Raw genomic sequence first — 72,089 nt, 5'->3', positions numbered from 1 at the left:
CCCGGCGATGCAGTCAAGCTGTGGGTGAACTTACAGGGCTGGCACTTAGAAACCAACTCATTTCCTCCTCATTTTACTTGTAAACTGCATACATTTGCTATGAAAATCACCAAGGAAAAAAAGCACACGGCACTCCCAACAAAGCCACTTTTCAGAGCACAATGGTGTTTGAAGGCAGTTCTGTAGTTGTTATAACTGCGTCCTAGGAAAATAAAATAAGCCATTAACTAGAAATAGCTTGTGATTAAACTTCAGCATTGCCACTTCAGAAGAGAAGAGTTGATTTCACTAGGTTCAGAGGCTGGAGAGGAATAAAGGAAAAACCGAAAGATATTCTAAGAGTTAGTTGTTACTTCCTAAGATTAATATTAAGCACATGCTGTCATTTTTCACCATATGGGGGCTAAAACAATGAAGAGTGCGCTGTTATCTAACGGCATGAATAAAAGATGTCTCCAAGCACAATAGACACCTAGAAAGTTAGTTGCAGATCCATGATTTAAACATCACAACTCGGGACCCTGGTGAGAGCTCCTTTGATGAGGTCAGTATTATGGCAGTGCATCACTGTCAGGCTCACTGGAGTCCAGTTTGTATCCGTGCGTAACAATCCGTCGTCCATCTTTTTTTGTATTGTGGCCATAATCAAAATATGTAAGCAACCTAAGTCTGAGCAGTGCCATCCTCCTGCCTGTCTGCCTGGAAATGCTCTGCCGCACTGACATCGTGGTGCTTGCTTCTCTTGTTCTTCACTGCAGCAGATGTGCCAGCCATGCTACAAAGAAGAGACAGACACCCGACTGAGAAGCACTGAGGGGACAGATTAGGAAAACACTCAAAAGGTCGAAATAGTTGGGAAAAGACATGGAAAATATCCCATGGGCACAACATAGGAAGACCATCATCTTCTAGTGGCTGACCTCAACCTCTCTGAGCCTCTTTCTGTCTGTCCCCTGCTGCCTTTGCAGTCATTCACTTCTCTGGTTGTACACCTGCCACTTTTGGCAACTAAGTTATTACCTGGTGAGGGCAGTTAAATTGTCCCTAGGAGTGTGCTTAATCCAGCCCAGTTGTCCTGCAGCAGGATTAGCGGGATTGCCTGTGTGTATCCATGGTCGTGCAAATATTTTCATCTCCTTTCAGCTCCTTCTTTTTTCCTACCAGTCTGTTTGTGCTCATGAAGGGCTGGCAGTTCTTTAAGCAGCTGTACCTAACTAATTCTGCAGGACCCGAAGAGATACCTCTGACTTCCCCTCATTGCATTAATCTGCTTAGACATCCTTTCTATACGTGTGTGGGCTTAAGGGTGTTTTTTTTTAACATGGGAACTACAGATTCCTATAAGAGTGCTTTCCCCCTGATGTGAGAAGTGGTTATCTCCAATGAGATTGCCTTACAGCCCATTTTAAGCTTCCTGGAACAGAAATGTATATTCTTGGAACAGCCTGCACTCATCTCTGTTAAGACTTAAATATCGAATGCTGCTTAGCTTTCCTCATGCCACGTAACTTTTCCCTGCATTAGCACAATACCTTACGTTAGGATGCAAAGCCTCCGTAATTCATCTTGCGGTGGATAGAATATCCTCTTCAAATATGTTTGGCAACCTAATGAACCAAGAAGTACATATTGTGTTTGCTAGCACTGCTGCAGTTTTTCAAGTGTGCGCACAGTACAGTGGGTCAGGGAGATTTCTTTTTCCTTCTTCCCTAAAAGAGGTGTTTCCAAGCTGAAGCTCAGGTCTGAATCTGACCTTTTCTCCAATGTTTTCATTCTGGACTTGAATACAATTTTTCCTTTTCAGTATTAAAGTGAACCTGTTAAGTTAGGCCATGATTCAGCCCAGTAATTGATTATGTGCCGAAGTCAGCCATTGTCGAGCAATTCACTTAAGCATGTGTTTAGATTATTAACTTAACTTCAGTAGGATATAAGCCCAAATTAAAGACACTCTTAAACAATCTGTTCGATAGAGATGAATTAAGCGCCTGATTATGTGCCTTCTGGAAGCATGGTGTTAATGTTCAGCACTATTCCCCGTGCTCCATTAGGAAGAATTTGGCCCATTCATCCCTCTGTGTTTTGAATGTTCGCTCACAGGTCCTTCTTCTGTTGGAATCGGCTTGCTTTTTCTTAAGCTGCATACTGTCACTTCATCCCTCTAAATGACCTTGTTTAACAGTATAATCCTGGAGATTTACAGGACATGACACCACTTAAAGAACTAGCTTAAATATTGGATATAAAGCTGTTGTCATTTCCAAGGCTTCTTATCTACCGTCTCAGTGTTAATAAGTAAGAGCTTCATCTGGTGGGATTCTGGGCTCCTTCAGTTCCCATTACCCCCTGGCATCAAGCCCATCACCCTTCTGTATGCAAAGTCTTCTGTGATAATAAGGGCCAAAACCTTTCTTTGCCTCTGCATGGTGTTCCATTGAAGTTGACGGATTTAGGATAGTCTGAGAGTTGATTTTGGCCTCCAGCCGTTGCTTCAAGTAAAAGAAGCAAGCAAGCGAGATAGAAAGACTGTTATTATTATTATTCATTTCTGTTGCAGTAGCCTTAGGCAGTTCAGGATCCCATTGTGTCAAGTGCTGCACAAACACAGACAGTGAGGTCCCAGTCCCACATCGCTTACAGATTTAAGGCCCTGGTCAGCCAACCACTCACACAATTAAGTTTAGGGACATGATTGAACCTAAGGAAGCCAGTGAGATTACTCATGGGATAGGTAATGGTTCTGTTTACCTCCTCTTAGATCTCGGATGTAGCATTCATGTCACTGCTGGCATTATTGGGGCCCAAGGAGAACCGCAGCATATCAAACGTTCAGAGCTTGGAGAAGGGGAGACAGTTTATGTGCGTTTAGTTTTCCCTTGCAAATCTTTTAAATGGCATTTTAAGCCAGTGTTTTGCCAAGCTTAATAACATAGACAGTTTCGGGCATCCCTGTAAAATGTGGCTTAACTTTCAAATTAAGCAGGTTAAATTAAAAGAAATCAAAATGTACAAAAGCTTCCATTAGATAATGATAAATTATTCAGAAATGAGCGGGACCAGAAACCTCTCAAAGAAATTGATGTTGTGTAGCAGTGGATGGAAGTGCAGCTTTTGACTTCCATCATGTTTTATTTTAATTTTAGAGGGCTCGCTGGTGCCATTAAAAAGATTGGAAATATAACTGACTGGCGACTATCTCTGTGAAGAGATGTTACCTGTATCTCATAGGCTATTAGCATAATCAAATCAGGTGGATGTCGGTAAAAGAAACTCCGTGTGAGGTGAAATACGATACAATTAGCAAAAGGATAAAATGTTTAACAGAAGCCATGCTTATAAGAATGCCAAGCTTTTATACAGCTCTTTTCATCCATAGATCCCAAAGGGCTTCACCAAGGAGGTCAGTATCCTTATCCCCATTTTAGAGGTGGGGAAACTGAGGTGTGGGGTGATGAGATGGCTTGCTCGTGGTTACTGAGCAAACCAGTGGCAAAGCCATGAATTGAAGTGGCATCTCCTGAACTCCAAGCACCACCTCCCTTGCAGAAGGAAAGCCATTTGTGGAAATGCTTGTTTGCTTGCAGGTAGCTCAAAAAGACCATACTGAGGCTTTTTTCCCATAGGTTAGGCTCTGATTTGCAGACACAAAGTCTGTTTGTGATCTTGGTGATTCTGTGGGACAGCATCTGGGCAAAGTTGCATCCAGATTTCAATTGCCTTAGGCTGCACTGCTTTGTCCCATGCAGTATTAGCAAGCAGTCTGTCGGTAGAGATGCGGATGGGGGCCACTTGAAGATGCCATGGTACCTCACGAGCACTGGGGAGGAGGAGGGCAGAAGTGCTGCAGCTGAATTGCAGTGAAGCATCATTGTCTGGCACCTTATTGTTTGTCTCTCAGACTTGCTAGTAGAGAAGGGCACTTTTTCCTGCTCTCTGAGCTGAGTCCTGCCCTCTGTCTTGCCACCCTCCAGCTTGGAAAAATCAGCAGTGATCCTTTATAACCCTTTCCCCGTAGAGCAGGACTGGAGGGCAGGACAGAGCCCTTGGTGCTTTCCAATTAAGCTTTTGCTGCTAAGCAAAGTCATCCCCTCCCTCTCTGTCTCACATGCCAGCGCCGTTTGATTGCATCAAACCGGTGATGAGTGATCACCGTGACAGGGGGTCAGTCATTGGCTCCGGGTACAAGTCAGACGATGAAGAATTTGGTATGTCAGTCCGTATGAAGCCACGTACGTTCTGCTGACATGCCATCATATTATTTTCTCATCGGCTGTCACGCCGGCACTTTGACAGCATAGCAAAGCGTCCTCTGAGCTAATCGTGCTTTTGTAAAAGCCTTCCCTGTCTCGCTAGGCTTCTCCTGGCAGGTTTGTTCTAGAGGGGGCAGGTGAGCGCACCAGGAGGAACAGCTGTATGCAAACACTCAGTGGGCTTCACGTGTATTGTCTGCGCCTTTCCTCCTCCTTTCCAAATACCTGTTTCCAAAGCTAGTTGAAATCCATGGGAGCTTTCCCAGGCATAGGGCCTGAACCGTTTGGATTTGGCGCAGCTCTAAAGCATGATATAATATAGTACCTTTGCACTACACAGGTGAAGCAGGTTAACATCTCTCCGTCTTTCTGCCCACCTGTCTCTCCCTTCTCGGCTGCTTCTGTGCGTTTCATTTAAGGATGCTGTCATCAATTCTGCCCAAGAAAACCGCACTTCTGGCTGCTGATGCCTCCAGTGGAAATCCATTGGGTCTTGCCTGATATAGGCAGGTGAGACAGCCTTCAAAATAACACACCACATTGTGGCACCATCATTTACTGTATTTTCCCCTGGGCTACCTTTCTGCTCGGCTGCACTTGCTCATTTCCTGCTGCTTTGTGGTCTAGCTGGGGAGAATGAAATAGTGTCTAATTACCCCTTAAAAGTCTGGAGGATGCTGCTGTTGACTGACAAATAAATCCGTTCCCAAATATCAGAGCAATAGAAGTGGTTCTAGAAATCACACTGAAATTAAATTAGGGGAAGCAGACAAACAAACTTGGCATTTATCTCCCTTTTGTGTGCATGCAAGTTTGGGTAATTATATACATCTTAAAACAGATGGCAGATCCCTCATTTTGATACCTGAGACTGCTGTGCACTGTGGCTGCTGGGGGTTTATTTTTATGATAGTATCATTCTCTGAATCAGACAAGTGACAAGAAAGGAGAACAGTCATTTATTGTTGGCAGCATTGTCTGTGTGTTCTGCTGAGATAGGCTGAGATTTAATTGTTTCTAGCCAGCATACTTCTCTCTCCGAAGTGCAGGGTGCCAGCTGTTGTTGCGAAAGCGTGCTCTGAGTAAATGTGACATACAGTTTATGCCCTCTTATGAAACTCCCGTTGGGTAGCGTATCTTCTTCCAACCACATATGTTTTACCAAGGCTTAGGCTCTTGCCGCAGTTTGGGGGTGTTTTAATTTGGTAGATACTTCCTTGTTTAGGTTTTGGATCGATTGTACCGAGAGGTGCTACTCGGACCCTGTCGTATTACCCTGTCTTTGAAGTTGCTGGGATATATTCTGCCAACAAATGACTTTGGTGGACCGGTGGATGGACCACGGAGGGTTGAATATGGCCTTTGAAACCTGACGTCCACGCTTTTCTGAAGTGGTGGAAATGCATCTCATACAAGCTGAGGCAAAAGAAATGGGCATCTGATTAGGTCATTCAGCCTGTCCTGCTGTAGAGGCAGAGAAAGTTGTTTCAGACTAGATAAACTTCAGCCGGTTGAGACGTTAGACTGGGAGCCAAACCTTGCTTGCCTTCCTCATACAAAGGCTTGATATTAGTGTGACTACTTACCCAAGTAAAGCAAGCAGGATTCAGCCGGGGATCATGGACTCGGATATATTAAAAGACAATAAATACATAATGGAAATGAGGCATTAAACAAAATAAGCATTGGCCCTAGCTAGCATTAGGCAGATGCAACACCGCCCAGTAGAGTCCTTCAGAAGAAGGTGAGGTGGGGGAACCGTCATTTTCCTGTGTTGAGAAATCTCCGGCTCTTTTTAACCTAGCAGTCCCCGTTTTCTCTAAGCATGTTATGACCACTGTGTATTGCTGAACGTAAAAAGGGCTGTAATTATTAAAATTGTGTGTATAGGAGGATTTAGCCTCTCATTTGAGGTGTCCTAATGACACTTCAACAACTGGTATGGTAGATAATAGGGTTTATGGCAATTACACAGCCAGTCAAATACAGTACATGAATGATTCAAATTCATGCTTGAAGCAAGCAAGAGTGGTTCTCTGCATTTTTGTTAGCATGCAGCTGCTTCATTTAAAATATTTTGGCAGAAATTGCAAAGCCATCCGTCTAGGCTGGTGTTATTAGGGAAGTGTAACTGCTTAACGCCCAGGGCTTTTCCTTATGGCTCCTGTGCATTGCTTTAAATCAAGTGTTCAAATAGCAATTGAAATACTTGTGGAAATTACTTACATGGAGGTTCACTTTAGGTTTCCTCTTACATGGGTTGAGGGTATAATGTCTTGTGTCTTGTTCTCTATCTATCTATCTATCTATCTATGTTATAGATATCTTTTGGTGATGTCAGAGGCAGGGATTTTTGTGGGTGATATCTTTTATTGGACCAGCTGCAGAGTTCAGATAGAGATAGATGAGTTTTTGGGTAACAAATGCCCTTCTCTCGATACCACCCACAAAAATCCTTACCTCTCAGATATTTCCTGGGCCATTACAAATACAACATGAATCCACTCCTACTTTTAATAATGTTGGTATTATATTGATTGCATAGCCAGATTCATTTGTGTTAAAAAGACGTCTGTGTTCCTGTTGTGTGCCGCTGCCACTTAAATAATGGAAAGCTTATAGCCGAGTCCAGGATGATTATGGGTAGATGCAGTCTCTCTGAGAGCTCTCTGGTATTGCACTAATATTTGCCCTCCCCTTCTCCCCCCAGTCTGCTTCCCACAAAGTTCACTGTGCTCAGGAATGCTGGTAGTGTTGAGCCCCCTGGGCCGTTCGGTCTTGGTTTCTATTGTGTGCTCATATCACACTGTAATGGAGGTCTCGGGAATTCTCAGCTAGGGGCCGAGATGGGGAATTTTGCAAGGTCTGGTAAAGCAGGGTCAGGGTGTAGTGTTGTGATTTCTGCCAATTCAAGCTATAGATTTTTTTTTTTTTTAATGTTGTCCTGGTAGCTAAGAGCAAAAATCTATATAGAAATGCTGAGGAACTAAAAAGACATTTTGGCCTCTCCTATTACTTTTAAATACTCTTCCCTGCAAGATGTGCCATCGAATTGCTTCTTTCTGGACTTTGGCCTCCTTGCTTCAGCACTCTTTGCCTAGCAGGCTATTCCAACTGGTTGTTTCTGTGCAGCTGTGCAGGAAAATGCTTTTCAGGCTCCGTTTTCTGTTAGTTTATTCTGCCAGAGTTAGGTTCTCTGTTAGTTTATTCTGCCATCTTCAGCCTCCCCATCGGACTCTGTGCTGCAATGGTGACTTAAGTGAACAGCATGCTGTATAGCCTGGTAGGCCCAAAATGTGACTTTTTTTTCCTTTGTCCTACTTTTTGCAAAAAGACAGACGCTATAATCCCTGCCCTCCCTCCAATTTGGCAGTTTAAATTTTAAGCATCTAAATCCATATTCAGACATCTAAAGAAGTGCCCTGCAATTCAGCGATTTAATTTGTGCATTCAGAACCTCTGAACATTGGACTGTTCTACAGGCATGGAAAAATAAGGATTTGTATGTCTGATTTAGGCTACCAGTTTTGAAAATTTAGGTTGGCATTTTTATTTTATTTTTTTATGAAATGCTATTCTTTCCATTTTTAAAATGAAAACCAGCCCATGTTTGATGACAACTCTATACTGGATATCAGTATGCCAAAAGAAGGGTGCCACTAGGGGTGAACTGATAGAGATTTTTGAGGGTGATACCAATAGCTGATTTTTAAGGAGGTATCTCAGCTGATGCTGATCTGATTTCTGATACAACTGCATGCAGCTGGTAAGTCTGTTGTGGGGGCAAACGTGTGGGTGGCAGATCAAGCCCCCTGTGTTGAGGGAGGGAGTGGGCCTGAGGCTGTGGCTGGGTCAGGTGCTGCCCAGCTGGGACGGAGCCATGGCTTGTCAGGAGGTGGGGGTGGAACAGCTCTTGCTGCTGCGTGCACCCAGAAAGGGGTGGGGGGAGGACATGTGCCCCAGATCTGTGTGGGGCAGGCTGCAGCTGTGGACTGGGTCTGAGGCTGCAGGTGGGGCTGGGGCAGTGCCAGGCAGGCGGCAGTGCTGGGAGGGAGCTATGTAGGAGGGCTGCAGCCACCCCAAAAATTGCTGTAGCTGCCCTGTAACCCCTCTCCCAGTGCCACTGCTGCCCACCCCACACAGATCTGGGGGCACATGCCCCCCCATACTCTCCTGGACAAACAGTAGTAAGAACAGGTGGATGAGCGGACGAGCTGCCGAACGAGCAACGTGGAGTGGCGGGAGCGGCCTCCCCTCCCTTCCCGCAGCCCCCAGACGAGCCGCAGCTCTGTCCTGTGTACTCCCCACCCTGGCTTGGCAGTGCCTGCCCCAGCTCCGCTCCCTCCCCACCACAGGGAACGTGATCTGCCCCCACACCCCTACCCTTCCACCGCAACAGACTAACCAGCTGGATGCAGCTTTCCACACTGTCAGCTGTGCTCCTCACTGCCTACATGCTGCTCTGCAGCTGTACGCATGCACGGGGTATTTATCAGCCAAATTATCGTCCACATCAGGCCAAGTTCCGATACAGACAAGTTTCTTTATATCGGTGTCAATCCGATATCAGACCAATGCATCGGTGCACCTCTACCACTTGGCCTCTGTACAGGAGGTGGAGTGAAGCTGACCTCATTGATGTGTGCATCAAGCTCTTTGCCTAAGTACAGACAGTCAAAAAGCCCAAGGCTGAATTGATCCAAGTGAACAGACATTCACTCTGATTCTGGAAATTCAGCCACGCTAGAGCACACCTTGCTGCTTGGCTGGAGCAGGCAGCTTGGGCCAAAACTAACCTGCCCACCCTGTGAGCGGGGGTTTGCAGGGGAGATGCAAAGCATCCTGGGATGCTGGGGGACTGCGAGTTCATTTGAATCTGGAGGGGATCTGGGACTAACGTTCAATAAACCTATTTAACGTAAATCAGTTAAGTCTAATACTGCATCCATCCAGGTTTATCTTAAACCAGTTTCTGCCATTTTGAAAGCGGTTTATGTGCACTGAGCTTCTATCATGTTACATATTTGAACCGGTTTCCAATCACTTGTGCCCTTTTTTGTGTCATTTCTGTCCCTAGCCTTTGAGAGCCAACTATAGAGATCTCTACAAAGCATCTGATGTTACTGTGTTCAGGCTGGCAGCTCACAAAGGATGTAGCCATATTAAATCACAGCTGTTAGGAGACATTGCCCCAACTTTCTCATAATAAAATTATTATTGCAGTTACAGCAGCCGATTTAGGGGCCCAAACACAGGTGAGCACCCTGTGTCAGGGGTGCAAACATGTTAGGTGGTGTGCAAACATGCCATTTCTTAGTTGCTACCCAAGAAAGCTGCAACCTGTGTAGACAAGACAGTGTGGTAGGGGAAACGGGGGACCACAGAGGTGACGGGTACAATTGTCAAAAGCACTCATTTAGGCAGTTAGGTCTGGGTCGTGCAGAAAGTCAGCGGCACTTAAGGCTCCCTAGTGACTTTGCAAATGGGACTCTAGGCTCGAGAAGTCTTAGATGCTTTTGGAAAACGTTACCCAGAATGACTTGCCTATGGTCACATAGCAGGTCATTTAACAGAGCTAGCAATGGGAGCCAACTCTTTTACTTTCCAGCTCAAGGGCTCTGATAGGAGCCATAGAGAGGAAGATTATCCACACCCTGGGACAATCTTCACAGATCCGTATTCCTATGATTCTTCAGGCAGAGGTGGCAACAGCCTCTTGGGAGGATGTCAGTAATGAGCAACCAGTGCCCAGGCTGTCAGCAGGTTAGTTTGGACAAACAAGGTTTTTATGAGCATCGCTGCTAATCCAGTTGATAGTTTACTACTGTGGGAGCCAGAAGGGGGAGAAATATGATCCTGTTCCCAAGCATCTGCCACTTTCCCAGTATTTTTTCCCCACAAGTCAAGTCAGTCCCAAGGCCGCTGCAACCATTGGGATACCTTTGCTGTAACAACCCTCCTCTGCTCCAGTGAGGTTAGTTGGATTGGTTTGTGTCACTGGTGATTTTTTGGGCAAAGTGACCTGGTGGCGCCCATCTCCTTTCCAGGTATGGATGGCTGTTTGCTCGCAGGGAGCTCATCCACCCTTTGATAGGTCTTGTATTTAGTTCTGCTGGGTGTCCATCCACATATCTTCCTCACTCAGGCTAGCTTAGGTGGGGGCGCCAGTTTAGTCACCAACACCCCAGCCAGCATGAAACAGGCTGTAGTGGTTTACAAGGTACAAGACAGCAGACTGAGAGCGGCCTGACAATTTTTTGTCCCCTGAAGTATTTCTTAATTTTTTTGCCACCAACCAAACCATTTATTTGATCCTTCACAGCTGAGTGGGATAGGTCTGTAGGCATTGCATTTAATAGAAAGCTGCAAGCTCATGACGTGCCTAATGAGCAAATATTTTGTTTTGTTTCTACCATGGCAGGCTCCCTAATTCACTATTATGCAAGTATTGACTTCTTGCTGCATAGTTTAATATGCTGCTTGCTAAAGATCTTAATCTATCGAAGCTGCAGTTTCCTGGGTCAGTGTCCTCTCTGTTCTGAGAAGAAGAATCGGGGAGAGATCCTCAGCTTGTATACAGTGACTTCCGCAGACTGATGCCACTTTATTTAACTGGAGAATTTGATGAAAGCTTAGTATTTCCTCTGTTTATGAATTACCAACTTCTGTAGGTTTGCAGAGGCGTGGGTGGACATGTGCTGCAGAAGATAAGGATGATTGCTCACTTATATATTTATTTGCATGTCACAGTAATGAATCTACCAGTGCACAGCATCTACAAAGTGTGCATATGCGTGTATGTAAAATAGGACTTGGTGACATGGCATATTCTGAAACCAGCAGTGAAAACACAAGAGTTAAAATGGGTGTAATACTCATTGCTGTGGCTCAAGGAAAACATCATTTTGTCTCTAGACAACAGTGTAAAGAGAGAAAAGGGGCTAAGAAGACATTGCATGTTAAAAACAGGGTTAAGAACCAAAGGGTCAAAAAGAAGACCGATAGAACCCCCACCTTTTTTTTCATAAATTTTAATCTCATGATTTTTAAGTTCATTTCTTGATTTTGTGGGCCTTATCCATGGTTTTTTGAATGGTCAGGGTTGACATTGACACCAAAAAAAAATTCCAGTTAAACTTTTTTGAGGAAAAGTGGGTTTTGCTTGTCTTCATTTGTTGTTGTTTTTTTGTTACAGTGAATCAACATTTTTCGGCATTTGATTGGAAAATCCCATCACAAATATTACATTTGCTGTTTCTTTGTTGTTGTTTTTTTGCTCATGTTCAAATTTACCAGCAAGGAAAAAACATTTTTTCCAATCAGATCTCTTGTGTGCTTTTAAGTGTATTTTACTTATTATACATCTGATGTCATCTTCAATACACCGAGTTGCATTATTTTTCTGCTTTATGGATAAGGCAGACATGCTTATAAAATCTGTACTTTTATGCCCTCTCCTCAGATGCAACACAGCATATTCCTTACAGTTGCATTTAGCACAGGCTAGCGCTGGTTAATTCAGTCTGGCAACTAGGCTGCAGAATAATTTGTCAACAGTAGTGGAGCTGTGAATGTAGGAAAATAAGATGTTCATTTTTCAGATGTTCCAACCCTGTGAGAATGAAAGGAATGCTTATCGCTGCGTGAATCATATTGCATCCGTATCACCTGTTCTGATAGGATTACCCAGCTGTTGTTAGACAAACTTCCTATTGTAATAACCAAGGCACACATTTCTATAAGACTGATAATATCAGCAGGTAACAGCATTGGATTAGCATTTATTTGTCGCTAACAATAAATTAACAATAAAATACAGTGGCGATGCAAGTTGCTAAATTACTGTCCTTGGAGAGATCAGATTTGAAGTTTGAAGTGGGTCTGGAATGCAAGGCCGTCTCAAGGGCCTGGATTCGAACAGCGGGTAAGCAGGGATTCAGAGTGCATGTTGTTATGAGTTGAGGCCAAATCTGGTTCTTATATCATCCGCTCTTTCCTGAAGACTGTGCCATAAATTAATATCCTTAACATATAGCTAAGAACCTGGACCTTTCAGTTGCCGATATGCCAAAGTAGCTAAAAATAAGCAAGTTGCAGCTGTAAGAGGCAGCTTTAATATAAGTGTTGCCTACTGTTCCCATATCATCATTTACTTGTCTTGCGTATGTAGGACATGGTACAGGAGTGTTGGGTTCTCATTTCACACCCAAGCTCCACATCTTTTCAATCAGAGACTTTAAGTCCACCTTTCTAGTTTTCTTTCTCAGGCTTTTCCCCCCAAGCCTTCTCAGTTATACAGGTGCACCAGTAACATTACTGAAAACCATGGAGGTGTGAAACCAGTCTGTGCGCGAAGAGAATCTCTTGCTTCTTGGCTATTTTTATTTCTCTGCCAGAGGTGCATCTAGCCTAAAATATGGTAATACTGACACTTGGCATTCAGAATACAGATCCACTGATTCTGGAGGGTGGATAGTACCGGTGCCCCTATTTTAGACACGGGGAAGGCGCAGGCCCAGGGAGCTCATGTGAGCAGCTTCAATTCTTGACAAATTAGTGGCAGAATCCACTATGGACCCAGGCCCTTTGAATGCCATTTCCATGCGTTATGCCCATTGCTTCGCTCTAAGGATGAAGGACGTGATGAAGGGTCCTAAACTAAGACCCAGGAAATCTGCTTTACTACAGACTTCCTGTGTGACCTTCAGCAAGTCACTTAGTCACTCTGTGTTTCAGTTCCTCATCTATAAAATGGGGATAAAGGCACGGGCTTACCCCAGCGCAGCGTTGCAATGACACATACACCACTCCCATACTTATCCAAAGGTAATAATAGCATTAATGTAAAGGGGTCCCATGTAAGTACCTGAGCAAACATCCATCAGGTAATGTTTCCTTCTATATTAAATATAGATCCCTCTGCCCCTCCTTTATGTCTTGTCTCTAACTTTACCTTGCAGTAAATCTGCAGCCATTAGAACCAAAACCCATTATTTTCCCTGCGTGATATTTTGATCTGTCTCCCTCAATTCCCCTGCAGCAGTGTCTAGTAGGAAGCCAGGGGAAATTGCCTGTTGTGTGTTAGTCTAGATGCTAGTTTTCTGAACCCATTTTCAAATCCCTCCGCTCTTTATTTTTAATGACACTCGTCACCACCTAGCTGCCCAGGCTTGGCTCTTAGCCCGCACGGGACTGATCCAGTCAGTTGATAGTCTGTGTCTCACTCTTCCCCTTCCTTCACTTCTAAAGCTCCTTTCTTCAGAGCCTCCCTCATGTAAATCTGTTTAATCATGTTATTTATTGGCTGCCTAAGGCTTACAGATTCCCTTTGAGTGTTAATTGGGTCTCGAAGATCAAATACTGATGGCAAATTTCTGCCTCCAACCCTTTCTTTGCTGAGGTCAGTTGTTCCTATTATTATTATTATTATTACACCAATAGTAGGCGTGAGGATGGTTGCAAATTGCCAAACTGTGAATGAAGTTAACCACACATTAAAAAAATTACTGGAAAAATAATTTCAGCATCTCTTCTTCCCTAATTACAGTGCTGCAATCATTGTGGATGCATGTGTTGGCAAACCCTGTGCCAGTTGGTATAAAGGTGTAAGAGGTTTAACTGGCAATTTTAAACTGGTTTTAAATAGGCAGCAGCTTTCTTGATTCATGGCATGAAAGTATATGAGAAAATTATTCTTTCCAACAGTGAAATGAAGCAGTACGGGACTAGAAAAATAGAGAGGGAGAGGCATGATTTATAGAGCCTTATTGCACCAAAGGAAATCACATTCCTCACTTGATAGTTTCTTCTGATTCTCATATATTGGGAAGAAAGGCAGAGCTCTCTTCTTCTGTTTAGCCCTGTTTTAACTTTCCCAAGGTCTGGAGGCTATCACCTTTTGCCCACAACGCCATCCTTGTGTATCTTTGTACTCAGAAAAGGCCTTTGGCTCTGCCAGGCTTTGGTAGTCTCCTCCCTTTGGGAAATGCCCATTTCATGGCCATTCCCTAGAGGGAACACGTGACACGAAGGGATCAAGAGGGCGCAATCAGCTTGAAAATCGGAGCGTGAAAGGCCTCTGACCTTTGGGTATATAAACCCTTTTCACGTTCACATTATGCATGAGGGCTGTGTTACGTGCACCACTTTGGTATCCCTTTCCGCTGTGGATCCTCTGAGAAGTAGGATGAACTGGGGCAGCCTGCCTTAGCGGAGATGTTTTCACTAGTGGCTGGGCTGCCTCCTTTAACCAGACCCTCAAAGGCTGCTTTGAATTTCATCCTTGCAGTATCCCCAGCTGACACGGTCCCCAGGTGTCCCACCCACTCAGCCCTTGAGACTTCACATTGATTTTACCAAGTACCTCTGAGACTCTGCAAGCCCAGTAAGCCCAGGGGCCGTGCCCCAAGGGGCTCAGTCTCACTGAGAGGCAGACCGAACAGTCCAGACACATCTGGAGCAAGAGACTTCCCTGAAACTGTTCCTTCTGCCCCTCCCTAGCTGCCAAAGACAGGTCTGCGGTCAGCCTCCTCGCATGCACATCCTTCCCCAGGAGGGCTCTTGATCCAGCCCTGCGCCAGCTGTAGCTGTTATACCTCCGTGCCCACCCTCGCTAAGAGTCCGTCCTCCTTGCCACGAAGAGGAGATGCCGTACTTCTTGGTGGGCTGCATGGCTCTTCCCTTTCGATTTCAAAGGTCCTGAGCTATCAGACACTAATACGGCTGCATTGTTATGAATGGAGAAAGCTACCGTCAGCAGTTCACAGGGGATGTTAAGCTGTATTAGGCCAGTTAGTACATTGTGGCTTCCAAGGTCGTGTGCCTTGTTACCCACCCTGAGGAGCTGGCTTATTACATGTACTCCTCCTTACCTTGCAGAAGTGAATGCAGCGACACCTGATGCTGTTGGCACAATCTCTGTGCATGTGCATGGCATTCCCCCTTGGGCTGGCTTCAGAGACCAATTCAAGGATGTGGAAGACCTTACACTCTTTGCTTCCCTTGTCCTTTAGGAAGTCCATCACCACGGTCTGCATGAGACTCTATCAGCCTGTGTGTACTGGATTGTGCTGGGCCCTCCACATGGGCTTCATCAGAGGAAGACTCCTTATATCCCCCTGAATGCCACGCACACAGATTGTGCCAACAGCATCAGGTGTTGCTGCGTTCACTTCTGCAAGGTATCCTCCTGTTCTCCCACTTCCCTGCGGCACATCCATGCAGCTCCATGGTCCCCAGCACATAATCAGCACCGTTCTTCTGCAGAGGTGCCACGGCAAATATCTCGCTCCCCCCATCTACTCATCAGAGTAGGATCCCTCTCTGATCTGAATTTAAGTGCCTCATTGAGGGCAGTATTGATTTAGAGGTAATGCAAACCATTACTGAAGGTAGGCAGGAAGGAAACAACTCACAAATAGATGTAATTTCTGTTTAAGGAAAAAGTCTGAAGAATGCACACGCACATACACACACCCCTTCCTGAAGCACTAGCTGGGAGATAGCTACTAAAAGACCAGACCAGAGTTTAACTGTTTCTTTCTTCAAGGTTTATTGAATCCTGTCAGCTTGGAGCTCGTGTGTCAGCAGTGCTATCACAGTCTCCCAACCACCCGTTGTGAAGCTTTATGTAAAGCCTGACATGTGCAAGGTGTTTTTCAGACCCATCTGAAGCCCCAGGCTGTGCATTACAGAGCTTATGACCGAGGAGCCTAGTTTGCAAGAGCGCACTGTATTGACAGATCTCTATGAGCGCGCGGAGCCCCTTAGCTTGGTGTACAAGACAACTTTTGAAGGGGCTCAGGGAGCGGGTCTGTGCATGCTTTTGGGGGGAGTGTGTGAAGGGTATGATCTTACAAAATCAGAAGGATGGGATTTTTTAAAGTTGTTCTAAGAGATTTAGACTGCAACTTCCATTGACTTAAATTCCTTTGAAATCCCCTCTCCTAAGTAAATGAGTAGCTTTATTTACAAAGTTTCCCTGAATAAAGTTACTCATACTTGAAAATGTACAAAAATAAGATGTAAAATAAATCAAAGGACTCCAGAAAAACCAAGGAGGGAAGAGAAATCCCAGACTGGAGCTCCTAGACTTTAACTCAGTACAAATTACAATAGAGGCAAAATGAGCTAAGTAATTTTTTCCTGTGCATCTTGCTGATGATAATGTTTTTCAATTCTGTACAAGCCATCCCATCTTTATCCTCTTTCGGTTTGTCCCTAAAAGCCATGGACCATGATCTCCTGTGTAAGAGGAATAAACAAAACTGGCTAGTGGTGCTTTCCCATATGTATATGTCACAAAAAAAAATGCGAGCAATTCTGGATCCACCTGCAGCTTCTTCCTCATCAAGGGAGTGTCTTACCCCTGTGACAGATCAGTTAATCAGGGTATGGTTCACATTTGACAGAGAGGGGAGTTAGCGTCAATAAGTTTCTCCTAACATCTGCCATGAAGTTTTGAGAAGAAGAAACCGTAACGAAAAAATAACAACTGCAGCCTTAAACTACAGAAAATTGGCAAAGAGCCTGCCTCATGTACAGCAAGTGGACGCTGAAAGTAAAACAGGAGGGGAACTGGCCTGGACCCGAGACTTTGTAAAGAGCAGTGATGGCTGAGGAATGTGTGTGTTGGAGGGAATTGCCAAAAGTTTTGCTGAAAACTTTTTTTCCCCTCCATTTAGTATTCTCCCCCATCCAAAGTATTTTTTTGAGTTCAATTTGTCCAGCCTGCATGAGTGAGGAAAGATGATTGGCCAAATTCTTAGTTCATGTTCAAGTGGCTTGAACACAGTTGCATCCGTCTACATAAACCGAGCACCTAGCCTGGAGTCTCTTAACCACAGGGTTGTTCGCTCAAGCATAGACCGAACAGGAAGCGACTGAAAAATTGTCATCCTCCAAGTGATGTTTGGTGGAACCACAAGCAGGAGTTTGAAGTGATCTGGGGCACAAGACTCCTCTGACCCCATTTTCAGGATTTAGTATTTCTGACATTAGGTGGGTCTCCCCCCCGTTATTTCCCCCTCCCCAACTATTTACACAGTCTGGTGTTAATGGGATGTACAATTGAAGGGCTGCCGTCTTCCTACCAGGGTTATGTTGAAATGAGTACGCCACTGCTTTTTGCTAAATATCAGTTCTTTGACCTGAAATTGCTGGCACCAAAGTCCGGAGGAACTGCTTTGCAGCCAGTGGAGATGTTGCAAGAAAGATAACTAGAGCTGCATGTGAATCAGAGCTCTGGGCCCAGATGCAACCAAATGTTAGGGCTGATCAGATCTGAATTTGAATTTGAACTCTGTGACTTGACCTTCACTGTTGGGCAAGCTGCCTTGGTTACATTGGCCTTGCGATCTTTGACAGGGAGGCACGGGGATGAAGACGGTTTTGTTGTTTCATTATACAAGTGCTTCTGCTTTCTCATAAGGAAAGTCTCCCAAATCTTTTGCTGCTTGATTGGTATCTTGTGAAAGCAAAATGAAAGCCCCATGTAACAAATAGTATAAAGCCGACCTTATTACCAAATGTTTTCTGAAATTAAGGGCTGAAGACCCGGCCCTTTCATAAGCAGACTAAGGAAATGAATTGTTTCCAGTTGGCTTTTTATCTTGAACCAAGATAAAAACGCATCTTGTACAAATGGTAAATGATTTTCCAGAAGCAAGACTGGATGCCTTTACAATTCCTGAAGGAAATTCAGTCTTAAATATCTATATTAAGCACTGCAGATAACATCCAGTCTCGCTCTATTTATAACTGAAGGGGGGGGGGGAAAGAGTCTCATTTTGACTTATTATCTCTGACTTGTTTGTGTGTGTGATGTCATAAGAGCTGAACTTTCTTTGCAATAGTTTTTTCCCCAGAGTACAGCATCCATCTCTAGTTCCAACTTAGCCAACCAGGGTATAGCTAAAATAAGTAGAGCTAGAATTGTCCCTTTGCTCTTTGCAGGTTAACTGTTAGCAGGTAGTGGGTATTCTCAGTACAGTATTACCAATATTTGGAATAAGGAAGGGAACTTTTTAAAATTGTACTCTATGGTTGAACTGACTTTGATGTAGGCTTCCAGTTCAGGGAAGTAGTAAAGTACATGGGTGATTTTGAGTAATGCTGCATACAGTGATGCATGACTTCACCAGTACTTGGGTACCTGTTTAAATGCATTCCTGAATTTTAGTCCAAAAATGCCCATTATTCAGACATTAGGCCCACAGAAAATGTGGGTGCGTCTTATTGCAGAAGCCCTGCATACATGGCTGCAAAGGGGCATTTATGCAAGCCAACTGGGAACCTGAGAATGCAGTTGCTCTTGCACCTAGCTCCCTTTTAGCACATGTGGAATCTGTTAAATGCCACTGGCATATATAGATCTTTTTATTTATTTTTTTACAAGGAGTGGTTTGGCCACTAATGCCTAAACATTTTGCCTTCACTCAATCTCTATGCAGCCCTTTCTTTCTCAGGCAGAGTTATCTTTTCCCTGCTCTTTTAAGATAAGGCAAGCCAGCCGCTATCTCTGTTTTAATTTTTATTTGCAAATATCATAGAGCCATTGCTCCTCTGTTAGGATCAGATCCTCTTATCAGAAGGATTATAACTGGCTCACTAAACAATATAATCCCTGTATAACCCCAGGCAATCTTTCAGAAGGATTTTCCAAGTAGTTGAAGAACATCGTTGAATCTCCAGATATAGGATTAATTGGAATAAATCAAGCTTATATCCAACCACAGGTGTAAAAAGAAATGTTATGTTTATGGGTATACGTGCTAGCATGTGTGTGTCTGTCTACCTCTTAAGCGATCCCTGGGTAGCTTTCCTGACTCGGACCATAATCCTGGATACACATATTCGCACACCAGACTCCATGCGCGTGAACGGTTCCGCTGAAGTCAGTGGGAGGATTTGTGTGTATGCATACAATTGACAGAATCAAGGCCTAAAGTGATACCTTCTGTTGAGTGGGAACCCTTATATAATTGCAATATTTGTGGACCCAGTTTTGCTACCTTGATTCATGTTAGCCGTTCTTACCTTTAAATGCAGGCCTCTTCCATTTAAGAGAACTGCTTCTGTGGGTGCGGATCGGTCACATGAATAACCAACGCCTGTTTTGTCCCACTAATTGGACCAGTGGTTATCTGCAGCAGTGGTTTCTGTTCCTCCTGAGGTGTCTGTGTTTCTCACCCTTGGGTTAAGAAGTTAGGAGTTGTTTGAGCAGATGGTATTCTCGGCCTCCCTGGTCCTGGCTAAGCCAGGAACAGCCTCCCTTAAGGTATTTCCAAGTACTGCTTCTTTCCTGTATCAGTTTCAGCTCAAACCAGACTCTATCATTTATTGGCTCTCTGTAATCTGATCTAGATTAATCTGTCACATTTACTTCCTTTCAACTCTTCAGTTGTGATCCAAATGGATGACTTTAGGTGAGCGCTGAGAATAAGCTTGAACTCATACAATTAGAAGAAGCAGACAGGTGCGGACAGCGCACAGGAAGTCCTACGGGGAAACGGTACAAACAAGAAGCAACAGAGGATTCACAAGAGACTGTTGTTAAGATTGTACTAGAAAGCCAGTGTGTTTGGAGCAATAAAACAGTTTTTAAATAAGCAGAAAGCATTCATAACCAAGAGCTAGTTTTTACAAGGAACTTGGGCAGATGACATAAATGAGTCAGGTAATGAAGATGTTTCATATCATTTTGTCATATTCCAGGAGGGCCAGACTTTTTGTGTGCATGTTGCTACATTCATATTTTAGGGTTGCAGAAGTTTTCAGTTTTACATCCAGGTAGCTAACTCAGTTTGGACGGTGTGAATAACCCTCTCATCCATGACTGATCTTGAAAATCAGAATCAGATTTTGTTTCAGGTTGACCCAAAAACCGTATTAAAAAAAAAATCTTGGAATTAGTATTTTTTTTCATTGTTGATGATTTTTTAAAAATTAAATTGACTTTTCAGTTTTCTTTTTAATCAAACTTTACATGTTATGTAGGTACGAACAGAAACTTTGGAGCAAGGAGTAATGTTAGAAAATATAGGTGTGTTAGCTGACCGCTGTGCCCTCAGCACCTCTAGTTGAGATTGGGGCATACGTTTTCATATGGTGAATGGCAGTCAGGGTACATGAGAAATGAGGTTGCTATCTGGTGGATGATGCAGAGTGGTGATGCACTCAGAGGAAGTGTTTTAGGCACTTTGCAATTCTCATTTCTATTCTTCCTTATTACTCAGTGACCTTGGGGCTTTATGAAAGGGCCTTTTAGTTCCGCTGCAGGATTTGGCTGATTGCATCCCATTTTTGAGCCCTGGCTTCCTGGAAAGGCAGAAGTAAAGTAGATGTGCACCTTATGGACTAAATCAGAGATGCATAAACTTTTGGAAGCAATTGCTTGCTTCATCAGGGCAGGAGCTATGAAGGGGTTGCAAGCAGCAGAGCTTCTAAGCAGAATGCGATGGCCAGAATACAAGGGGTAGGAAAAAGGAGGAGGCACTGCTGAAAGAGGAGGAAAAAAACGCAGTTAACCCACTGAGGGACTATAAAAGCTTACCCTGGGCCAGATTCCCACCTCTGCTTTTTCCAAAAGTCCCCACCATGGAGAATTTGGGGACCCCAAAGGTAGCAGGCACTGAGAGGATTGAGTATTAACTGCTGTATCATGCTACATGATTAACCAGCTGATGCAAGCATTTATTCATCGCTTATCCTTGTTATATCAGAGCATCAAACCCCAGTGAATTCTCTTTCTGTGCGCCTTCCCTTTCCAGCAAAATTAGGTCCCATGCTCACTGTCCCCCAAGCTGAGGAAAGGCTCTGTTGCCTTGCGCTGCCTTGATGCCTTTGCACTGCCAGATTTCTTCCATCAGGCTTTTTTTACCAAGAGAACCGTATGACTGCTGAGTGTTTTTTATTTAAAATCTGCTAAATTGCATTCACTGAACATAGCCCAGCAAACTGGATTAATAAATAGCATATTTGTTTACCTGTTGTGGGTTTTTTAATAAAGGGAAATAACCGTGATGAGCAGTGCAGAATAACTGTGTGTTGGGTGATTTGATTACTGCACCTGGGAATGACTGGAATTATCAATCTTCCATGCTGGTTGGATTTTAATGGTATTTAGTTTAATAGTAGCAATTTTATTTAAAATGTATTTTCTGGAGTTGAGCTTGCAACGTAGGGAAAGGAGAGAGAGACAGAGAGAGAAAAGGAGATACTACTTTATTTTCCCCTTTTCCCTAATCCTGCAGAAATCATGACAAAAATTAAATAACAAATTAGGAGAGCTGAACTCATTTCCAAAGGCCAGATAGTTTCCATCTCACGTGTCACTTTTCAACAGTTGTTTTCTTTTATATTGCATCAAATATTTGTAATCCCAGCAGGATTGCAGGGTTAGGGTCATACTTACTCACATGGGAATAGAAATGTTCATCTTTTTTAACATGCAGTGACCTTGTGTGCATCAGCATAAGTACAAGAAGCTGAACATGAGCCGGAGAAACTCCGCTGAACTTCAGAAAAGGCTTTCGATGCATGTGACTGAAGGTCTGAATTTACATAGCCTGATTCAGCCCTCGCTAGTACACGCTTCTTAGCACAACATGCATCCTAGGCCATGTGCTAAGGTTAAAATTAAAAAAAAAATTGAGTGCTTTTTGGGAGTCTCTTTTTTGGATGCTCAGCTGGAGAGGCTTTGAGTTGTATGCCTTGCTGATGAGCCTTAAACATACCTCACCTAACTAGTTATTTTTGTAGATGTTGGTCCTTGAGTTAAATTTGTGTCCTGGTTAGCATTTATGCCTTTGGGGTGTAAAGAGGTACAGATTTGGCTCATTGATTTGCTTTTAAAGGTAAGGTGAGAGTCCTTGGCTGCACTTTCCAGTTTGTTAATGTGCGTAGCAGCTGAGTGCAAGGCTAGTTACTTTGGGGTTTGTTCAGTTGCTCTGGATGGGGGGGAAAAAAGCATGAAAGGAAGGAAGTGAATTTGTTCTGGAGAGCTGAATTTCGCCTCTACAGCATAGGTCAGCACAATGCCTTCAGAGAGTGAGGAGAACTAGAGAGGAACAAGAGAGAAATTCAAGTTCAGAGTGCTCTAAGTTTTCAGGTATCATTTAATCCTGACCTCATTATCTATTAAGGGGTTTAGATTTAAAAAAAAAGAAAAAAAGCTCCAAGTCATTGTTACAAAAGCATCCATCTTTCTTCCATGCACTTGTCTATTATGCCAAAGTAGTAGCTTTTCCTTTAGGATTGAAGCCTGGATTTACCGGACAATTCTCAGTGAGAACATCTCATGCCGTCCAAGCTCAGAGCTCATCTCTGCCCCTCTCCTCCATGAGTCCCACCAATCCTACCTTGAATCCTTCCCTCCACGATGGGGAGCCAGACAAGGGAGGAATCCTGCCATCCAGACAAGCTGTGAAGCCTTACAGACCCTTCTCTTCTCTTCAGCAACTTAGCGCTCCAGATTTTCCCCCTGGTGCCTGGTGGATTGTACTGGTGGATTGCCCTCTGAGCAATCATAGTGAAGCCAACTTCACCATAGCTCACATCATACAATCCGTTTTGTGCCACGAGACTTGTAGGTGCAATGAGATTTAAAGGGTGCAAAGGCAAGTAGAAGTACGGACCTGCATGTAGGACACCGGGTTTGGATTTGTGAGGTTTCCCCTCAATTCCAGTTGTGCTACAGGTGTGCTGCGCGACCCAGGTAACTCCATTTCTTTCTCAGGAAAATGAGGGTAAAGAAGCGCTTTCATAGATTTCATAGACGTTGGGGCTGGAAGGGACCTCCTGACGGCCACAGCAAGGCTGAGTTTATTGATGATGCTCTGCTCTGATGGTTTTGGGGGCTGTATAAATAGATGGAGAGAGAGATCTTTGGGTCTTAGCTTATTGTAAGACCAGTCACACAAACCTGCATTTTCTAGCGCAATAAAATGCAAAGGCATATTTGACAATGTTTTGAAAGGACTGTAAAATTTATTTTCCACAAGGCCAGGGTTGACAGTAATTTGACTTGCCATTGCTTTGAGAGGCAGCATTTGATTTGTAACCTTATGATGCTAATTCATTCCATATTCCCTTATCCCATTCAATATGGGATTGAAAAGCACCCCTGGGCCAAGGGGTGTAAGAAGTTTTAAAAATAGATCCTTGTTCATAAAGTCATAGACAGAAACTTGGATTGAAAATGCACTTACTTGAAAACCAAGAAGTTGCTGATTGTACCCAAGGTAGAATGAGGACCAGGAATCTGAGAAAGAAAACTGGGACTCTTTAGGGTTCATGTAAGATGGTTGAGTCAGGCTGAGAGGGCAAGAGCAATATTTTTTTTTTTTTTTTTTCAGGCAGGGAAAAAAAATAATGTTGCACTCCAAACCTGCTCCCGTTCAAGTCAGTGGTACAACTGCAGCTGACTGGTGTAGGCTTCAGATAGACTTTGGATTGGGTGAAGGACTGTAAAAATCTTTATAGATCAGTGGTTTTCAAACTTCCTAGAATCACAGAAAACTTTCAGATCACTTCAGCCACAGACCCGCTACCTCTGGCTCTAGTGCTGTATGAGCCGACACGGAGGCAGGTAACCCAGCTTGGCAGTGGCAGCCCACCACCCCCAGCCCGCTTGGCCATTACCCCCAGTCCCTTTGCAGAAGCCCCTGATGACCCCATGGGTCTGTAGGACACGGTCTGAAAACCACTGTCATGGACAAGCAGGTCAGAAGTCTAGTTCCAGTCACAAAAATCTCTGTTATAGTCCAACCAGACCCTGAATCTAAACCAGATCTGAAGCCCTCTCTGTACTTGGGAACCTGTGTGGTTGCAAGACTATCATTGGCATAGATGGGTCAAGACATAAACTTGGATGCAAACCTGGATTTGGGTCTAAGTTTCAGATTTGTCCTCGGGTGACAAAGGGCTTGATTTGAAGGGTTGAAATGGAGTGCAGGATGTTCACAATCTGATGACCGGTCACAACTGTAGCACCTGATTTATGGTCTCAAATCCAACCTCTGCCCCAGGATTAAGATCTGCTCCCAGTAATTGCCTCTGGCTTGCTTCAAAGACCATTTTTAAGGAAACTGTTGTATGCACTAAGTTTTTTGAAGAGTCTGTGTGTGCTGTTAGTACAAGGTAGCATGAAGGGGGGTCATTGCGCTAAGGTTCACATTTGTAGGTGGCCAGCTGCACTATCACCTGCTCCATTCAAAGAGTAAGCTTTAAAGGATTATTTGGAAAATGAGCTCCTTTGGCAATCCCAGCTTCCATTCAGAGAGCTCGGTGCTCCAGCAGCCCTTTGAGAGTAGCATCTGAGGAAATGCTGACAATGTAGATAGGGATCATAAACCTGAAGCGAAGAAATTGGGATAGATTTGAATCATGGTAATACCGGTGCAGACCTTGAGTAACTCTGCTGCAGTACAAGTGTCTGGGCTCAGTTCTGGTTTCACTTCACTCTGAAATAAGTTATAGCCTCACTGCACTTAATAGCGTTTCATTGACTATAAAACCAGAAAGTGGCCTTTTGTTCACAGCAAATAAGAGGCATACTTGTCTCTATTTAGCTAACGCAACGTAAAATCCTCGTGAAGACAAGGCAGTTGGCAAGTCAAACTTAACACTTCAGCCACTCAAAGCCCTTGACTTGACCTGATAACTCACAGCAAAAATTATAAACTGCCTTGCTTTTTGTGAGTTTAATGGAGATCTGAGTCTAGCCTAAACTATAAAAGCTATAAAAAAGTACATCTAAGATGTAAATATCAAGTTTGATTCCGTAGGAAACAGAAATGGTTTCAAAGTCTTTTGTGGATCCTTTCATCTCAGCTCCTTTTGGTGTAGGGGAAGGTGGGAAATCCTCAGCCACCACATCTTCCTGCAACTCATTAGATGCCTTCTGGTTGCCTTCAGGTTTCCCCTACTTTGATACTTACCCAAGTCAGTGAAATCTGGGGGCTTACGTTAGTACTGACAATTGGAGTTTGAATCCTGATGCCATTTTTCTTTTCTTTGTTCAAAACAATGTCGTAAATCAACATAGGAGCTCCCTTGCCTAAGAGTCCTGGCTGCAAGATTGAAAGTAGATTCACTATTATGATTATAAAGCAGTCCCCCCCCCGCTTCCCCTCTCCGTCTGTCTAGAGGAAGACAAGCCCACTTTATGAAAAGTTAAAATATATCTTTCTATGCAGCCCAAGCAAAATCTAGCCTGAAGCCTCAGGAATCGAGAAAGAAGAACGAAGGTTGAAGTGATGGTTAGAAATCACTTAATTGTAGATACAGTTGTGTGCAATATTGGCTGCCTCGTGTGGGTAGCTGGAAATATCTTTCAGGTTCTGGTTTAGTCTTGCTCCTGGAAACATTAGGCTCATGAATCAGTTTATGATCTGAGTAATCTCCTGGATTCTCAATCTAACCCATTGACTCTGACAGGCTGCTCAAGCCTGCTGTGCTTGAAAACACTTAAGCGCATGCTTAGCTTTAAATATGTTCTTGCATATCAGTTAAGTCAGAGGGGATCGAGCCTGTGCTTCAAAGCAAGCTGCATTTGCTTAAATTCTTTGCTGGATCAGAGCCCAAGCATGTGTGCTTTGAGATGTCTGGGCTTGGTCCCAGTGTCTAATTCTTTTAAAATTGATGGGTTCACCTTTAAATGTTGCTAGATACTATTCTGGAGTGCAACCAGTTTTAAAAAAGATCTGGGTTCTGTGATTAGGATGTGAACGACTAAGAGTTTGACTGTGCTAATCCACAGAGAGGCATTTACTGTCCCCAAATAGGCATGGCAGTTGTTCATTGAATTAGGCCACGGCGATCCATGCATCAAACTCAACTAAGTCCCAGATCTTTGATGCTTTTGCGCCACTGATTCCCAGTACTTTGCCTGCTGGTATCTTGAATTGTACACGGTATCCGATGATTCAGAATGGTTGTCTACCCCCTTAATCCTAGCCTTTAATTTTATTGCTGCTAGTTTCTCCCCTTTTGCTACACTGGACATTTATACCCTTCTAATAATTACAGGCTGTTCTCTTCCCCCATTGTGTTCGTTTAGCCAACCTGTGCATATTGGGCCGACTGATCCGTTGCGTAAATCATAGCAGCTCCCTTTAAATCAATGAAGCTGCACTGTTTTATACTGGGTAAGAATTCAGCCTTTTTTATTAATATTTTTTTTGTCCCACCAAATCCCTAGCCTGCCTTGATAATTTTAGTTGCTGTTCTCCTTGCTCGCTTCAACCTGTCAATACCTTTCTGGTAGAGCGCCCAGAACAGAGTGCCGTCCAGGTGAGGTCTTATTAGAGCTGTGTAAGGAGGGTCCGTGACACGGAGCCAGAGCTTCAAAGCACATTCTCATATTTTGCTGCCACAATGAGCTGCAAAATCATTCCCGATTCATTGTTCACCATCAGCTTTGATTTTTGTTCCCTTTGACTCCTTGGTGAGTATCTGCTTCCCTTCAATGCTGTTTATTAAAAGTCTCTGTATTCCCTTCCCCATCTATTCAGGCGCCATGATTTAGATCCCTCTGAGGCTTTTATGTACTTGCATGGACCCGCGGCTTAAAGAAAAGGGACATTTATTGAGATTCGTGGCAGAATAGTGGGACGTGGTAGTGTTTGCCATTTCATGTCTTTTGTTTCCTGTTCACATAACCCACGTCCTCTTTCTCAACACTCTTCATACTGTATCTTAAACTCTCACCTCTTTTTTTTTTGTATCTGCCCATTTTGTCTGCATTATCACGCTTCTCTGCTCTGATGCAGCAAGAGTCAAAGTGGAGCAAGGAACTCTCTCCAGCTCTGTCTCCTCTTTAAGCCAAAGGTGGAATTGGAAACTTAAACGTGATCTGTATCCATAATATATTGATCTGCTCGGCTCTTCGTGATTTCAAACCGTCTCTTCTCTCTTTGCACCTATACTGAGCTGAGTGATGACACACTGCAGCACTGGAGTTAGACTTCTGGTTGAGAAGTTGGGTGTTACCTTTTACAGGGGTTTCTGTAAGACCGGGAGAAAAAGGAAAAAATGCATACAGGCATACACTAATTTTAGGTGCTTGAGTTTGCAGGTTCCCAACCTGGGAGACCCTTACAGGGGCCTGATTTTTTTTTCAAGCATTTGGGGCTGCATGTATTCTAAAAATCAGGTCCCCTTGGGGCGTTAACTTGGGCACCCAAAATTACTTGGTACTCTTGAAACTTTAAGCCATAAAAGTATTGGCATTTCTTCTTTATCCTTTCCTGCATCCTTGATTGCCAAGATCCTGTGAGTGTGCTTTATATAATCAATGAACTGTAGAGCGTGCAACAATTACTCTCAATTAGATGTTGCTGTTTGCACCAGTATTTTTCAGTTAATTATGCTAATTAATGAGTTGCGTGGAGCTGTGTGGGACGCTGTGTGGCATTTAGCTCTAAATATGCTTCATGCAGGATTTTTGTGCTTTCTCAATTTTATGACCACATGATAACTTGGCTGTGGTGCACGCCAGTCACTCGCAACTTCGCGGTAACTGCAGGTTTAGCTCCAGATCCACCTGTTGAAGTTGCAGCCTCTCTGGTTTCAATGACAGAAGGTTTTCTGATGACCAGCATTTGTATAGTCCCTATGACACCCTTGTACAATGCTGAGTACATATGCTAGACAGCAGTATTACTCTCATAACTCATGAATGGGGTCCCTTTGGTAGATATTTTGCTCTGCTTCCTAATAATTCCCCTTCCCCCCCCCCCCCAAAAAAAAATAAAAAAATAAAAAAATAAAGGGAGCATTACGTTCCCACTTATAAAATGTACATTTATTATTTGTATGCAGAAGTGACTAGAGACCAATCAGGATCATGGCCCCAGTGTGCTAACTATGTGCCTAGGAAGATGTGGCAGGCAGGACTAATGGTACAAGAAGATTTAATTTCTAGCCTTTCAAAAACTATTTTTGTTTTGAAAGAGAAGATAAGAGCTATCAAATCACAGCTGTGTAGTACAATAAGGTTTCCGTTTAATATAGCTCCCTTTCTATAGCCAAACACATTCTCTGATGTTAAAAACCAAGATTACAGTGATAAATAAAGGAGCAAAATTACCAGGTATAAGCCAGATAGGAAAGGTGCACTTGAAAATGTGTGAAAAGATACAAAAAGCCTTTTTTTTGGAAAAGCAGAAGAGAAAGTTTTTGTGCCTTGTGTGTCTGTGTTTTATGGGGAGGGGCAGGGAAAAAGAGAAGAGAGAGGCAGGCCAGAAGCCAGAGTTGTGACGGGAAGCCACATGAACAAAGCAGTCATGTTGGTGAGCTCGCTTTGTGACCGATGGATGGTTTTGTAGGTCTGTTATGTTCATAAAGGAACACAACGATTGCAGTGTGGCATCGCACCATGATTCGGTGTCCCACTCTCCTTGCCAGCGTCAGAGAAGGATGAAAGAAACCCCGCAGTCGGCACATATAGAATAATCTTAGTGTAGCAAGGGGAATGGTTTGTGTGCACGGATCTAGTTCTGGCCCATTTCTCTTGGACAGCAAGGGTGAAAGTATATTTTTTTCCTTTTTCTTTTTTCAGTTTTGACCTCTATGTAAATAGCCAGCTGCCTTTTGTTTTGGAGTTACACAAGCAGTACATCAAGGGGTAACACTAACATCAGCTTCTAAGCTTGAATTTACGGATGTTGGCTGTCAGCGAGATCGACAGTTCCATTAAGCAGCAGACCTCTCTCAGTATGAGTGATTAAAACGTCTGCATCTATACTACTCTTCATACATCATATCATTGCACTGGCACTTAATCAAGAGTTGAATAAAATGCAATGTATTCTTCATTGCTTTTTATTTTTTCCCAGTCTGGGACTCAGATGAGGTATTGGCAAGACATACTGGCTGTCAAGGGGTATGAGCTTTTCTGGAAGCAAAGTTCATAATTCTGCAAGTTCCTGTATTTGAAGCTGTTATTTCTTGTCTTTGGAAAAGGAAGCAAGCTGCAGCCTTTTGGTGCTGAACACAAAAGTTTTGTTCAGGTCTGAGAAGGCTTGGACTGATTTCCAGGTTCTAGTGTGAAAGGGTGAGGAACCGGTCAAAGATTTGGTGGGGAACAGGCAGAAATCTTATTTTTGACACTTCTTGCATGACCGTAGGCAACTTACCCAATGTCTCTCTGTTCCTTCCTCCTCCCACCTAATGTGTTTCTTGTTCCCTTAGGCCCTTCGGCGAAATGCTGCCTCTGCTGCGCAGCTGAACCCAGGTTTGGGTGTTACAGAAATAAAACTTGGTTCCCACTCTTACCTGGGGCCTTGCTGGAGTCCAAAGGGGTCCACACGGGCATTGGTGCCTGCCCATGCAGATCTAGTTGCGCAGGCCAAAAGACCAACACTGTTTGGAAACTTCACTGACATAAGACGCCTCGTTAAAATTGAAAGAAGGCAGGGTGCTCTGTATACTGGACTAGAATTGAAATAGCCATGGACAGCCTCCTGGAAAAGGTTGATGAGCATCCTCTGCAGTACAAGCATTGAGCAGTTTTCAAAAAGTGTTCCCACCCCGTGCTCCTCAGTAAGTTAGTAAATGCACCTCCTCCCACTGTGTTAGTGCCTTTTTGGGGCTCCCTTTCCCCACATGATCAAACAAATAGAGTATGTTTCCTTGGCTCCATCAGCACGGTGCCTAGTCATAACCTTCAACTGTTACTTTGTCGACAGGCCGATGGTTATCTTGCACATTGTTGTCCAAGGAAACATCATACTAAATGTCCTGCTTCGGCTTCGCCTCCAAACTTCGTTTCACAGCAAAGCATGATCCCAGCAGTCTTTCCTCCCCAAATGCCAAGAGGCTAGACCCGATGATCCGCAAGGTCCCTTCTAGCCCCTAACAAGAACAACTACAACTATTTTTCCTTCCTTAATTTGATGATCAGAAACAAACACCCAGTCAGTCCAGCAATAAATGGGTACCCGTTCATTCTCACCAGGGAGCCAAGGATGCCAACCACATCCTTCCCTTGTGTGCCATTGGTTGTAGATGTAAGTGTGCCTTAACCACACTAAACCAGTGGGCTTTTAAGCTTTGACAGAAACTGCATGGTTTTGGTTGGTTGGTTTGTATTTTATTTTACATTCCCTTTTCAGCCTGGGTATATGTGCTTTTCATGACATGGAGGAGATTTCAGCTTCCAGATATGTTGTTATTAGTGATGTGATCCTTCTGAGGGAGCCCCTTCGGTCTTGGAGTCCAGGCCCTATTGCTGTTCTTCATAGGGCGTGTGTAGACGAAACGGAGGACCTAAATTGAAGTGGTGGGTTTTTAAAAACGCTGTTTTGATTTAGGGCAAAGTAAACCCTTGTGTTGTGCACAGCGGGTGGTGGGGAGGGGAGGGGAGCTGCGGGCGGAGCAGTCCCTGGGCTGCTAGGGGGCCTGGTGCTTCCCCCAAGCAGGGCCCCCCCCCCCCCCCCCCCCCGGTGGCACCCACCTGCTAGGACCTGGATCAGGTGGTCCTGGGGGGCACCGCAGCCATGGAGGGAAGGACTAGGTCTCTGTGGAGCTCAAGCAGGCAGGCAGGCTCCAAGGGAGGAAAAAAGAAAAAGATCAGGCTTGCCCCCATTTTCCCCACCCCCCCCTTTGGTGCAGCCTGTTTTCCTGGGCTGCTGCCAGGCTGCCTGCACAGTCTCTTTGCTGCACAGAGCCCAGTGCTTCGCTCTGCGCCTGTAGGGCAGCAAACTAAAACTCCTCAAAGGTGTTTTAGTTTGCTGCACCCCAAAGTCATTTAAGGCTCATTATGCCGCCAAATGTGCTACAGCAGCTGGAATAAATGCGCAATACCCCGCCAATGTGTACAAACACCATTAAAGCAGTGCAAAAGCGTTTAACCCACTTTAAAGTGTTGTGCACATGTGTCCCTCGTTTTGGCTACACGCTGTAGGCATCAGACACAGGTATCCCTGCCCCAGAGAACTCGCTGTCTTGAAGTCTGTTGTGTTGGCTCTTCCTACGCAGCTTTGGCATGCAGAAACAGATGTGCTCCTTCGCCTGTGCCCTCCTAAAGTATCCCAGAGATGGCAACCATTCCCCTTTCCATCGCAGATTCTGTTCTGCTCAAAACGTAACAGGTTTGAGCATTTGGGGCATTTTATTTTATTTTTTTACTTCCTCTGTCACGTTTGAATGGTGTCTGGAAACTGCTTTGCAATCAGGAAGTGAAATGAACAAGATGGTTCGAGAGCTGTACCGCGGTGCGAGCACAACACGACTGATCCATGCTGAGCAGCTTATTTTGTACTGCATGTGAATTTGCAATATGGTACCAAACATCCAGTTATTAGCAGCAGCGAAGCCTCTTGAGAAGTTTAAACTGTCTGGCTTGTGCCAGGGCAGGACCCTGCCCCCAGAAGGCCTCACCATCAACAGTGTGCATGCCTGGCCACACACGGACACCTTTGCTCTTGCCACTTGGCAGCTGCAAAATGATGGCAGGAAAAGGAGCTTGTTAAAATTGCTGTAACCATGTTTTCGCCAATACTCTTTTCAGTGCCAGGAACCTAAACCAGGGAAGGAGTGTTTCCAAACAAGCAGATGGCCTCTCGTGCAGTTGCATGACACTCGCATGGCCTGTTTGAATCTGCAAGTGTAAAAAAGGAAAAACCACCCGTCAGTGTCAGCTCTTAAAAGGGACATTTTTCTCATAAAGGGAATGCAGCTATGACAAGCCTTACGGTTGAGTGATTAATGGCTTCCTTTAAGACCATGCACAAACATTTTGGCTCCTTTTCTTCGTGTGTTTTCTCTGCAGTTGTGATCTTCTGCAGAGCAAAATTGGCAGGGCTTGTCTAGCATACAGTACTGACATTGCATTACATTCCCCTGGCCAGCCACCACTCCAGCATTATCAGCAGCTAGTACAAAAGTACTGTCCTTGCAGTGTCTGAGTGCTTGCTGCTGCTCACATCGCACCTTGCCTATGTACTTTGGACTGATGCTAGCCTGAAGCACATGCGAGTAAAGAGAGATGGAGGGAAGGGAGGCTTGTGCTTTCATAGCTCTACAACTCCCAGCATTTCTAAGTTATATAAATGCTGCTAATGCTAAAGATATTGTTGGAAGTTTTGTGTTTGCTGGTTGCTTTGGTTTCTTTAAAAAAAAAACTGCTCAGCTTGCCTAGTGTAAAGCATTGATAACTTTGTCAAAACTGCTGCCTGTTGGCTCCGAGCATTGTGGCAAGAGCTAAGATTAATACAAGCCTGTCACTTTTATTAACTTTGTAATCTAGTGCATTATTTAATTCTAGGCAGGCATGAGCTGCAGCTTTCAAAGCTTTTAAACTGCTTTCTCTCTCTTTGTGCATGTGCATAAAATAGATATACAGTGGCCGAAATTATCGAGTCAGTCACCAAGCAGTAGCATCTCAGGCCTGCCAGTAGCTTCCCTTTCAATTGCAGCATTTGAGCAAAATGGGTTCAGGGAACTACGCATTTAAATGCTAACTCTTCGCTAGCAAATGGTGTCTTTAATACTCAGGTCTGGGCCTTTCTTTAACCAGTGCTTTCAGTGTGGAGTCTCGTAGTTGCCAAGTCTCATATTTACTTAGCAGAGGGTTTGGTTTTTTTCGCCCCAAAGCTCCAGCCCCTGGAATCGTGTGAATACATGAAAATCTCAGCTTTTTTCCTGTTTTTTTTTTTCCTTCGAGAAGTTATAACCACTGAAGAAAAGCTTGAAAAGGTGACCTGGGTATATTTGAAAAGGTAGAAAATAATGTTTTTTAAAGTACTTTAAAAAAACCCTAATCTTGATGTTAGTGATTAATCTCGCAATCTTTCTGGGCCTGACTTCTCTTTCTGACACGGTACTTAGGGTTGTCTGAGTGAATCTCCCAAACAGACATGCTAGGCCAGTTCTCCCCGTCCTCCCATGACTGCGAGAGCAAGGGCTCTGGGTCTGTGGGGCATCAAGCAATGCTTGACGGGGCATCAGTCAAACTCCTTGCATCTTTCACAAGTGAAGGGATGGGGCAGCAATCAAACTCCTTGCTCCCTTTACAAGCGAGTATAAGAAAGTCTTTGCCATTTCACTTCTTCACTCCAGGTATGGACAACCAGACTTTAGTGGAGAGACACAGAAAGACCGTACTAGTGTAGGTGCTTGACTCTGTCCCGGGCCAGTGGGAGTACACGTGCCATTTATGCAACACTTTGCTAGCAGTCTTTCCCTTTGAAAAAGAAACTAGCTAACCTGAAAATATCATGAAATGCCCCTTGGTACAAAACATGTCAATAGGGAGCCCCAGGAGAAGAAAATACATTAGCGTAGGGTAAGCCATAGTCGTGTTTATTCCATTTAGCAGCCTGCAAATTTGAGACCTAAAACACACAAGTGCCTGATGGGGGTGTTATTTCAGCATGAATTCAGGGAAGTGCAATTTTTAAAAATTGTCATGGCCATTGCAAAGCTAGCGTCTGAGTAAGCAGAACTGCGAAGGGAAAAGCTTTGTGACAAGCTATGAACAGAGCGAGCATCAGATGAAATATTGGTTAACGGGCCAGTGCTTTGTCAGATGCACTGACAGACATTGAAAAGGTGGAAGTAATTCCAAAAATAGTTTTCAATTCTTTATTTTTTCCTTAAAAAAATAGAAAAGAAAAACCTTCCCTGGCTCTCGCACTGGCTTTTTATGATTTGCCTCCATTCCAGAATTTTCTCTTGGCCTTGGAAGGCAAGAGCCAGATGTTGAGAATAAGGAAGAGTCTCCAGTTGAGGTCTAGAGCTATCAGGGCTCATGGTAGAGATGATATCTTTTATTAGCCCAACTAGATTTTTGCAAAAAAAATTCTTTAATTGCAAGCTTTTGGAAACCCGCACACAAACACTGGGTTAAGGTCCAGGCACTTTCTTTGATGGTTTATTGTGGGCGATACGGCATGTCCCTGCAAACATTGCATTCACCCTGCAACCGCCACCCCTTTCATTGTAATTTGAATAACATCAAGCCTTTGTTTTAAAATGTTTATGCAGAAGAAAAATTCCCAAGATAGGCTGCCCTCCAAGTATTCCCCCCAGTCATTTGGGATGAAAAGTTCCCAACCTAAATCTTAGCGGGTCAAAACTGCATCTAAGGAGGTTCAAATAAACATCCAAGTCTGAGTGTGTGTTGGAGTCACTAGTCCTGAAGGTCAGTCCTCACTGGCCTTCTGCCGTGTTCCAGTCCAGGAATGTCCTGTCCAGAGCTGAGATGAGCACAGGTGATTTTACCCCTCCATCCAAATGATGCTCCAGCTTCAGTATTTCACCATTTCCATGTGAATTAGGACATTTTAATGGATGCTTGTAAGTGGGGGGGGGGGGGGTACTCCTGTCTCCCACGCGGCTCTTGACTTAGGAGACAAATGATGGATGTTATCCAGACTGTCTCGGCTCCTTCCCTGCTTTGCCGTCTCCATGTTGTTTATTGTAGATTAAAAGTATGTCTTCAACCTATATTAGAAGGAACAAACTCCTAAACCAGGACTCCACATGCAAACATAAGCCCTAGTCACCAACTCTATCCTAGATTGGCCTAATTGAGATTTACCCTACAAAACCTTCCAGCTCTTCCTTCTAGTAACAGGAACTGTACCAACCTTTTGTGGTCCTGAGTAAGTCCCATCAGATCCACATCGTCTAGCTATTGGGCTGAATTGGGAGAACAGCTCTGTACTTCCATAGTACATCCTGGAAGCCCGAGACCCAATGACATTTCCTTAATATGCAACTAGCAGGGTTTTTTTCCTTTTGAAATCAAATTTATATAAAGGAAAAGTGTATTTTAATGCTGCTCTGCCAGACCAGCAAATCTAGCAAAGGCATAATAGATGAGTCTTGCATTTCCCTTGCCTGATCTAGTCTGGATAGAATATAGTACAGTAATAAATATAGAATAAACTGCTCATAGACTAGCTTTATTTTGTGAATGTTGTAAAAAATATTGTACACTATGGTAATTCTTAGGGGCTGACCCAAGACTGGGATAAACTCCCTGAGGAACAGAGAAATATCACAAACCTCTCCACCTTCTAATCTAAGTGCAAGGTTCATTTCTTTGACTTTCTTTGCATAGGCATTTAAGTGTGTGTGTGTGTGTGTGTGTGTGTGTGTGTGTTTTTAAAAAAAACCCTAAATGGAAATTTGTACACCCACTAGCTCCATCCCTGGGGAAAGGATGAGAGAACAAACACATGACAGATGTTAGTCATGTCACCACGCAACTGGAAGGCGCTCACGTGCTATGGTGCTGAGCCTCATTTTAGAAGGCGTATAGGAGAGCATTTCTCATCGCATCAGTCCCTTCTGGGCCTCCACCGAGCTGTTGTCAAGCAGCAGATTCCCACTGACAGCACAGGAGAATGGAGTTTTGATCGAGATGTCAGTATTACAGAACTCCACGGCTGAAAATATTGACTCGGGTTTGGTGTTTGTGCATGCCACCTGCAAGTGTTGCTCCAACTTCTGCCACAACCATCAAGGACTTTTTGGGGCCATTCACTGCACAGACTTTGTGCCGTGTTGTGTACCAAGCACATATCTGCGTGCATGTGTGTGTATAGGTGTGATTCGGGCATTGCTTTTGAAATCCACTCTTTTTCGCCTCCATTTATCTTTTATGGCTTTAGCAACATTTGCTTTTATTGTAGCATCGTGAGTAACTAAGGACAGGGCATGTCTCAGCAGTGCAGAGATGCTCAAGCCAGTTCTTCACCTAGTATCTCTGGAACCAGAAGCAGTATAGCCATGTTAGCACAACCGGGCACCTGAGTTAATTAGCTCTGCTGAAAAGCAGGGATTGTTAGCCTGGGTGCCAAGCTATGTGGCTATCAGCTTTGGAGCTATGGTATGCAGAGGAAACGTGGGTATCTCTGCACAGATCTGCTGTGTGCTAGGGTCAGGTAGTATGTGAGCTGGTATTTCTGCACGTTACTGCATGGTGCTCCATAGATGTACCCTTACTGGTTGCACAAGATTACTCTGGAAAGGCATTTTTCATTTTGTATCAGCCATACAGCATATTTCTCTCAACCCCATTAACTGCATCTTAACCTGGTAAGTAATTCTAGGTCCAAGTCTGAGTTTCATAGATTTCATAGACATTAGGGCTGGAAGGGACCTCGAATGAACATTGACTCCAGCCTCCCTCCCGAAGGGCAGGAAGTCAGCTGGGGCCATAGGATCCCAGCAAGATAAGCATCCAATTTGCTCTTGAAGGCGTTCAGAGTAGGTGCTTGAACCACCTTCAATGGCAGACTGCTCTAGACCTTGGGGGGCTCGGACAGTAAAGAAATTTTTCCTTATGTCCAGCCTGAAATGGTTGTATAGTAGTTTGTGACCGTTCGACCTCGTCATCCCTTGGGGCGCTCTGGTGAACAAACGTTCCCCCAGATCCTGGTGGTCAAGTTAAGTCTGCTTCAGGGCTTCCCACTAATTGCTCCTTTGTCACTGGTTAAATTCAGACTTGAAACAACATCCAGACCAGTTTCCAAAGTTTTGTGTTTCCTTTCTGACAAGGAAACTCATCAAAGTTTGCGTGAATTTTGAATTGTTCCGGATGAGAATTTTCACTGCCTCTGGATTAGGATTCACCTGAAACCATTAAACCTGATATCTGCAAATGCAAACAGATATTCCCAGGAGACATTTCTGCATTATTCTTCCTAAAATGTATCTACATTTACTTGGCAAATAATATTGGAAGTAGTAGTAGGGATGATGTTGTTTTATAGAATAGAATAGAAATAATACAAAAATAATCCCTGTGTTCTAACTATCCATTTTTGTTTCTAGCACTTGCATAGGGGTGATTTATGAGTCTGCTATAAAGAATATAAATATAAAGAATCAGTATAAAGAAACAGCAGTGATGCACTAAGGCAGGGTAGCCAGTCTGCAACACAGGGGCCCCACAAGTGGCATGGAGAGCCTCTCTGCATGGCCTATGGCAGAACAGGGGAGGGAGCAGTGAACACAGAGCAGCAGATCAGATACGGAGCACAGGGCTGGGAGCAGGAAGCAGAATAGTTGGGGAAGGGGTTCATAGTGGCAGTCAGGAAGGATGCAGGGCTAATTTGTGACATGCCTGTCAAAAGCATTGACTCCTGCTGCACCAGGGTATGCATACTGGCTGAAGCTGCTGCATAGCATTAATGCATTAATGTGCATTGTGCAATGGTTCGTTCTCCACATTAGCCATGAGTGCAGTTCAGTGGTGGGTGAAGTTTATTTTGACAGTAGATTGCAAGTGTTTTGCTGAGCGCATTTGCAGAAGAAAAGCACTACATAAATGCAGTATTATTACCACTGACATATTTTGCACGTGCGGTGCAATAACTAATGTGTATATGCGGTGTAAATTGAAAACACTACACTGCAAAGAAAGCATCTATTACAGTACTTGCATAAAACAAGTAAGGCCTGGATAAACTTCAGAAAAGTTTTGCGATGCAGAAAGAAACTGGTAGTATTATTTTATTTTATTGCATAAAACTATTTTTATAGTAGCTTTTTTATTTTCTGTGTTGTCAGGAAAAGTAGTACAACAAGCTTTTTTGAAAAAGCTGACAGCAAACAGAGAGATGAAATTTCTAGGCCATGAAAACCCCTCTTCTGGAATTTAATACTTCTGCAGGTTTTGATATTTGAAATGTGATTCAGGCCAAAAGCTGATTGTGAATGGCAGAGGGAAATGTAAGCTCAAGTCTGAATATTTTAAGGAATGAAGGAGGTTAAAGATAACTGTTACTGTTGGAAAGGTTTTATGAAATATTACTGTGCTAGAAAGCAAGATTTAGCTAACAGCATATAATAGTCAAGATTTTAAAAGGACAATAGTTTTGTGGGGGGAGGTTCTCCCCCCCTCACCCCACCCCACCCCAAAAAAAGATGCCCAAATAGATTAGGTTCCTAAATGTCATTGGCTTTCAAAACAAGTTAGGCATTTAATCTGGTCAGATACTTTTGAAGTCCCTTCTAGGCACCCATCTCCATCTCCAGGCATATGAATACCCTTTAAGATCAAGTTCTTAAACACTTAGGATAGAGACAGAAGTTGCACATAAACCAGATCAGAAATCTGTAACACAATAGAAGTTCAGCGCCCATAAACCGCTTTCAAAATGGCTGAAACTGGTTTAAGATAAACCTGGATGGTTGTAGTCTCAGGCTTAACTGATTTAGGTTAAATTGGTTTATTGAACTTCTGTCTCACATCCTGTCCAGGTTCAAGTTAACTGACAGTCCCCCAGCATTGCAGGATGCTTTGCACCTCCTGCAACCCCCTCACCCCCCCAGTGGGCAGGCTAGCTTTGGCCCAAGCTGTCTGCTGCAGCCAGGCAGGGAGGTGTGCTTAGGTCCCCCCAGCTTCTGGCCTGGGCCACTGCAGGCATGTGGCTGCATTTCCAGAATCAAAAGTGAATGCCTGTTTGCTTAGTGATTGGTTCAATCTACACAGCTCAGACTAACGTGCAAAGATTGAATCAGTTCAGCCTCGGGCCTTTGACTGTCTGTACTTAGCCGTAGGAAGGACTTTCTATGACAGCTAATCTCTGAAGAGATAAAGTGGCTTTTGAAAATGAGAATAAAGCTCCTAAATCACTTAGGGCTGGGTTTTCATAGGTACTTAGGCATCTAAAGGTATGGGTATCTTAGGGCGGGGGCTCCCAACCCCAGGGCCACGGCCATAGGAGGGCTGGCTGCCGGACCAGAAGTGATTGTCAGACCGTGGACTGGCAAACTGCGGACTGCAAGTTCCTGGCATACTGAGTATAAAAAAGGGTTGGCTACCTGCCCAAAGTATGCTGGGCACTGCTGGTCTGCAGTTTGCCGGTCCACAGCTTGCCAGTCTGTGGGCACTTCTGGTCTGTGGCTTGGTGGTCCTCAGCCTAAAAAGATTGGGAACCCCCCTCATAGGGTACCTGCAGAGCTCCTGTATTATGCATGGTTTTATTTCCCTGCCCAGCAGATCCTGTGGCTGCTTCCAAGTCAACCAGTGTACAAAACAAAAGCAAGACAGTGGCTGCCGTGGTCCCTCTGCTTTGCCAGTGGCAGATTAGGGTGTTGTGTCTTGTGTCAGGGTTGATGGTAGTTTTACTGTGAGGTTAGAGTATAGCTTTATACAGGATGGTTTAGGTAGGGATGATCCCACGTCAAACGGGGTTGATCTAGGTGACCTGAGAGGTCCCTTCCAGTCCAACTTCTCTCTGATTCTCTGATATGCCCATTAAAAAATTCTTCTAAAAGTATAGGTATGTCCCATGGGTGTTTGAAAATCTCCCAGGCAGAAGGAGGGAAAATAGTGGGGGTGTTGGGGGGCTTGTGCAGAGCCCCCCATGCAGCGTGGTGCAGTGGGGGGCAGCAGGGATCTCTCCCTCACCGGACAGCACCCAGTGAGTGGGGTTTTTTTAAAGGGCTGGGAGGTGGGGCAGCCATGGGCTGGGGTAGCAGGCAGGGGTTGGGGGAGGACATAGGCAGCAGGCAGGGGATGGGGCCTGGCAGGGGTCCCCCCATGGTCCGTTTCCCCTGCTCCTACTTACCAGCTCCGAGTCCGGTTCCAGCTCCCTGCTTCAGCTGGTGGGGGCTGCCCGAATTATCAAACCTCTCCAAATCTTTTCCGAATTGATTCAGAGAGCTTAGAATCAATTTGGACCTTTTTATTGGTCCCCTGATTTGATTGGGATTTGGAGATTGAGCCACCGAATCGGGTCAAATCTGCTGAATCAAATCGCCACCTGAAGCTTTGCACAGCCCTATTACTCAGTGACCTCAGCCCGTTTTGTTGCAACTTCATTGCTCTCAGTACCTGAGCCAGCTAGATGACAGCTGATTTAGCTATGTGTACTGCTTGGATTGTAGTATACATCTCCCCTGGAGTTTGCTTGTTGGCTTCTTTGGGATTATTGTATTTTTTTCCCCTTACAACACTCTCCAGAATAAGATACACACCTCATTTTTGAAAGGCAGAGCAAAGGAAAAAAGATCTTTCCTTTTAAGAAACTGAGCAGCGGCAGCTAGAAAGTGAAGCCTGCTCATTGCTCTGCTCCCTGCAGGTCCCTTGCAGAGTCACTGTCACGTTTGCCCAGTCGACTTTAAAGTGGCAGAAACTGCTGCTATCATTTATCCTTGCTCACAATATGTATTCATTCCAATTTTCATGGACTGGTTTTGGGGGGAAAGGTGCACGTTGTATGCGGGAAGATACAGGATTTTTCCACCCAAATGTGCCTGTAAGTGGTTGCTGGATCAGGGTGGAAGTGTGTAATTTTATATGTGCCACCCAATGCAGACGCTGAATTAGATGTTCAGCATTACTCATTGTAATGCAGTGGCAATTGGCTGCTTACCAGTTCCTTGGAAAAACCCAGCCTGTATATGAAGTGCCAGCCCTACAAAAAGCAACCAAACAAGTATATTCAGCTCTAGTGTTTCACTTACTGTAGCATAAGGTGTTACTTGTAACCATAGCAGTTTAAAAAAATCCGAAAGCAGAAGTACAGTTTTTATGCCAACAGGGTCCCCTTAAATTTCAGAATTCTTAGCTCTGCCTGCTTGTAACTTGCTATTAAATTGATCCTCTGTTTAGTAAGAAACATTTCCTATACTGCCCTGCACCTTATTATCTCTCTCCTTGCTGCAGTGCAGTTATTTTTATCTATTATATATTGTTCTCAATAGAATTATTCTGCCCCCGGCCTATAGATAAGGACTGTTACTAAATTAATCTGAGCTTTTTCCTTGAAGGTTAAATTGCTGCCTTGCAAGTTGGTGAATAAGAAGGGTAGAGGCTTTCTCCCCTCCTCTCTGTAATGTGTACATAGTCTTTAATCCCAACCTTGCCATTTTTTTAAGTATTATTTTATAGTAGCAAGTTTCATGCTGAAATTCTTCATATAATCTTCTGAATTGGAGCCTTATTCTAAAGCTGCTGCTAGGTTGAATTAAAATGCAGAAGAAGAGGGTAGCTTCAGATCTAGAGCTGTGTCGTGCCCAACTGCAGCCTAAGCAGAGGAGGAAGCTACAGTGCTTTAAGCCCTGACTTGTGAAGGGGTCCTTGAGGACATAGACATTAGGGCTGGAAGGGACCTCGGAAGATCATTGAGTCCAGCACCAAAGCTTGCTCCACAGGCCTGTGTTGGAAGAATCCCTCCCTGGCTTCATCCCACCTCCCTTGCTCTCCTTAATCCCACCCTTGTTTAACCCCGAGAAATGTAAAGTGCTCCATCTGGGGAGAAATAATCCACAACACACTCACAGGCTCGGCAGTGCTACGCTTACTAGCACCACAACCGAACAAGACGGGGGGTCGTGATAGACCAGAGAATGAACACGAGCCACCAACATAATGTTGTGGCTGGCAAAGCGAATAAGACTCTGGCATGCATCTACCAATGCATCTCAAAGGAGACTTAGGAGGTTGTCCTCCCTCTCTACTTGGCTTTGGCAAGGCCGCAGCTGAAGGACTGCGTCCAGTTCTGGGTGCCACACTTCAAGGAGGATGTGGAGAAGCTCAAGAGAGTCCAGAGGATGGCTACGCATATGATTAGAGGCATGGAGAGCAGGCCATATGAGGAGAAGCTGAAAGACACGGGACTGTTCAGCCTGGAGAAGAGGAGTTTCAGAGGAGACTTGGTGGCAGCCTGTAAGTATATAACAGGTGCCCATCAGGGCCTGGGGGAGCATTTGTTCACCAAAGCACCCCAGGGGAAGGCAAGGAATAGCGGTCATAAATTGCTAGAAGATCGCTTTAAATTGGACATAAGGAAATACTTCTTTATGGTTTGAGTGTCCAGGGTCTGGAAGAGGCTCCCCCAGAAGTGGTGCAATCACCTTCTCTGGATATTTTCAAAAAACACCTGGATGCTCACATTGCTGGGGTCAAACAGTCCTTCCTGCCCACGCGCAGGGGGGCTGGACCTGGTGATCTCGTGAGGTCTCTTCCAGCCCCTAACATCTATGCATCTGTGGCTGGTTGCTTTTGGGTCCCCTTTTATAAATAAGTAAAACGGCATGAGCAAAATAAATAGGTTTAGCCCAAGATACTAAATGTCTGCAAAGGTGGCAAATTTGTTTGAACAGTCAAGCATGCCTAAAAATGCCATCCTGGCAACACGGACATGGCAAAATCCGGTGGGTCAGGTCACAGCTTTGTTCCTTCTCTTGTCACGAAGCCAGAGAGGAATGGAAGAACTGTGAGTATTATGCAAATACAGGCATTGCTGACCTGAGGGGCCCTGTAAGCTGGTTAAAATGGGCTGTTGTATTTGGCTGCAGAAAACACAAAGCACTTGGATTCCTCTTGTCAGAAGTAGGGACAGCTAGGGACAAAATGGAAAGGGGTAGAAAATGAGGAGAAATGTTTTTAAAACTGTGTAAAATGTATCTGTCAAAGCTTTTCTGCTGAGAAGTTGATTTTTTTTTTCTTTTTTGCAATCGGCCACTAAAATGATAGTACATTTAGTCCTTATTTTACTGAGAGGGAATGGCTTAGTAATTGGAAGTTTACCCTGGGATATGTCAGATAGATAGCATTAGGATTTATATCCTCTGAGGCTGCTCTTCAAGTAATATAGTCGTTAGTCTATTATTATTTATAACTGAGCTTGAAGGGGTTGGTCACTTAACTAAACCCTGCTGGATTGATCCCGCTAAATGCATATTTTTATGTGCGCGCGCGCGTAGCAATAGCTATAAACATGGCCAAGATGCCGACACATACTTGGCCAGTCATGCCTATAATTAACAGTAACTCAGCACTTGCACCTCCTGGCTGAGCATCTCAAATCGTTTTCGGGGCACCGACTCCTCCCCCTTTCACATCAGCGTTATGCCACATTGATATCAGCTGAGCTAGTCCCACTTCACAGTAGCCAAAGAGAAGGGGGGATTAGAAGCAAATAGATTATGTGCGCAGCATGCGCCCTCTGAAGTAGATTAGCTCTTAGAAGTTAAATCGAAACCTCATGTGGGAACAGATTATCCCACACAGGCCTGTTGCAAGGCTTCTTGTACCTTCCCCTGAAGCATCTTTATTGGCCACTGTCTGACAATAGACCTTGAGCCTGAGCCAGATCCCCACTTCCCGATGGAAGGACAAACCTCCAGCAATAGGCAGCGAACAGTTTTGCACAGCGAGTCACTGTTGATTGAGTGACTCACATTTGAATCCCAGTTTCCTTGTTGTATCCCCTGCTTGGGCCACCTCCCTGTGCTGAACCAACTGTAAGGGATGTGTGTGCCATGATCCTGCAGCATACTGTGTCTTCTGGCTTCAGCAGGTAACTGAAGCAGCTGAGGATCATATCCTAACCCTGTCGTTTTCTCCAGTCTTTGCTCACAGCGGGGAACATCGTTGCACGTTTGATTGTTCCTGTTAGGTTGAACCAAATCAAGGCCCTGCGTTTGTTAGCAAACATTGGCAGTTGTTTTTCAGTGCTTGTTTGTGCAAACCATTGACTTTTCCTTTTAATTACTCAGTTGCCTCCCCCTGTCCCTTTCCCTCCCCCCCCCCCCTGCTTTTTTGCTTTTTTCAGTTTTTGAATGGAGATGCTACACTTTGCCATGAAAGTTTCCAGCCCCAAAGCTTTGGAGTTCTACTCGTGCATCACGAGCCAAACAAGTTTTCATTTGTTCCTTTTTCTTTTAGCTAATTTACTGCTCTCAATTGATTTGCAAGTATCCTGTTAATATCCGTAACGCGCACGGGGTATGTCATAGCACATCAGATCACTGACCCATCAGGTCCAGCATCCTGCCTCTTGTCATTCCAGATCAGTCCACCGCTCCGTCAAGTCTGACACCTTGCCCTCCGGCAGTGGCCAATATGTGCTGCTTCAAAGGGATATGGTGGAAGCAGAAATCTTACCTAGCCAGGCAGTCATTTAAGTCTACACCATTTCAGCCACCGTTTATTTCTTCTTTGACTCCTGCAGGCACTCAGCAAATGCCCTGCAGCCTAAGATTCGATTTACTACTCCCTATCTTAGCCTGCACACATCTGTGAATGCTGTTGGGCTGCGTGGCCACTTCTAATTAGCCATCAGATCATTTGTGTCTTTCAGGAACACGTCCTTTATGACAGGTTAAAGGCTTATTCTGTTTGTCTAGACATTTGGCTTAATTTACTTGAATTCTGTTCCAGAGAAGCAGCAGACTTGCATGATAAAGCCAATCTTAAGGCCAGTCTATGTTTATGAGGACCAGCCTGCTATTTTTTTTTTTAATGGACCGAAAAAGCAATTCCATAACTCTGTTTCTGAATTACCTTTTTTTTTAACTACTGCTAATGCTTTGCCATTCAATAGCATCTCAAGCTGAGTTAAATAAAGGGTGTGCCTTTAAAAACAAAACTGGAAATGTGAGAAGAGTTGATGGTCTATACCAAATAAATCCTAATGACTTTAAAGGGTTTAAGTAGGTGCTTAAGAATAGGTGCTTCTTTAGATGCTTTGCTGAACTGACCATTGATGAGAGACAGGACAGAATTCAAACCTCCTGATGTATGCTTGGCATCTGTTCCCAAATCCATATTTGAATATTGCAAACAAACCCCCAACTTTATAGTTGGCTGAACCAAGTCTTGTTCCAGCTTTTGGGGTTTTCCCCATTCAGATCTGGGACTAAATCGATCATTTGAACCCATCTCTAACTAGCTCATCCAATCCTGCCCTTTAAAAATTCCCATTGATGCACGGGATACAGACTGGGGCTTAATAACATGCACTCACAGCATGACCCGCATTCAGGGAGACTGATGTTTAAGGGAGAACTCCACACCGTTCATACAGACAAACTGTGCGCTCAATGTGACAGATGCAGAGGGTGAAGTCACGTTTGAAAGGGGGGTTTATCTCTGCCGAATTTCCCAACATTCATATAAATTAAAGTGGGAATGGGGTGGTTAATGAAGATGGACATTAGAATAGCTTATTAGCAATGCTGTCCGAAAGCTGAAGTGTGCCTTTAAAACAAAAGTATGTGCAGTAGCCTCTGGATGGTAGAGATAGTGTCCCAAATCTGGTTTTCCACTGCATACCCTCCGCCCTGTTAAAATCACGCATATAATCGAGGATGTGATCTAGTGGATTTTGCAAATGGCAGCACATTTTACATTTAACATCATTTCTGAGAGGTGGCTTTTGTCCTGTTCTTTTTTCTCACCAACTCTTTTACCTTGTCCTCATTGTCTTCCCCACAGCATAGAAATACTGGCAGTTTCCATCAGTCTTGCTTATAGCTCTGTACCTCATCCATCTAGAACCAGGCATCATCTTTCCTCCCTCCGTTTTTTTGCTAACTGAGATTCACTGTTGCAAGATATAATGGGTTCAGGATACAGAAAAGGGGTTGACATTTTATATAGCTTAACGGTTCAATAGCAAGGTCTTAAAAAGTTTGGAGTGCGCCCATACACCGTTATGCGTCAAGGCTTCGACATCTTTCTAATTTCTGGGAATTAGAAAGAAACTTTCCATGGAGTAGTTTATCCTGTGAAGGCCTAACACTGCACATCTTGGGTCTTCGTATGAAGGATCTGCTACTGACAGGCTACTGGACTTGAGGGACAGCTGATCTGATCCACTGTGACATTTCCTATGTCCCTGCGAAGAAAGGAGTCACCTCCGCAAGAGCGGGACACACAAAGAGGCTAGCTGATTTGCCCAAGGAGAGGTCAGCGATGGAGCAGGGTCGTGAGCCCTAATGCCCCAGTAAATTGTGTTGTGTAGATGGTAGTTCAACGTGGGAGTGTCCTGAGGGTTTCTTGTGGATGAGTCCTTCAGTGCAACAACCCCGTCCGCAGTCTTTGAGCCATAAGGGGTTGGGGTTTGGAAACAGGGGGAAGAAAACATTTCATCTGCCTTTTTTCCTTCCATTACCGTGTACCGTGCTGCGTGTCTGGTTGCTGCCTGCTGTCTCGAAGAGAGCAGCATTTGGGGGGGTGTTGTCCATGGGTCGCCCTCTAGCCAGCTACAGTCTCCCAGAATGGAGTCTCAAGTCAGAGCATCGTTTCTGAACCGCGGCGCTGCTGAAGCTGTGTTGCGTGGAGTGCAGAATGAACAAAGCTAAAGGTAGCGTGCAAAACAAAATCACTTGGTCACGACCTCTCTCTGAATGTGATTTGTGTGTCGGGGGGGAGAAGGGTGGGGAGATGGGTTCAAGGCCTGGCTGAGTTACCAAGAGGGAGACTGTGAACAAATGCAGTGAGAAGGAGATAATATTGATTGAGCAACACAACAGCACTTTGATTTTTTCCCCCCCTTTCTTCCTTTGAAGATCTGTTGTGTATTATAAGGTCTGATCTGGGAGATGCACGCTGCTTATACCTATGTGCAGTTTGGGGAGATGAGAGATAAAGAAACACTACTTTGACCATAGGACCAAGACAAAACAGGACTGTTCATCTGTTTAAAATGGTGAACTATGTGTAGCTTTCGCAGCAGTGCAACATAATCTGGAAGAGCTACACGAGCTGGCGGTTAAAGTGTCGGATAGGGTCCAGGGCTCCTGTTACTGGCTCTGCGAGGGCATTTGTCTGGTAATTGGAACAAAGACATGTCCAGCCTCTGTTCCCAGCTGCGGAGGAAATACAGCTTCACCTGCCATTCACTGGGGCTGTGTGAGTTTGTGCCGAATTATGTAAGGACTGAATTAAGCACAGGCTCAGACCTGGATGTTCAATTTAAAACTTTTATTGTTTCACAAAGTCATAAACTAAGGAGGTCTGTTGGTTCACGAGGTTCCCAAATCAAGCCCTTGCTTTCTAACCCGAAGGCTAGGTGCGGCTGCCCGATTCAGTAGTCTCAGAACTGGTCAGCAGCTCGTTCTGAAGGAGTCCCTTATCTTTTTTAGACAAAGATACAAACTGTCCACACTCTTATCTGAGTGAGGCATCTAACGTAACTTTACTATTACTTATATATGATAACACATATACATATGCATTTCTAATGCTTACTTCTATTGGTTATTAGTTAACTTATCTACATTATAATTTCAGGCGATACACTCTTTATTATAATTTTTACGCTGCTTATGTTAATGCTTAATGGCCGTTATGTTTCTTATGTTAATTCTTAATAACCTAAATACGTTGTTCCTCTGTATGTTTTGCTGTCTTTAGCAGGGTTAAAAGGTCAAGGCTTACATAATATGCGGTTATTTTTCGTCATTGCGGTTTAGCCATGCGGTTTCCTGTTTCCGCGACAGAAGCTGCTACCTGTTTGCAATTTTTATCAGTTAGCATTCTATTCAAGGATTGGGTGGCGATTACCAGAATGTCAGTCGAGCACGCCTGCTCCTCCTCGACGCATTCTGGGAGTTTAGCACGCTATCAAACATACAGATAAGCTTCTTGTAGAGAGGCCTGTATGTGTGCTACCTCACGGGGCAGTGATGGTGATTTGGGAGTCTTTCAAACGATCCCTGGATGGCAAGTGTGGTCTAGCTGGGGGCATGTTGGCTGGTACTTGGATTAAAAGATTGAGAGTCAGGATTCCTGTTACGAGTCAAAAGCTTTTCAATAACTTGCATTGTAATTTTGGTCAAACCCCTTTGTTTTTGCTGTGATTCAACTTGCATGGCTGGGAAATGGGTGCAGCTGCAGCTCTTCAGTTCCACAGAACTGCACTTAGACAACAACTGTTTGCAGAGGCCTTTGAACTCTGCCATTCAGCTGCATTTGTTGTTTGCAGGGTCGTAGGAAAAGGGACCTCACAAGGTCTTCTAGTCTGGTCTCCTGCTCAGGAGAGTTGTTTATCATTCTTAGCCTTCCTAAGGCAAACCTACATATGGGGTTAGATGCCAGCTTCACACACTCCAGTTTAATTGCATGCTGCTAATTGGAGATTGGCAATTTAGTGCACTATTAATACATGAGGCGGTGGCTTTATCATACGTTTTCAGGCGTTCTGTAATTTCTCTGTCACTACGTACGGTAATGTATTCACTGCAGCGTGACATAAAATGAGAGTCAATGAATAATGTAAAACACTGAATCCATATTAGATGTATTTTTCTCCCTCTTTTTTAAGTGAAAAATATTGATTTTGATTGGGTTCAGAGATTTCAAGCGATGCAGGGTGTCTACATTTTTGAGTCTGTAATCAATATTCCAGACCTGGTTGCTTCCAGTGTTTGAGCACCATATCCTGTTCCCCTTCAGGTCTGCAAATTGCAGGCTTTCAGGTAAGTCTCACTTCATTTTGTAGTGATTGCAAGAAATAGATTTAATTAGCACACCAAGTTGCTGAAGAAGGCCTGTGTTATTAAGCTCCTCAGGAAAACAAGCCATGTGCAAGGGTGCTGTCCTTTGCCTCCACCACTAAGTACCTTGTCATCGCCACTAACAAACCCGGTGAAGAACTTGAGACAGGGTCTGAGAAAATTAAGGTTGGGGAAATGGAAGAGGAAATGCTATTGAGAGGAAAGGCAGGGCATACAATCAATATCTGTATCCAGGTTCCAAGGGAATTCTGGTCCATAAAATAAGCAAGGGGCTGCAAAATATGCATCTAGGTTCATGCTGAGTTTCTTCAATATGCTGTTTCATATTCCCTCCCTGCCCCTCCTATATCTCGCACACTTTGCTCCTGCAGTTGAGGGAAGTCTCTCATTTTGAATTTGGAGTTCTGGTTTCGGGTTTGTTGCACGTGCACTTGCAGCAATACACCCATACACAACAGCTATGTATTGGCCAGGCTTCAGGACTAACTATGCTATGATGTCTGAAGTAGTGATGTGTTTCTCTGTACTCGAAATAGGAAGTACCTGCAGGATCTCAGCTGCTCTGTCATTATTAAGGTTGGCCGTCAGTGCGATGCCGTAGCTGGCGGGGCTAATCAAACAGTGGCATGCGTCTACTGAGGCATCTCTAGCAAGGCTACAGATGTCATCCTCCCTCTCTGCTTGGCCTTGGTGAGACCGCAGCTGGAGAGCTGCATCCAGTTCTGGGCGCCACACTTCAGGAAGGATGTGGAGAAGCTGGAGAGAGTCCAGAGGAGGGTCAAATGCATGATTAGAGGCCTAGAGACCAGATTAGATAAGGAGAGGGTGCAAGACTTGGGACTGTTCAGCCTGGAGAAGAAAAGACTCAAAGGGGACTAGGTGGCAGCCTGTAAGTGTATCAAGGGCATACATCAGGGCCTGATGGAGCATCTGTTCACCAGGGGCCCCCCCCCCAGGGGAGGCCAAGAAGTAATGGGCACAAACTGATTGAAGATCACTTCAGGCCAGACTTAAGGAGAAACATCTTTACAAGTCAAGTTCTGAGGGTTTGGAGCAGGCTTCTCCCCGAGGTGGCACAGTCACCCACCCTCGTGATCTTCAGAAAACATTTTGACACCCACCCTGCTGGGATCAGATGATCCCAGGTGTCTTTCCTGCCCTTGTGCAGGGGGCTGGACCAGATGATCTTTAAGGTCCCTTCCAGCCCCTAACATTTATGAAACTGTGTGAGCATGGCCACTCTTTGGGTCTGTAGGGGCTAAGGCCAAGGTGCCTGAGGTTGTGCAAAGCTTAGCCAGCCTCCACGTGGAAAGATTCATACACACCCTTGAGCTCCCTTTTAAACTGCCGTTTATCTGACAGAACCACTGGAAATGGGGCTAGTGGTAGTACCATTCACCCCCAGGTCTGCAGTTGCACAGAGCAAATAGTGTTATGCATCTGCCTCCAGTACTAGAAGCAGATCTTGTCCTGTGTATGTTCATACAAGTGCACATGTGCGTGTGTGTGTGTGCATGATCTCATTACAGCCTTCAAAGAGTAATGGCATAGCACTGCTTCTGTTTGCCTGCAAAGATTAAAAGCAGTTATTTGGTCATAAAAATGAATCCCCAACCGAAGACAAAGATAGACAACCCAGAATGCAGTCGTAACAGATGTTATCTCATTAGGATGTTGCTGTAATGCGATGTAAACAGCAGACAATAGATTGAGGTTGCTTTATAGGATTTCTATTGTTATCACTTCCACTTTGCTGGTCTCCTCTGGTCTCCTCTCTCTGCTCGCATCCCTCAGTGCTACCTGTTCTCACAGAGCAGCTTATTTTGTGTTAATTTCCTTGAAGCGCAAATGCAAGTAGTAATGCCAGATGACATCAGAGCTTGCTGCCTTGTTATTAAAATCCACACAAGGGAAGGTAGGTGGTGTAATTAAGAAAGGCCTCCGGCACTCACGTACGGGAGAGGTGAAGGAACAGACAAACCAGGTATTGATTTGTTTGAACACAAGTTTGTCTCCTTTCATGTAAAGGAGGCTGTCATGCCGCTGCTCTCTCTGTAGTAGGTGTCTATAGGCACTAGCATCAATGCTTGCACAAATAACTAGTGATTTTGAGTGCCCAGACTGACGCATCTTAAGGGCGGCTGATTGGACCCCTCTCAGTTGTCTCATATTGAGCACCAAATACCTGAAGCAACCCATCATCATTTATTAAAAGCTTGGCTTAGATCAACACCCCACTCCTGCTATGCTGCAAATTGTTATGTGACAATAATGGTTTCTCTGGGAGACCACAGCACACAAATGCCATAGTGATGGTAATTGGTATAAAGGTTTGTAGTAAATGGATTAAGAAACAGTTTTTCACAAGTGCTGGGACTGAACAAAACACCAGGTCTGGACAGTCCCTTTTGTTCGGGATAGTAAAGATCCTACTGCAGGCTTTGCAAGTAGATTCTTTCTAACCTATAGGTATCACCGAATGCAACCCTCTTAGTTGCAGGACTGCAAAATGTTCACAGCAAAACCCAACCGAGGCAACAGTCGGCCAGCTGGGGCTTTCATTACCAACACAAAACTCAGAGCAAGCTAGTCAAATATTAAGGCATTTCTTGAGTGGATCTAGGCCAGCTGATAGAGCATTAATCCAGGTGCAACATGGTAGATTCGTTCCTTTACATTTTGGGCTTATCTAAACAATAAAACCAGATGGAACAAATTTGCAGCTCGTGTTCCCTGAATTTTGGTGGGCTGGCATGGTAGAGCATTGTGTAGTCCTCACTTCCACGCTGTTGCAACAATTTCTTGTTTCACAATTCCTCCTCATGTCCCCTCCTAGCAAACATCCAGTGGACTTCTAGTGGCATTGTGCTTGGGTAAAGACCTCTGAATTTCTGTGCATTTTTCTTGCTCTTTTTCTAAATGTGCCTGGATTTGGTTGTCACATAGCTTATCTGGCTCACATGAAAAGGCCCCTCAGGGAATCATATCACTGAATAAGAATAACCATATGTGATGTATTGATCACTGTGGAACTTAATCCCTGAAGTCCGGTATTTTTTCCAAGTGATAACAAAAATACTCAGTGCAACTACAGTGTTTCACTTATTACAACCCGATTCTTGCCGCTTTTCATAGAGATCTGGAACAGTAACGAACTCTTTCTGTTCAGGTGGGGTGGGGGGAAATTCTAGTTTTGTATGCTCTAATATGCTCATCAGTCTGATACCAAAATAACCTTTGGCGCATCCTTCAGAAATCCCTCCATTTCATGGGATAAATGGTAATCTGCTTTAGGTTTGCAGGGATCTGTCAGAAATCCCTCTCATAGGATTCACATTCAGATGCACTGAAAAGCGAGCCCTGTGGTCATGCAGAATTGTAGCTTCAAGGGCTCGGAAACCACGTTTGGATTCTGCTCTACAGCCGCGTCGCCAAACGTGAGATGCGTGATGCCTGAGAAAGAAAAGCACGCAACCTGGTCATCTGAAGGCAGGAAAGGGCATTAGGAAGACTTGAGTTCTAATGCTAATAGGTTATACAGCAAGGCCCCACTCCCTGAGTTGTATTTTATTAACTTTCCTCAATCAAAATATTGAGAGAAGCGGTTGCCAGTTGCTACTTTATGTTAATTATACCCCCTGCACACACCTCTATCTCAGGTACACTTTGGTCCCCACAACCACAGTAGCTGGCTTTTTGCATGTGTATGGCTACTGAAGCCCTAACACAGATAGGCACAGATCTGTATGTGCTGAACCAACTGTACACTCGGAGCTGTCACATACCGACTTCTGTAGATACAACCATTGCATAACCAAAAACAGAGGCTTTTTCAATAATAGACTTGCAGGATCTGGGGGCCCACGGTATCCTTTGCAATTATGGTAGTATGGCTGCATGGGGGCTGATTGAGCAAAGCCACAAGTAATACAAGTAGTCTTACTAATATTTCTGGGATCAATCCAAGTCAAATTTATCATGAAAGAGATGGCAGGATCGCCCCTACTGCCTTCTGCTTCAACTACCGAAACGTGCTGCCGTTTTCTCTGCAGTGGAACTGCCCCATTGCGCTTTCATTAACCTTAGGAGAAAAGGATCTGTCAGGCTTGATGGAGATCACAGAGAGGAATATGCTGTTTGCAAATATGACACGTAACTGTTAGAAGAAACTGCCATCAAATGTTTCTGGGTTAGGACAAGCATGGGTAGCGGGCGTTAAGGCATCTTGTGTGCGCATCATTGAAAACATAATAGGGCACTTAAACCGATACAAGAGATTCAGTATCTAACCGAGGGGCAGGCAGTTATTTTGAGCAGAGGGCCACTTACAGAATCTTAATTTTCTAAATTTTTTAGGGGCCCCGCAGGCTGGATAGAATAGCCTGGCGGGCTGTATCTGGCCCTGTGGGCCACATTTTGCCCACCCCTGATCTAACCAAAATGTACGTGGCTGTTACAGTAAACTCTGTCATTATGTGACCCCCCTCCCTTACTTGTTTTACCTTTGGTCTTTCTAATTTCTACCGGTTTTCATTCTCACTGACATCCTGCAACACTTTTACCTTTTCCCATTCCTTGAAGTCTACGTATACCTGAAGAAGGGCGACTGCACTCGAAAGCTTGCCAAGAATTTTTTTTTCCAACTACTCAGTTGGTCTAACATCTACTCAAAGAACTGTGTCTGCAAATAGTCATGCTAAAGTAAACTTTGCTAACACTTTCCTTATTTACTAAGGTGGTCCTGAAGAGACTGGATTCTTTTGATCTGATTTGGTTTCACTTGCTTTCTGTCTTTTGGCTTGTTTAGGTTTTTTCCGGGGGGGGGGAAAGAAAATACTTAAATGTTGAGAGAGAATTTGCTGGCATGAGTGCACCTGTGTTTTTCCCACCGTCTTGTAGCACCAGTTCTTTGGAGCTTGCTTGAAGATCTGCTGCATCTTCAGCTAAGTGTAAATCAACCTCCGCATAGGTTGATGAAGTGAATAGGTTGATAAAATGACACCCATCCACCCCAGCCGATGGTTTGGCACTTATGCAGCAGGTGAACAAAACACAAAAGCAACAAGAAGCTTGTTGAGACTATTCATGTTATTAACAGGAAGCTTAAACGCCTTGCTGGATCAGGGCAGCAATGTTCAAATCTTTAGGCTAAATTGCAATTTTTTACACTTGGGTTTCAGTGGAGCTCCAACGACTGGGACGCAGGGGCTGGTATTTTATTACCGTATTTAAGTCCCAGGCCAAACCTGCAGTAGTGAATTTTGTCAATGCTGAGAACTTCAATAAAACTAAAAGGCTCTAGAACAAAATGTTTTCCTGGAAATGTTTCCTTTTGGGGCCTTTTCTTTCTCGCTTTTCTAGTTATCATCCTTAAAGTCTAATTGGAATGGATTATATGCAATTTTTTTTTTTTAAACCAAATTCTCTGTATTCTGAGCTTCGTCATTTATTTTGTGGGCCATTATCTTAGTCTTATTACAGTGTTTTTAGCATGTGAATGCGAATATTTTAAGGAAGCCAGAAGCCATTAGGCATAAAATTTTATGATAACTACCATAATTCTTATGACAGAAAAGTGTGATGAGTTCAGGAAATGGTACCAAATTAGTCTGTTTTCTGACAGCCTGTAGATTGTAATTGAGAACCGGGAAAACAGCACAACAACATTTGTCCTTTCTTGTTGCCAGCACTCTAATGAGGAATGGAAATGAACCAGTCTCACAGCTCTTCTGTCAGCTAATAGTGCTCTATGCTCGCGGTGTAGGAAGTCCTTTCAAAATAACTGTGGACTGTTGGTTACCATGATGTATTTGTGGTACTTTTAAGTGCCGACTCACAATGCACAGGGCTTTCAATCGTGGCAATTCCCCCCCACCCCATGGCATTATTCATTTCTTCTTTGTCTCATTGTTGCTATGATTTGTATTATGGAAGTGCCTGTGGGCCCATACTAAGATTTATGGTCCTGTTATGCGGAGAACCATGCAGACTTTGCTCGCTGTATTTGGACTATAAGCTCACTGGAATAAAGAAAATATTGCTACTCTTTTTTTTTGTCCTGGCCCTTCTTACTTAAGTGATTGAACCCAAATCCATGGTAGTTAATTTAACCCAAATGTTAATTTAATTTGCTACAGATGGACTGTTTCCCCATCCAAAAAAAGCACTTAAGGCCATGCTGAATTTCACCCTCCGAATGGTCCCATTGAAGTCGGTAGGTCAGCTTGTTTAATTAGCTGTAAGCATGTGCTGACAGGCTCTGCTGGATTGGGGCCCAAGTATGAGATTCAGAAATTCCCGAGTTTTCGTCATGATTGACTCCCTCTCAGTGAAATTCACAGAGCCACTTTAATCCCAATTAAGCCCTGTTTTAAGGGATTTAATTAATGCATAAACCTTGTGTATCTGTGTGGTGCTTTAAAGACGGAAAACACCATATGCCAGACAGTGCTGGTGTACAGGTCTTCAAGTTGACAGCACAGCCAGACTCGTGATGATGCAGTAATTCTGCTTCTCAAAGGGTTTTGACATTTGGGAATTTGCTTTAATGATGAATTTTAGCAATTTTCAAATAAATCTTGAAAGAAAGACCCTGCCTCTTGCCCCCAAGGTAATATGGATTGGTTGAAATTTTTCATTTGACCAAAAAAATAAAAAACTGTTACAGTCTTGAGCATTTCTTTGTTTCTGTTAGCTGGCAATTCATGCTTTTTTTTTTTTTTTATCTGAAAAACTGTCTAAATGAAAATGCTAAAAAAGGGTGCTCTGAAAATGTTAAAATCAGATTTCCAGGATGGCAGATATTTTCCTTGGTTTGGTTTCTCAACATCATTTCAGAAAATTGCCATTTCACAAAGCATTTTGGTTATGCTGGAACTACATTTCTCATTGGAAAATTGTTTGGCCGTTTTTTCCACTGAACTGTAACTATGACCCTCTTACTAAAAATGGGTATTATCGCAAATGGTTGTAATGGGCTTAAATAAATCTGCAGACAGCACTAGCCTTAGCACCTCGGGCCTGGGAGAACTCAAACATGACCCAATAAAACATGGTGCGCACTAAAAATGAACCCAGGAAGTCTGGAGGCAACATGGCTGTGTCCTAGCAAATATTGAGAGGAATCCACCGATTCAGATTGGGGACAGGGAGGGTCCTAGCTAATGTCACGGCATCCTTTGGAAAGGTCAGTGAAGGATGTTGATTTTGAAAAAGAGCTTTTGAAACCAGTCCCAGGACTGAAATCCTTCTTTTTGTAAGGAGCCCAGTGAGGCAGACTTTTTCCCGCTTCCCCTACTGATGGGTCTAAATCCAAATCTAGGGAAGTCTGACTTTCTGGGGACAGAGGGAAGTTCATCTCAGTATCTAGCCGGTCCTTGTCCTTTTGCTCACCCGGCTGGAAAGGATTGGAGTTGTGTTAGCAGTTTTGCGTGTGTTTGTGATACAGCCATCTGTCTGCTAGAGGTTGGGCTGAAGTCACTGCCACATCTTGTCCTGGCCACCAGACAACAGATGGGCACTGCCAGCATGGGTTGGACCCAACCCAGCGCCATGTGCCCGGTATGCCATTGCTGTTTCCTTGATTGGGTCAATCTACCACAAAACCAGCATGCCTGCTCTGTTTTAATTCCTACCGTTCCTCTGATTTGTAGTAGATGGTTTATGCCAGGGGCAGGCAATTATTTCGGGGGGAGGGCAGCTTACTGACTTTTGGCAAGTCATCAAGGGCCACGTGATGAGCAGCCAGGGGCAGATTAATATTAATTTTCTAAATGTTTTAGGGGCCATGCGGGCCAGATAGAATGGCCTGGCAAGCCGCATCTGGCCTGTAGGCTGCATTTTGCCCACCCCTGGTTTATACATTATCAGTCTTTCCTCTTGTTCCAGACGTCTTCTTCCCTTAGCTCGCTGCCAGCCCTGGGATCCAGAGCAAAGACTCCCAGTAAACTTGTAGTCAAGGCACCTTGCTTCCACGTTGGACTGTGAGAGCATTTCTAGGTCTCTGGATGTTTCTAGAGATGCACAGAGTTTCCATCTCAAAGCAAGCAAAAATGCATGAGTTGAAGCATTCTTCTCTAGTAGTAATGCGCCACAGGAAACCCCAATCCGGATTGACTGAGGAATTTCTAAACAGCTGGTGACTGTATTATCAGCATCTAATTTCTAAAGGAGAAAGTTGCTCTGGAAGTCAAGTTTGCCAGCTCTAACTCGGCCTGGTTTTGGTTCAATCTGCGTTACATAAATCCTGCGTTTCAGTCTCACGGATGGACGCCCTCAACCTAGCTTACGTGAGGGAGCTGATGTGGTAGAGCGGGATGTGAAAATGTCTGCGTGTGATGTGATACCTTCGCTACCAGGGTGGCCTGGCAGCCTGACTTGACTCCTTGACTCTGTTACAAGGGACATATAATTGCATGTTGTCTGTGGACCTGTTCCCAAAACTTGCTGAGCTTCTTTGGGCAACCTTCAACTACATTATTTCTGTGGGTATCAAGAACAGCACTTAGATGATGTGCATCTTGCAGGTGCATGATTAGATGGAAAGAGCCTGGAAGATGGAGCTCATTGCTGGAAGTGCTTTTCCCTTTGGTTAGTTCAAGAGGAGCCCCCTGCTGCCCTTCCAGTTTGAGAAGTGGGATATGGTTGGGCCAGGCAGATGACAGCAGAAAGGGATAAGGAAGAAGAAACGTTGCACAGGGCCTGTGTTGACCATCCCAGGATTTGGTCAATGCAGGGGTATCAAACCATCAGGCCCAGGGCACATGCTGGCCCCAGCCCCGTGTGCAGCATGCAAGCCAGCCCCAACCCTGCACACTGCATGTAATGTGAGCGCTGGACCTGATCTTGTGCATACACTCCAGGCCAGACCCGTGTGCCATGTGCCATGCACAGGGCTGGGGTAAGCACGGCAGCCCATGGGCCGATGCAGGGCATGCGGCAAGTGGGTCCAGTCATAGGCAGCACTGTGGGCTGGACCTGGCTCGCAGGCAGCCTCTGACACCCCTGGTTTAATGTATTCCTTCACATCACTTTACAAGTACTTAACACTTTCTATGGCTTTGCTGTCGAACTCCTTAAATAAAACCCTTCCTCCCTTTTCCTCTTTTCCCTCAAAGACTCTAAGATTTCATTTGCAATTTATCATCCCCTGCTCTGGGCAATCACTTGAGAGCGGCCCGTTTGGATGTTTATCAGTGAGCCAAAAGGAAGCGCGGCTGCCGTGAGTGTGCCTGTTAATTTGTGGTTAACTAGGGAGTGTAGCAAGGAGCTCTGGGACGCTCAGATGCGTCAGGCGGAGCTGTCACTTAAGCAGCGCTCCGTGCCCGTAATGACGGGTGTCTTCGCAGGGAAACTGCTTAAGGTGGAATTTCTGTTGGAGTCGCCGATGCCTCGATGAGATCGAAGCAACATTGGTATTTTGGAAGCACAGAGGTTTAAAGATTAAATGTTTAATGGGACTCTGCTAATCTGCCGTAAACCCTTAAAAGCTGGTTGATACCCAGTTAAGTAGCATGTGTACTGGCTTTCTGAAAGCAGTCGGTAATGACACCGTAGTGGGACCTACGATGGAGGGAGCGAGGCCTCTCTACACTGCAAATGTCTTTTAATAGGTTTTATTTTCCCTTGACTTTTGCAAAAAGGCAGAATTGAGGTATGTTCAGTAATTAGCTCCTTTCAGGTTGCACATAACATTCAAGGAGCAATGTTGGAGGGTAAAAATGGAGAAAAAGCAAGAGACCAGAGAAGTGTTGAGGACCCAGGAGGGAGGGGCTGGCACATGGGAAGCTGGAGGCGATTATTTCCAGTCCCAAACTGACAGTGGCTGGAACCTGCCTGGAAAAAGAAAGCAGAGCCTGGTGGGAAATGCAAAAGATGCTGGAAAGCGTAGGGGAAAGGTTGTACTTGCAGGGAAGGAAGAAGCACATGGCCAAAACTAACTGCTGCTGCTACTGGGAACAATCCTGCCAACCTGTGGGGTGGAGGGGCAGGACGTCAAAGGAGAGTTCAGCCAGAACTTCTCAGATTTCTTTCCTGGTTTCTTCTTTTGTGGTGTCTTCAGGATCACCCTGAAGTCATTACAGGCCCAAAGTTGTGGGTTGTCATCCAAATCCAGGTGCGTTATGCTTGGGAAATGCTGCACGGGTTTCCGGTGCTCTGTGCGGTGATGGGAAGAAACAAAAGGAAATTTAATATGTAAATCTTTGGTAAGATTTTAAATAATTTAATCTTTTTAGGAGATGGACTGTACTTGTCACCACTCAATGGTATGAATTATTTGTCGCTGGGGATTTTTTTCCTTAGATTTTTGTCTTCTACTCCACCACAGCAACCCTAGAGACCTGGGAAACAATGCTAGTAAGGATAGTGGGTGCACACATATATATTCTATGGAAAGGAGGCCTTTGGGTTCAGAAGGCAAAGAGGACAAGGTCTTGGCTTTGCCATTGGTGTGTCATATGTTCATATATGTTTATTAGAAATTCTGCTTAATTTTGGTTTTGCAAAACCCCCCAGATAATCGGAAGCAGGTCACGTTGATCTCAAATCCCCAACATTGGAGGTTTAGAGGGTGTTGGAGTGTGGGTTTTGATGTTCATCTCGCCCCCACTTTCTGTCTAACCCCCACTGAAAACACAACCCATCATCTCCACTCAGCTTCCCTGGCTGTGCGTTAGAGGGGGAAAATGTTTTACCATCTACATTACGTGCCTTTTAACACACTGATGCCTGCTCTTTGTGTTGGGTACTCTGCTTGTTAGTATGTCTGTTAGGCCTGTACAAAGCGACTAGTATTCGCTTCGGATTCAGCCGATTCGGGGAACAGTGATTCGATTTGGTGATTTGAACCACTCTCCCAAATTGATTCAGGAAAGATTTGAGATCCTGGATGGAAAGGAGTTATATAAGTGAGAACTGTGATCTATGCCAGGTTTATTGCAGTTTTACCTATAGTTGAGATAAATTCTGTTAAATTCTATAGACCATTTAAAGTAGAGTTGATGGGCATTTATACATGTGCTCTGGGAGTCGGGGAGGGACCAACTTTATTAGTAAGTGGGGAGGAGGAGGGGGGACCAACTCTTTTATTGGACCAACTCTATAGTTGGGAGAGCTGCTGGACAAGCTTTTGGCATCAAATGTCCTTCCACAAAACCTTTTATTTTCAATTAAATTACATAGTACTTTTGTAGCAGAGAGCCATCGACATAAACCTCTTTGCTCTGCAGAGCCTTTGTGAAAGCTGATATAATTGAATGCTGTAGCTTGAAGAGACACTCAACAGGTCTCAGGGCCGCCTGCTTTTCTGCAGGCATGGCATTTCAATCCAGACACTGTGCACTTCACTTGCATTCAGGGGAACATAGGTGTACAAGATCTGATTGACATGGGAGAACATCCCAAGCAATGGAGAGCGGAAAGGCCTTGAGCTGGGCCTGCTGGTGTAGACAGCGTGTTGGTCAATGGGCTGATATGAGAAGAAGTCTGAAGGTGGGGCTCAGGGATGAGTAGGGAAGGTCTTAAATTTAGATGGGAATCTGCAGTTACCTGAAACAAGCTTTCTAATCTCGTACGCTGAACTCTGTGCCATTGATACCACCAGGCTATGGGAAGCAGTGGCGAGATGTAACAGAGGCTTGCAGGGCTGCTGGCACATGGCGAGTCAGTTGTGCTCTGTCAAAGCTGAACGGTACCGAAGAGACATTTGCAAACCTGCTGGACACACACAAAGCCCACAGTACTAACGTTGAGCTGGAAGATCTTCAATGTGTATTCACCATCTAATCGCACCCAGCAAAACCTCTGTGCTATTACGTTACAGATCCAGAGCAATAAGGCTTCTCCCTAGCGAGGTCCCTGCTCTTTGAGCTCTTACTGAACGTTAGAGGGCAATTGTGAGATTTTTCTCTCTGGTTTCTGTATTGCAGCTAAAAACTTTTTCTGTTCCCTCTGCTCTGCAAGGTGCTGAGAGCCAGGTAATTACAGCGCTCTGGGGAATAAAGCGTGTCTAGACAAAGTGGATCTAATCTTGCGTTGATGCACAAGGGTGCTTAGCTTAGAAGTCTTACCTCCCCTTTACCATTTATGGGTCTAATGACACAAGCCCCCACCCCACCCCTCTGCTATAACTCTGATCAGCAAAAACAGAAGACACGTAGGATGGGAGCAGGGCAGGCAAAGCTAGACAAATTGGATCGGAAAGGCTGCAGCATATTTTATACTCGCAGCAGCTGCAAGCCGCTTCACTGGCTGTTGCAGTTCCCAAGGTTGAGACATTTGAGGAGCAGGCTTTGATTGCTAACAAATGCTGCAGCAGCCCTGGGAAGGATGGTATGGCAAGTGGGGGCCCAGTTCCTCAAACCAGCATTTCCTTGTCGTCTCTGCGTGGGGGCTGAGAAATTCGTGAGTGCTTCATCTCCCCACAAGCACAATACATTACATAGGTGGAGCTGACATGTTAATTTTCTTGCATTGTAACACACCCAGTTTTATCTTTGGGGCATTTTTACTGTATTACTTCACCACATTTTTTTTCCTTGGAGACAGACTGATAGAGTCATAATCTGCAGTAAAACTTCCAGCTGATAATACCCTTGGGTGAGGAGGCAGCAAATGAGTCTCCTTTCACTTAGACTGGTGTAAATCAGGAGCCAAGTTCATTTTAATCAAGAAATTGCAGCCAGTGTGAAAGGAGAATTGGGCTATAGGAATTAGGATGCTGATGTTTCTGTGTCCCAGATTTTGGCTGTGCCACTGACTGTGACTTTAAGGCAGTGATCTGCCCTATGCCAGTCCCTTCTTGATGAAACAAGGACAATAATACATCCGAGGGCCTGTGCCAACTGAATGTCTTCGTCTGAAAGTACCAGTTAGTCCAAATCAAAATGTTCTGTGAAAGTATGCATCGGTTTCAATATAAGTTCACTGTGAACTCAAAAAAAAAAAATTCTGCCTGGTGTATGAAACCCCTCAATTAAAACACCTTTTAAAAAATATATATGTATAGGAAAATAGACATTTCTTAAAAATTGAAATTGGAGCAGAACTTCTGGATTTTATTGGATTTAAAATTAATCTTTGGGAGTTGGGGCAGTGGGATCTCTCTTGTGGGAAATTCAGAAAGATTTGGTTCTGTTTCATGGGATATTTTTGAACCGCTGTACCGGGTATTCCCTTGACCCACAACATGACTTCTTCTGAGGTTCCCCGTGGTCACTGCCACCAGGGGTATTATGAGGATAAAGGAATTCATGTTTAGGAGGAGCTGTGCTTAGATGAGAACTGTATGAGATGCAGTATATAAATAAATGTACAAACAGATCAACTGTTCCCATTAAAAAGCTGCACAGGAAATGCCTTCCTCTTTTGTGCTGTCCCTCTAAGCCAAGTGCTAAAGATCATCATCGTGTACTTAGAAGTGGAATTTTTCAACCCTTCCTTGATCTGGCTGCTGCCACATCCTCTGTCTTTGGCTACTGTCCCCGCATTATTAAACAAACACAATCTTAGTTTTCTAGTTGTCTCCATCCCAGCCTCTTCTGATCTTTTATTCTAAAAATCATTTGTGCTTCCATAGTCTCTTCCATCTAAAGGTTTCAAAGTGATGCATAACTGATATAAAGAAGCCTGAAATCTCTTTTCTGTGTTGTCTCTGGATGGTAATACCCGATACAGAGGCACACAGCAGAGATGATGGGGCTTTGCCAAGATCATGTAGTGAATCGGCAGCCATGCCTCATTAGAAACCAGGAGTCCTGAACCAGTTTGGGATCCCTGCCACAATGGATCCTCATCTCAGCTGGCCCCTCAAACATGAACATCCCTGTAACCCCTTTGGGTGACTGGCACAGGACAGGGTGGAAATCTGTTGGTGGAGTATCATAGGACTTCAGTGGCCCACTTTTGTGGTTCATTAGGCCTCTTCAGACTCTCACAAGCACTGGACTCACACATTGAATGCAGATTGCCAGCAGATGTTTGAGTTGGATAGTTTTAAGCCCTGACTCACCTGAAGGATCTTTCTTCCTTGGTTTGCCAAGTGAAGTTTCTGCCATCCAGCAGCTGTACAGATGATCACTGATTCAGCTGGAAAGCTTAGACCGATCACGAGGAGCTGGGGCCATGATTTTGCTGAACACAGGCTGTAGCTAATGCATCAGCAAGTGTTTCGTTCCCTCAAATGCCAACGAATGTTTTTGCCTAATAAAGGTGATAGCATAAGGTCTTTGTAGATCCCTGAGATGATGCCTGACTTGTTTCCCTATTACAAAGAAGTTGGTGGTTTAGATCAAGAACTCATTGGATCCAGGTCACATCAGTTGTGCATGTCCCGGAAAATGTTAGTGCAAAGTTCCTAATGGGACCGCCAGTTGCAGACTGGGCCTTGCGTGGTGGGCAGGGGCTGCAGTACCGGCCAGTTAGGGGTGCTGGACAGAGGCAGGAATGAGCAAGGGCAGTGATGCGAGAGGTAGTTGTCCAGACAGGACAGAAGGTGGCAACCTAATGAAGACAGAGGTAGGAAGAAGGGCCTGCAGTGTTGTGGCACTGCTGGCCTGGGCTGGTGATGCAGTTGAACAGCAGAGGTTGCAACAGGTGAGGGCACTGAGTCATGCATACGACATAACCGTTTGTTTAGACAGCACTCTGTTTGTCATCGCCTGTCCTGCCCGCCCCGGTGGTACGCTATGTTCCCCCAGGCAGCGAGCTTATGGCCGGCCTGCCTGCTATTCATTTTGTTTTGTTTGGGTCCGTGCAAGTTCATTGCACCTGACTGGGGAACAAAAGAAAAGAAAAGTAGGAGGATGGGAGGAGCTTGGATCCCAACCCAAGCCCTGCCCTGTTGGGCACTAGCTCGCTGCTGGCACTCGGTTTGTGCCCTGCATTTGCTAAAGCACATTAATAGGATTTCAGACTTGAGGATTTCTCCCATAAATTCAGAGCCGGTTTCCCAGAGCGTTCCCGCTGCCCTTCCTTTTCCTTTTCCAGAACAACAAGGACTCGGAGCACTTCTTGAGATTTGACCCCAACTCTTAGTAGTCTGTGGTCCTTTAAGGGACGGAGAAGGCCACCAGATTAAAATACCTTGCTCCTCCGTGACAGATTTTTACTTCAGTTTCCCTGCTTCGTTCATCCTCCCGCTCAGCCCCTTCTACCTCCTGAAAACAAATCTAAGTGCCCTGCGATTTCATAATCACGAGTTGTCACTTTGGGCTGCTGCCGGCAATATCCCTGCTTCGCTTATATTGCTCTTCTCTGCTGCGTTTCACAGCAGACATTAAGCCCTGGCTCTGACAGTGGCTGGTGTCTTCCTTTTCCCCATGGGACAACCTTTCTTTCACCACCGTGCTATTTAGTCATATTTGTGTGTCAGGAACAAGCAGGAGCCCTTGTTTCTGTAAAGCATCCAAGATCTGATTGACAGGAGCAGGTTGCAGGCTCGTGGAAAAGGCCATGTTTCAGGCGTTCACAAGATTATGTTTGTGTGCCGCTCGCAAAGGAAACGAGAGTGCTAAACCGGCTTGTAGCTCGAACTGGGCTTGTACGTAGGGTCCAGTCCTGGGAGCTGCTCTGAATCGATTGCTGCTTGGACTTCAAGGTACTTGGAGGGTACTGAGCGTCTCAAAGGGAGACCTCCTTACCTTTCTGGATTGAGTTTGACCCCCACACCCACCAAAGTCAGCACTCAGCACTGCACAGGATGAGCCTGTGTTTTTCAATATATCAAGAGGATAATGAGGTAAATAGCAGGCCAGTTCTTTGCTTTATGAGACATACGGAAAAGCTAGAATGCAAATTTTAATTTCTTCCAGGCACTTGGGCGTGGGATTTACATTCAGCCCTTAGATCCATTCCTTCATGCACTAAATAAACCAACAGTGCAGGCAGCTAAAAGCCTAGCAGGGATTGCAAAAAGTGCGCATCATCATTAGTAGTAATACAGTATTACAGTAGCCCCTAGGAACCCGACTGAGATTGGGGTACTATTGGCATCAGCATCATGCAGTCTTAATTCCTGTCTTGAGGAGTTTGCAGTATAAAGAAACAAGAAACAACGAGAGATTGAGAAGAAAGAGGTAAAGAGCAGTAGAGGATTTGCATTAAGTCACACAGCGGATCGGGGCAGGACTAGAAATTCAAGGTCCTGGTCTAGTGCCCTCCCAGGTAGGTCGTGCTGCCTAAGGCCACTTCAAATTAATCCAAGATGTTCTTGCATTAGCATTGTGGGGGAAGAATCTTCTTTTTACTTAATCCTTTCCTGCCACTGTCCCTTTTAACAAGATTACAGGGGTTTTTTTTCTTTTTTCTGTTTTTTTGTTTTTGTTTTTGTTTTTTTTAAACGAATTTGTGTCCAAGCTCATTAAGGTTACCCGTTCAGACATGAAGATCATGTTGGTTTTAAATGTCATCACTGCACTTGAACAAACCAAAGGATAATACTGTTCCTTTCACGTTTTGTTGGCCTTACAGCTGCGCCAGCCTCTGTAGGGGAGGAAAAGTCATGCCAAACTCTGGCTGTATTACTCAGCTTCAGTGAAGCAGAGTGGAGGGCGAGGGAAAGGAACATTTTGCTTTTAAAAGGCCCTCTGATTTTCATAGCTCCATCGATGGCTACTTGGTGTTGGCTTGAAATCATTTAGACCAATTTCTGCAAATAGTCAAAAAAAAAAGAAAAAAAAGAAAAATTCTGCCTGTCTTGCTCTTAGGACTGAGGATTTATACAGGGGTAATGCTGAGCCTTTGGATGAGGTCTCTGCACTGGGATTATAATTCCAGATTAATTATATAAGTGTGCGTGTGTGCGTGCATGTGTGTGGGTGAACACTGGGATTTGCGTGCATGTGTGGGTGTGATTTTGCTGGCAGCCCAAAGGAGTTAGGTACCCAACTCCCATTGAATTTCAGTGGGGTTTGGATCCTTAATTCCCTCACGTTCTTTCCAGCACTCCTGCCCACAGCCTGGGAACAGGGATTATTGAGTGCAAAAGCAATATCATGTCCTGTTACCTAAATGGAGGCTCGTCATCTCCCCTTGCCATGTCTGTGGAGCTATCCTGGTCAACACAGAAGCTGTACATCCTATTTGCTTCCCATAGCCCAGGTGGAGATTTTTGGAAGGGGAAAATGAAGTTCATCCAGGAGAAGGGCATTGCAAATGCAAACCTCTTGCAGCATTTCACAGGCTACAGAGCACTATTAACATATAACAACTTCTGAGCTGTTATATAGCTGTTCCCCAGCATTACAAGGGGAAAAGCTGTGCAGGGTAGGACAGGAAGTGGAGAGATGCACAGTATCCATTTGGGACTATGCTACAATTTAGGCAGACTGGCCGTCAACACCCGTTGACATTAATTGGGATGTAATAACCTCATAGAGTGGAGAACCCACCCCGGTGTGTTTTGTTCGACTCCCTTGGCAAGAGAAGTGCTGCTGTGTGGTAGTGCCGAGGATCCAGCCTCGGGGCCAGCACGCAGTTCTTGCTGCGTGTTGTTAGCTGCTGGACGGGATCCTCAGAGTCCGACCTGCCTTGCAAAACAGGAGTATCCAGGTCACAGGAAGTCTGCATGGTTCAGTTGCCTTCTCTTACTGCAACCCATAGCATTTCTCATTGATGTCTTTATTATTATTCCTCCCTTGGGCACAATGCCTGTTATGCAGTGGGAGTCTTGACTGAGTAAGAACATGAGGATTAGGCACATTTACAACCAGGTCTTTGTTGCAGGCTAGGCAATGGTGTTTGTGCCATGTGTCACTTCCAGAGCTCTTTATGTCTAGATTTGTAGCACCTTATTAGACTTGGCCTTGTTGCAAAGTACTGATGACCTCCCTATAGGTAATGCACTGATTGGCTGGACAGGAATCAAATGACATGAATACGCTCATTAGTTTTAAGCTCCCCCAGGGTTGGGACCGTCTCCTATTATTTGTTTGTGCAATGCCCAGCACAAAAACATGATCTTAGCTGAGGAACGTACCAGGTGTGGCCACGATAATAATCATACACTGAATGTACCCATTCATCTTCTGTCTTTGGCTTTACAATAGGCTATCAAGTACTCGAGCAGCTGCACCCTCTTCCCTCCCTCCATCCTCTTCCTGTATGCATCTGAGGCAGTGGAGATGTGGGTCCATCCCGTTCAGGCAGGTTGCAGGACACTGATTTAGTTATTCCATCAGCGCCGAGTCCTCCTCCACGCGTAAATCACACTCGGGCTGTCTTCAGCGCTTACTACAAGCCCTTTGGCAGATCCTTCTCAGCTGCTCCATGATCTGCTGGTCCATCTGTCTGCCTGACCTGTAAACCTGCAATCGATGTTATTGCTCCGTTTATCTGCCCCTCTTTCCTGCTCATCTCGCTTGCCTTTATTTTCTTTTGCATGGTATTTAGTCGACTGGTTTTTCCTCTGTTTCATTTCAAAGTGGCCTGTCCCTGAGCTTTATTCCCTGGCCATTTTAATTATCCTCTTCAGATCTATAGAAAAGCCCCCAGTATTCTCACTGCTTATCATTGAATATATTTCAAAGTGTAAAATACCGATCAGGGATTTAAGGGGAAAAAACCCACAACCTTTTTTTCCAGAAACTTTCTTTGAAAATAAAACTTCTACATTTTATCTTTTTTTTTTTTTTATTTATTTTTTTTAATGAACCATTTGAAGAGGACCATAAAGACAATGAAGGGACAGGACTGAGGGGAAAAAAAGGGCTTTAAAAATAATAATTGGTCCCACTGAGAACAGAGACCATTCCAGGTTTTTAGCGTAAGGAACTTGCTGAAGTTAGGACTAGGTTAAATTACTCTGCTTCTTAAGAAAAGCATTGGCAGGTTTATATAGAGAACTACAGGAGAGCCCTGACCCTCCTGGTCCGCAGAGCACCTTTCTGACACAGTTGTGATGAAAACACAAATGACAACGTATCAGTCTGACCTGAAACTTCGTGGTCATTTATTTCTTTGTCAGAATTAGTTCCCAGGATGTGGATGATAGTCTTCTCTCTCCCATTTCCAAGTGGAAAGCTCACCAAGGTGCTAGGCCTGCGACTGTCCAGTTACAGGGGTTAATGCTGTGGGATGCTCTGCTGATTCGGAGAATGGTTATTTTGGTTTAATCTTCCGTGTGCTAGGATGTCTAGGGCAAGGTTAGTGGTTAGCTTTAACTAGTACTGTTATGTGTACCACAATACTGCGTGGTGGTCCCTAAGGAGATGGGGACCCGGTTTTTCCCGGCACTATAAACATGCAGTAAGTGGCAGTCCCTGGACCAAATCCCACACCACCCATTCAGTGCTTAAGTGTGACTCTAGTCTGCCCTTTTCAGGACCTCAAAAATCCATTAATACAAGGCTGTCAAACTTGCCCTGGGTTCTGGGCAGGATCTGGACCATGGGGCTTTTCATGGCACTGCATTGGGGGGCAGCAGTAGGGGTCCAGCACTGGTGTTGGGGTCAAGTGGCCACAGGCTGAGCCCTCATTCCCCCGCTCATCTCCTCTCTGCTGCTGACAGCAATGTCCATCAGGGCCCAGGGGCAATGATTTTTGTGACAAGCCATGTCTCCTAACCCCGTCTCCCAAGTATTGGTAATCCAGCAGATAGAACAGCATCTAGGCTGGATCCGGCTCATGAGCCACATGTTTGACACCCCTGTATTAATGCATCTGCTTTCCATCCTGCCCCATAACTCATAAAAAAGCATCAAGGAGGTGGAGGACCTGCCCGACTGTGGTCTGAGCAATTTTGGGGGGACTTGAACACGGTGGAAAAGAATTGCAACTCAGTGCTTAATTTGAAAACAAAAGCAAAAAAAAGGTGGGGAGAGGGGTGGGAAGCTGGCAGGATTATTACCCTTTACAGACAGGTACGTGAGGCACTGAGGTATGCTGTTTTACCCTAGCAAGCTGAGGTCTGTCAGGAATTGGCTCCAGATCACCTGAGTCCAAGCTCCGGACCTCAACCCCAAGGCCGCTCTTCTCTCTCCCTCCCTCCGTCTCTGGTCATCTGTCTTCCCCCTCACCATTTCTCCTTTAACTTTGGTCTTGAGCTTCATTTTAGGGCGAGCTCCAAAATATTTCAGGGCAATTCAGCCCAGACTGCCAAATCCTTCCAATTTAGGGAATCTTTTCACCCAGAACTACAGATTGAGCCAGACGTGCACATATCTTGGCTGAAGTTTTTAGGTTTTCCAAGTGTTGAAAACCTTTCTCTGAACTTGCTATGAATTCAGTTCCCTGCAGACTCTGATTATGGTGTTGGTAATAATTTCCCACCCACCTTGCCCAGCACAGGCACTAGACCTGGTGTGCTGTACTCTCTGATCGAACCTGTTACATCTTGCCTGTCGATGTAAAACCTGCCAAGGCGTAATACCATGGGGTAGGCAGGAGTCATCACTGGGGTAATTGCCTGGCTTTTTTACTGCTCTGCCTGCATCTGACTAGTGGCTGTCGTGCTATGCTCTGCCAGACAGATTTCATTGCCATGCATGTGCTGTTCAGGTTGTATAACATTTGTTTACAGCTGCTCCATCTGCCTGCGACCTCCCCTCCGGCTTCCTGGACGTCTGAAAGCTCACTGAGCTCTCTGTACCTATTTGCCTATAAATAATTATCAAGGTAATCTCGTTTAGGGCTAGACGGTGGGAGCTGCAGATGCTCAGCATCTCATAGGATTTGGCCTTTCAGGGTTCAAAGAGTACATCCCAACCACAAGTAAAGCCCGAACTCTGTTAGCAACACCCCAGTCCCTCAGTTATGAACTGTCACCAAATTCTCTGAAGCTTGTTAGGGCCATTGTGTTCTCAGGCGGTGGCTCTGCTTTGCATTTTTGAAATGCCAGTGAGATCAGCAGCAACCAGAAGAGCATCTCTCATCACCATGGTGACTTCTTCATCTCAGTTTCTAGCTGGAGTAACCAATGGCTGATCGATGCGGGATTCTTTCGCCCCCCCCTACAGAGAAAACAGCGAGAGACCCTGACCCAAAAGACTCCGAATGGGTCTTGATGCAGGCCAGCACACCACAGGATTGCATTCACAAAGTAGAGCCCATCCACTCCACCTAGAAATCCCATCGAGTAAGTAGCTAGCCCCATCTCTAGGCTCCTTCCATTTGGGACCATTAATCAGCTAACCAGTTAGGAACACACAACCAATGCTGGAGAGTTGGCACTGTTAACTTAAAAAAAAAAAAAAAAGCAACCTTGCTTGACTGTCTTGGAAACTTCTGCAGCCTTTGCTGGCCAACTAGCCTTAATGACACCGGCAGCACCAGTACTACCCTACTCCCTGGTCTTGTACCGCAGATGTGACTAACGCCTGTTGGCCAACAGAGCTTCACATTTACTCAACAGGAGCAAACACGCCAGCCCAGGCCTCGTGCCAGCCTTTGTCACATGGCTGTTCCCCCGTCCTTGACTCGGCAGCATGGTATCTGTGCTTCGGCAGCTCTGCATACCTGCATAGTTGTAAAAAGACAGATATTGCTGAAGAAGCAGAATGGCCTCTTGATTGGAGTGTGATAGTGCAGTTGGGTGTGGGGTGGTGAGGGTTTGATCTCTGTTTCTGCGTCATGGTTAAATTCTGGGCTGTGCACAGGTTTCAGTAAGGGAGAACCCTTGACTTCGGTGCTCTCTACAGTCCGACACTGCTAATGTGGGACTTTTATTCCTGCCCTCTTAAATTCGGGTCAGTGAGGAGAGGTGGAACAGCAGGAACTGGAGTTACAGTAAAAACTGGCAAGAGCCTGTTTCCTTAGGTGTGCATTTATAGCCAGTCCTGAGTGTAGGGGGTTCCAGGAACGCAGAGGACATTTTTAGAGACTGTTTTGCAGGGATTTGGGAAGTGTTGTCATTCTTAATGCAGGAGCTAGGAGCTAGGTCTGCATAGGGCATTGGGCAGCTCGCTGTGCCTCATTCGCCCCAGCTGTAAAATGGGCATTGTCATGATGACACCCTGCAATATTTTGCAGAGTGCTTTGGAGAGCCTTGGGTTAAAAAAAAAAAAAAAAATGTGCAGAGGAGCATGGTGGTATTATCTTTCTAACTTCGAGTCAGTTTGGTTCCCTCACAGTCATGAATGGGAGATGCATATTACCCAAGATAGGTGTATGACGGAGGTATGCAGTTTATCCATCAGACCTAGTAAAATCCAATCGGAGGGAACTAGGATAATAAACTTCACTTCCTCCTAAAGGAACACTGACATAATTTACCCTGAGATGCCTCGTTCTTGTTCACTTGGAAGGGATTTTATATACGTGTGTGTGTATATGTGTGTGTGCGTGTATGCGTATAAAATATGTTAGTACAATATATTAGCACTGTGCTAAAATAAAGGCATAAGTCGTGGCTCACAAATGCTAAGGGCCGTATTCTCATCTCTGTTCCAGTGGTATGAACCCATGGAAGTAACTGGAGTTCGAGTGTAAATGAACTCAGAATCCACCTTGTGCGCTCCTTGTTTTGTCGGGAGCAGGCTGTAGTGCAACCCCACACGGAGAACCGCACTGCAGGCTGACTCAGCAGACATGCTCAGGCTTGATGCAGCATGTGAAAGGTTGCTCAAACTGGTGGAGAGGAGGTTACACAGGTTCAAGAGGTGTCTTGCAGGGTCAGTGGTCTGCAGGTTCTGAACACGCTTCGTCGCTGAGGTCTGCTAGTGGCCAGCGAGCATCCCACCAGCTGTGCTGCAGGCAGGTGCTGTAGACTAAAAAGTTTGCTTTGAGAGTCTGAGAGGTACCTGAGTCTAATGGTCACAACACAGAGGTGCAGCTAACCAGCACACACATTGGAGGAACACTTTTTCCCGAACTACAGGTAGAATTACTGGGTGGATAATGCCCCAAACAGCATAAGAGGGCATCTGGTGTAATTCCAATAAATGGATAACATCTAAATCTGCTCCATTTTCAGATGTACTCAGTGGCACTGGTGGCAGGCCTGCCTCGGTGCTGGTTTCTACTTTTCGTGTTTGTTTTAAAGCACCCGTGTTTGGGCCTGCAGTAGGAACTGGCCTACAGCGATTCAAGGCAAATGCTGTTGAAAGCCCTGGTCGGCAAATCTAGGGTAGGAAATGAGAGTGAAGACCAGGAGTGTCCTCTGGCACTTGAGGGAGAATAGCAGCCTCACTAAGGACCACTGGGGACCAAATTCTTGGAGGACGTGGGGAAGCAGAAAAACAACAGGATCGGCAGCAGGGATTAAGGAGAGAGAAGACTGACAGGGAAGGAAAAAGAAGGATCACTGCTAGGGAAAAAGAGATGGGTAACAGTGATAAAGAATCAGCATGAAAGAGAGGAGGAGTCAGGAAATGATGAGATTGAACAGCTCATTAACAGGTGAAGAAAGGATCAGGAGATCTGAGGAAGGATAAAAAAGACCCTGATTGATTTGTTCCCATAGATACTGGTCCAGTTATTCATAGACGCTCGGGTCGGAAGAGACTTCAACAGATCGTTGAGTCCGACCCCCTGCCTAGGCAGGGAAGAGCACTGGGGTCCAGCCCAAGGGTCTTTAAGAGAGTTATGGTCCTAAGGAGAAGAGGAAGAAGGAGGGATGGGGGATGACAGGCCACGGGAAGGGGAGTGGCAGCAGAAGGGAGCAGAGATTTGAGATGGGGTTGAGAGAGG

This window comes from Crocodylus porosus, unplaced genomic scaffold, assembly GCF_001723895.1.
Source record: "Crocodylus porosus isolate Cpor-Errol unplaced genomic scaffold, CroPor_comp1, whole genome shotgun sequence".
NCBI classification, from domain to species: domain Eukaryota; kingdom Metazoa; phylum Chordata; order Crocodylia; family Crocodylidae; genus Crocodylus; species Crocodylus porosus.
This window is presented reverse-complemented; position numbering follows the sequence as displayed.